At 37.3% G+C, this 72,089-nt stretch overlaps 3 protein-coding genes and 1 pseudogene across 11 annotated transcripts; 2 read left to right on the forward strand and 2 right to left on the reverse strand.

Annotated features, from left to right (window-relative positions):
• Window positions 1–293: 293 nt before the first annotated feature.
• On the reverse strand, window positions 294–12,003 carry LOC109107595 (fibronectin type III domain-containing protein 7). 6 transcript variants are annotated; one of them, XM_042712600.1, is made up of 15 exons: window positions 11,830–12,003; window positions 11,179–11,242; window positions 10,218–10,224; window positions 9,811–10,074; window positions 9,236–9,496; window positions 7,647–7,904; window positions 6,954–7,205; window positions 5,509–5,763; window positions 4,999–5,256; window positions 4,627–4,890; window positions 3,928–4,182; window positions 2,511–2,771; window positions 2,109–2,138; window positions 1,898–1,950; window positions 294–387 (listed from the first exon to the last, which is right to left on the reverse strand). In XM_042712600.1, the coding sequence occupies exons 2-14, from the start codon at window positions 11,209–11,211 to the stop codon at window positions 1,928–1,930; spliced, it is 2,421 nt and encodes an 806-aa protein (XP_042568534.1). In that variant the 5' UTR covers window positions 11,212–11,242; window positions 11,830–12,003; the 3' UTR covers window positions 294–387; window positions 1,898–1,927. The 6 variants fall into 6 exon arrangements, with proteins under 6 accessions (XP_042568534.1, XP_042568532.1, XP_042568530.1 ...); XM_042712598.1 differs by having other exon boundaries at window positions 10,191–10,224; XM_042712596.1 differs by lacking the exon at window positions 11,830–12,003 and having other exon boundaries at window positions 10,191–10,717.
• Window positions 11,992–26,422, forward strand: LOC109107594 (syntaxin-binding protein 3-like). Its single transcript, XM_042712601.1, has 19 exons — window positions 11,992–12,131; window positions 13,118–13,167; window positions 15,321–15,402; window positions 15,640–15,716; window positions 15,799–15,871; window positions 15,964–16,064; window positions 16,223–16,368; window positions 16,474–16,561; window positions 17,495–17,619; window positions 17,738–17,836; window positions 19,184–19,250; window positions 19,356–19,421; window positions 19,581–19,661; window positions 19,766–19,901; window positions 20,018–20,124; window positions 20,461–20,562; window positions 22,892–22,977; window positions 25,253–25,401; window positions 25,538–26,422. Exons 1-19 carry the CDS (start codon window positions 12,086–12,088, stop codon window positions 25,633–25,635), a joined length of 1,779 nt encoding a protein of 592 aa, XP_042568535.1. The 5' UTR covers window positions 11,992–12,085; the 3' UTR covers window positions 25,636–26,422.
• Window positions 26,423–31,714: 5,292 nt separating this feature from the next.
• LOC109107593 (geranylgeranyl transferase type-2 subunit alpha-like) lies at window positions 31,715–50,480 on the forward strand. 4 transcript variants are annotated; one of them, XM_042712602.1, is made up of 17 exons: window positions 31,715–31,816; window positions 32,253–32,276; window positions 32,367–32,477; window positions 32,554–32,678; window positions 34,590–34,777; window positions 34,888–35,136; window positions 37,999–38,082; window positions 38,174–38,256; window positions 38,334–38,429; window positions 39,681–39,786; window positions 39,905–39,956; window positions 41,136–41,224; window positions 41,405–41,493; window positions 41,810–41,926; window positions 44,821–44,934; window positions 45,027–45,114; window positions 49,668–50,480. In XM_042712602.1, exons 2-17 carry the CDS (start codon window positions 32,274–32,276, stop codon window positions 49,814–49,816), a joined length of 1,743 nt encoding a protein of 580 aa, XP_042568536.1. In that variant the 5' UTR covers window positions 31,715–31,816; window positions 32,253–32,273; the 3' UTR covers window positions 49,817–50,480. The 4 variants fall into 4 exon arrangements, 2 of the variants coding, with proteins under 2 accessions (XP_042568536.1, XP_042568538.1); XM_042712604.1 differs by having other exon boundaries at window positions 31,732–31,816; window positions 38,177–38,256; XR_006153290.1 differs by lacking the exon at window positions 49,668–50,480 and having other exon boundaries at window positions 31,732–31,816; window positions 43,882–44,934; window positions 45,027–45,062.
• A 14,930-nt stretch (window positions 50,481–65,410) lies between these two features.
• The window catches only part of LOC109071946, an 8,201-nt pseudogene continuing 1,522 nt past the window's right edge, over window positions 65,411–72,089 (reverse strand).

A 72,089-nucleotide genomic window follows, 5' to 3' on the forward strand; every position in this document is an offset into this window, starting at 1 on the left:
TGAAAATCCCTGAGATAACATTAGGGATCCCTGAAATTAAGTTAAAATAATAATATTGATTCATTGTTTGTAGAATTGAATGGATTGTGTGTTGATCACATACTGTAAGAAAATGACAAATTCCTCAGAAAAATTCTGCCATTAATCATATTACATGATTGACATAAATTACATTACATCTTTAAAGCAATTTAAATATATAAACATAAGTGATTGGACAGTGTTGAATCCTGAATAATTACATTATTCAGGTAATTATAATCAAATGACTTTAGAAGCCAGTGCAGACAGTAAATGATTTAGTTGTAAAGCATTCATTTTCTTTCCTGGTTTGGGGACTTTTTTTTTTTTTTTTTGAAGGATCCAGTTGTCCAATGTTACCAGAAGCTGTACAAGAGAAAACAATAAGTCAGAGTTATTTAAAACACTGGAACTGACTGTATAAATGTAGCTGAAAGCCAGTTATTGTTTCAGTAGTATGGTCATGGGTTATCTTTGTGTATCCTATTCTTCTTGCAATTCAAAATGGCGACACAGCTGAAAGTTTTGTTTAATATGTACCCTCTACTGTACAGATAAGAATTTGCCAAAAATGTACCTTTTTTATATTAAAAACAAATAAGCAATCCCAGCCCAGATGAGAATAAGTTACACAAAAATAACATAACGCATTACTTTCCATAAAAAGTAACTAAGTAATGCAATTAGTGACTTTTTAAGGGAGTAACACAATATTGTAATGCATTACTTTTAAAAATAACTTTCCCCAACAATAGTGACTTTTTATCCCTTACTTTTCTTTTTTTTTTTTTTTTGCAGTTACAATTTTACTTATTACAATTTGGACTTTTCTTCCCCATAACTGCAAGTTTATATCTCGCAATTCTGAGGGGGATAAGTGACAAAAAAAAAAAAAAAAAAAAATTCAATTCCCATTCCTATTCTTTTGTTAAATTAAAGTAATTCAATAATACAAGTAATTTTTCTTAAAAAGTATGGTTTTATACTCTAATTAAATTAAGAATATCTTCTCTTGTGTTTAACAAAAGATGAAAACTCATTGTCCATTAGTCTTTTACCCAGTTTCAACAGAATCCTAATTTGCAGATGTGATGTGACACTGACAAGAGAAGTGTATTATAATAGGCTTTACTGCAGATTGGTCTGTAAAAGCACTGGCAGTCCTGGGCTCAGAGAGGGAGGACTTTCTCTGTTGTGTGTAATGAATAGGGCTGTGCAATATATCAGAATTGTTGAAATAACGCAGTTGTACATATCGCAATATGCATATCACTACAGCTTGCCATATTTGGGGTCACTAACAAAAGACAAAGAGAAAATCACTCATTGTTCTTGCCTGAGTAACTTTTGTAGCTTTAATAAGAATTAGTGCATATTTAATTCATAGAGTGAAGACTAAGCAGTTTTATTTTTCCCTTTTATTATTCAGTTCCTAAACTGATGTTAATTTGATTACACTGATATAAAAATTACATTTTTATGCAATTCTAGAATAAAACACTACTGTTCACTTTTTAGAAGTTGTTGTAGGGGTGCTTTCTTACAAAAAGTGAAACATGTACGCAAGTTCTATCAGAATCAGCTTTATTTACCAAGTGTGCGCAAACACACAATGAATTTGTTGTGGTTTTACAGGAGCTCTTGGTACATACATATAAATTAACATACAAATATGACACGGGACAGTTCCAGAAGTGCATAGAACTGACTCAGTAACAGCTGAGTAAAACTGTGTCATCTAAGCATGTGGCACTTTAGGCTTCTATCTTATCGCATATTGAATATTGCATTATTTAATGAGTTATCGCATATCACATTTTTCTTCAATATCGCACAGCCCTAGTAATGAAGACACATGTGTTTGTACTGGCCGTACCTCAGTGTTTGAAGGACATCCATCCCATCATTATCTTTTTCCTTGATAGAGTACTGAGAGTAAAGAAAAGCTTCAATTAAAGAGTGTCAAATATTTTCATTTCAAGTAACAGAGCATTATGATACTACATATGGACATTTTTGCCTTATTTTTTATCTGACTTGAGCACTTCATTCAGTTCAGATTGAAATGTAGATGTTCTCAATCTTACCGAGTCCAACATTGCTGCCCACACATGTGACTGAAAGACACAAATCATGCATTTTTATATTAATTTCAGTTATTTAAAGTTCAATCACAACAGATATTATCAACTACAGTGGCCCAAAAAGTATTTGGACCTATGCAGCACTTACAAAAAGTTTGAATGTCAGTGCTTTATACAAAATAGCAAAGGAAGTGGCGTACTTGTTTCAAAGAAAAATAAACAATAATTTCACAAAAAAAAAAAAAATGTTGAGTTTAAAATGATAAAACAACAGATTTAAAAGATGACAAAAAGTATGTTCATATCTGCTTTTACACCTGTGTGAACTTTTGATTTGTTTGGGGATGCCATTTGGTTTGATATTTTATCTCAATCATTTTTGACTTCTGTACTGAACTTCATTACCTGAATACAGCCTGCTGTTACAGAACTGGACCTTGCTTCCGTCTGGTTTCAGTGGGGCGACGACCACTGTGTAGACCTGACCGCACACGATCTCTGACACTGTGCATGTGTAGATGCCGGGCTCTGGGCTGCACGCGTGAGTCTTGCTGCTTCCGGTGACTTCTGCTGTGTATTGGGAGAGGGCACTGCTGGACCTCCAGCGCACAATCAGCGTGTTATTGCTTCCTCTATAGAGACGGATGCCTGAGGGACAGCAGTCACCTTGAAAGAGACGACAGCGCTTGATGAAACTCCACACTTACATGTTGTGATAAGATTGAACAGGTGGCATTATTGCTGTAATCTTTATACATGTAAGCTGGCATTTTTTACTGGCAAAATTTTATAAATACATATCTATTTGGCTGTTGGCTAACATGATTTCTCCCCAGTTGTGAGGCCCAAAAGAGTCATTTCAGAGGCAGAGCAAGTTATTACATTTTACACTTTACACAGGTTATGTACACTTGAATGGAGAATTGTATGCAGTATACTTTTATCATGAAAAGGCTAAACGTTGATTTCATGTTGACTCCAGAAGTAATGCTGCCTTCATGTGCTATTGGAATTCAAAAGTCAGAAATTGGACATGAATGGCCTCTAAAGTCATATTTATAGCTGGGGAAACTCAATACTTTAATATCCAAGTTTCTGAGTTAGACAGGCATTGAGCTTTAAATATGGCAGTAGAGAACCATTTCTGCAGTGTAAATTTTCTATGTCATTTCCACAAAATGTATATTGCCTTCTCTTGCCATTACAGTTATGTATATTTAGAGAGAGAGAGAGAGAACATAATTTATTTGACCAGAATTCTGACATTAATTCTGAATTCTGATCATCAAGCACGTTTATATGAAAGTTTATATGGTTGCCATTCAATGGAATGCTACATTTTATATGATGTTTGCTAAATATCTTCTATACATTTTGGCTTTAATAAGATTTTACCAGCGAGTAGCCATGACTCCTGTTCTTGGAATCACTTGAATGCAACAAACTCATAATTACGGAAGGAAAGTAGGAAATTTCCAATAGCACACGAAGGCAACTTTAAAAATCACTCAAAAAAAATTATGGAAGCAGTGCAATTTTTATATTATTGCCGTCTGATTAAACTCACATATCTTTGCTTTTGAGAATTTGGACTTTTTGAGTATTTTGAGAATTTTTTAATTTTGACCATAAACGTAACAGTTGATTTTAAAAGATGTGTGACATAATTCTGTATACCGTATGGTGCTAAAGGTGACTAATCACGTTATTTTGTATTACATTTTGTAAGATTTTTTATAAAAAAGTATTTTCTTGCTCTTGAATCATGCGTTTTTGGACATACATTTCACTGGACTGTGACACTATGTATATGAGGACGTACTGGCAGAGAATCCGTGATAGGTGCACTCCGCCTTGTGCCCGGTGCGACTGATGGCTTCCAGTGAGACCGTATAGTTATTGCCACAAGTGATGCATCCCATCACACATTCTGTTTCCATAGTGTGACACTGCGCATGGCCGCGTGGTGAAGACAGAGAGGCAATGTAGGTCTGGGCGCCGATAGCGGGCGACCAGGTCACATTTGTCATAGCCTGGGTCACATGGCTCACCGTGAGATTGTCTGGACAGCAAGGTGCTGAAAAAACAAAACAAATAAATTATAATTGTAAACTTTCAAAGTAAAAAGATGTACAGGTTGTGTTTCAAAACCCAAGACAGCATTCTAATTGAAATGGTAACTCACAAGTGACCAGGAAGTACACAAGAGTCTCACACTTGATTTCAGTAGTTTTCTGTTAGCATGTTGCTAAGCTAATGCCACCATGAGCTTAAACAAACAGGATATTCTGTACAAATATTGGGTGAAATAACCAATTTTTAATTTTATTGAAGTGTTTTATTGATACTTTTTTGATTAAATGTTTTTATAATCTTAAAACATTTCTCTTTCTCTTGTTTCGATCATCTTAAATGTATTTTAGCTGCCTATGTGGGTTGTCTTTCTCTTTTCTTTTTGACCCACATGGCTTCCTGACTGTTTGAATCACCATGTTTGTTTAAATCACCATTTAAACCTAACCTGTTTCCAGGGGAATGGTGAAACTGGGAATGCTCTCTCCAGCTGAAGTTGATGCGATGGTACTGACTTCATAGACGGACCCACAGGGCAGGTTGGACACCAGACAGGAGGTGCCGTTTGAGTGACAGACGTGTATGTCACCCACTGAGCCAATCACACTGACGGTGTAGTTGGCAGCTGTGTTATCAGAAGTCCAGCTAACCAGCACACTAGAACTGGATGTGTTAATCTGGCTCACACCGGTGATCACTGGCATGCATGGAGCTATTCAGAAAAAAAAGAAAATGAGAGAGTGTGTGTACAGTATACATGCGAAACATACACATCATCTGTATGTTGGATGTATGTTCCACTTTGTGTGTATGATTATACCTGTTTCATGCGTTTGTGGACTGCAGGTGAGGTTGCAGCCACTTATGTCGTTGCAAGGTATGACGACTACACTGTACAAACTGTTGCAATTGAGGTCAGAGAGGGCACACCTGGGCGCCGTGTCATTACACAGAATCACTTCATTTGCATCCACAGCACGGGTCTCATACAGATCTGCACCACGCACGGGAGACCACTCCATCATCAGTGTCTCCCAAGAAGCTGCAGAAACCGTTGTGAGTGCTGGACAGCAAGGCACTGGGGGATAACAGGTTGAGATAAATAAGTTTTAAAAGCAGCTACTGGTATTAGGGAGGAGGTCATTCCAGAGAGAATTGGGCAAATAAGCCAGTGAGTGCAACATGAATCAATATTTTTGCCTGGTTTCTTGGAAGAAAGGTACTGTACATTTTAAATGTAGCATATAGATTGCCTATGACCTCAGAGATAGAATACATGGACAAAAAGCCACAAAACTCCAAATAATTTTACGGGATCTTTAAAACTCACAGGTGGTGTGGTTGAGCAGAGGTCCTGGGGGACTGGGTCCAGCATGGTTGTGTGCAAACACACTCATGATGTAAGAGTATCCGCACTGGCAGTTAAACTGACAGTATAGCTTGGTCGAGTTGCACATCCCCTCGATGCCATCGTCACTTTTAATAAATGTGGTGTAGTACTCTGCTTGAGGGACAGCGCTCCACTTCACAGAACAGTTGCCAGGCACCAATTCCTCCACCCAGATGGGCTGTGGGGGACAAGGGACTGACAAACAACAGATTAGGCAGTAAGAGAGACTGTAAAATGCAAGATTCACAGTGAAAATAGCTTAAATTTCATTCTGTTGTTCACGCAAAGCTATTGATTCTTCAGAAGACTTGCAATATACTGTAGCTCTTCAGACCTATGTACAGAACTGTTTGTAAATTACATTGTTTATGAATGGCTAACCTCTTGTGAATGCATGTGAATTGAGTAATAACCTGTGCCAAGTTGTTGAATATTGAGTAGGCATCTTTGATATGCAGTGCCCGTCCTCCCTATACAGTATGTAAAGTACACAGGGCCCCCGCAATGCAAGGTGGATGGGGCCCCCAAACCACCCCTTGCTCCCAAAGATGATTTAATGACCAGGGCTGTGCAACTAATAGAATTTTAGTTTAGTTTTTTATTTTGGCTTCAGTATTTATAAAAACACGATGCCGCATTCCATTCCTTTCCTTTAAAGCTCTGTGCTGTTGCCCTTTCTACAGTACGTAACATCCAAATCAGTCAAATCATGTAAGATGACTGTCATAATATACATTCTCCTGCTGGACTATTTTGGTGTTTTGGTGAACGCAAAAGTTTTGCTTAGGGCCCCAGAAGTCCATGACTGGCACTGTTGATATGTAGCGTAATAATGGTCTGTCGATGAAGTAATTGTTGTCATATAACTGTGACAGTTATTGAATGTCCTGCTTTCGGTGGACTGAGAAGGGAGCTTTGTGTTGTTAACATTTTGGTATGTCTACATCAGAAGTGTCCAAACCTGTTCCTGGAGATTCCTGCAAATTTTAGCTGCAAACCTAATTAAACTCATCTGAACCAGCTAATTCAGGTCTTTGAAAATTCAAAGCAAGTGTGTTGGAGCTAAACTCTGCAGGACGTTGTCCCTCCAGGAGCAGGATTGGACAGCCTTGGTCTACATAGTAAACGTGTGTCTAGTCCCGCTCCTGGAGGCCTGCTATCCAGCAGAGTGGTTTTAGCCCTGATTAAACCAGCTAATCAAGGTCTTTAGGATCATTATAAACTTCCAGGAAGTTGTGTTGGAGTTAAACTCTACAAGAAATTGGCCCTCCAGGAGAAGAATTGGACACCCTTGACATAGTACATCAAACTGAGCAAGAGCGTTGTGTTATCTGTGATATGACCTTTTAATGGCAAACTAATTTATGTGTGAATTGTTTACTCACATGAAATAATCTGTACTGGGTAAGAGGGGGCACTGTTTCCGGCCTGGTTGATAGCGATCACTGTGACAGTGTTTGTCTCTCCACAGCTCAGAGGAACCAGGATGCAGGAGTTACTAGATGATGAGCAGTTCTGTCCGGTCAAGCTCATGGCAACATACTGCTCTGCACCCTTAGATGGGCCCCATGACACCACAATACCAGCATCAGGGGTGCTTGTCACCACCAGCTCAATGGACTGAGGAGTGGGAGAACCTGTGGAGACACACACACAAATGTGTCAGCATTTGCAGATTTTTAGCATTGAACATTTCCTAAACTCTGCGTTGTCTGTTCCTGCTGCTGCAGGGCCACTATCCTGCACAGTGTAGCTTCAAGCATAATGAAACACATCGGAGCCAGGTAATCAAGGCCTTGGACTCTACTGGAAACTTTCATTCAGGTGTGTTAGAACAGGTTGAAGCTAAACTCTGCAACATGTCCGCACTCCAAGGAGCAGAATTGGACAGCTCTGCCCAACATGCTGTACTTGGTGTGCATGCATTGTTGGCTGTTCTTTTATTGACCCCTTCCTTTTCCTTAAGTGTTAATTACAGGTATGACAAAAACATAAAAGTTTAAATGTGTATCAAGTACAGCAGTTTCAGTCTACTTAAGTATTAAGTAAACTCTATATTTTCATCTCTATTGTCTTACGTGTGATCTGGCAAACTGTGAAGTCATCTCCGGGAATGTTGTCAGGACTCCAGGCATTTCCTTTAATACAGTATTTGGTTCCTGCTTCCAGGTCTGGAAGGTGAACCTGAGTTTCGGTGGTGTTGAGGGGACTTCGGCTGTATGAGCCTTCCTTGATGATGCTGAGACTGTAGAGGACAGCGTGATTCACTGGCTCCCACTTCACCAGGATGCTGCTGTTGCTGGGAGAGCTGGTGTTGAACAGAGGAGCAGAAAGGACTGGGGTCCAACAGAAGAGAAAAGATAATAGTGAGAGATCATGTGCGTTGTGACCCAAGGTATTGAAGACTTCAGTTTTTTCTGAAGGTTGAATACCAAGCTAAGTGATCTAATTCTGATCCTATATTTATTTAGTGATATGGATATGAGGGACAGTTAACGGGTGTCACATGGCTTTACGTAATGAGAGCAGTACCTTTTCCTTTCCTTTCCTTTCCTTTCCTGAATGTCCTGCCTTTTCCTGTGCTCTACCATCCTTTCCTTTCCTTTCCTTTCCTTTCATTTTCTTTCCTTTCCTTTCCTTTCCTTTCATTTTCCTATCATTTTTTCCTTTTCTTTTCTTTTCCTGCCCAATCTTATCCTATCCTATCCTATCTTCTCTTTTTTTCACTTTCCATCCCTTCATTTCCTGTCCTGGCATTTCCTATTCATCCCTCTCTCATTAATTTCTTTTAATTTTCTTCCATTACTTTCTGTTCCCTTCCATTCCCTGTCCTTTCCTGTTTTGCCATGTCCTTTCTGTCCTCTATAATTCCCTTCCATTCCCTTTAGGTCCCTTCTGCTCTCTTTCATCACTTTCAGTGCCTTTTTCTCTTCAGTCAGGTCCATTTCTTGTTCTGTCCTGCCCTTCCCCTGGAATGTCCTGTCTGTCCCTCTCCTGTTCTTTACTGATACCTTTCCTTGACAGTTTCGTTTGGCAACTGGATTCTTTTCACTAAACCCTAGGCATTGGTTCTACTCTTACCACTTCCGGGTGTGTCATAATTGGACAGTTCTCAGATTGCTTAAGTTGTTTGAAGAAAACACCCCATTGTTCTGTTTTGGATCATATGCATGACGTAAATCTGTGGATATTTGTTATAAGATTTCATATCGAGGCTATTCTGAGAATCAAGGTCCCTTCCCTTATTATTTCCTTGGTGACCGTCTCAGGTGGAAAACGTGCTACCTGAACAATGACACAAAACTGCTGAAGGCCCTGAGGTGAAGACACAGAATACATTTTCTGTGCCCAGTCCCTTGAGGAGGGCAGCCCTTTTGTCATAATTCAGCTTCTCATATTTTGCCAACAGAGCAAACCCGGATATTGTTACTTAGGGATAAATGCATGTGAAACCTATTTCATTGAAAATGCGAACACAAGCAAAGCATGCTGCTAAAAATCAAGCCCATGAGATCAGCCATGTAGCTTATCCTGATCTTTCTCAATGAGAGGATAAGGTTACAGCACTGGGTGAGGGTTAGAGAATAGCCAACTCTGTCCCTTCATGAATGGATCATTTCTTTGGCCTCTAGGTCAAAGAGGGTGGAGAGAGACTAGAAGAATGTACCTGTCTTAGCCTCCACGGGGAGGGAAGGCTGGCTTCTGCCTGCGCTGTTGACGGACATGACACTGAGAATGTAGTCTGTGTATGGCTGTAGGTTGGTGACAGTCCCCGGAGAGCCAGGTACTGGGATCTCTGAGAAGAATGATCCATCATCTGTCTCAGTGCGCAGGATGTAGGAAGTGGCACCGGAGACCGTAGGGAATTCCACAGTGATGCTCTGGCTTTCTTTAGAGGAGGCCATCACAATGGTGGGCACATCAGGAGCTGAACATAAGATAAGACATTTTACAGTTCCATTCATTTCAAGCATCATCAATTTACTGCCGTTAACACTGGGAGCCTAATCGATTAAAAAATGTTAAACTGCAACAAAAGTCAATTTAACAAACAAGACACTAAGCCTGAAATAGGACTAAAAAGGTCAGGAATTCTATTTGGAAATCCTAGAATTATCACGGAATTTAAATACTGTAATTCCCTGCCATAGAAAAGTAATTGAAATGTCTTTCAATTCTGAAAACACTTTCTAGATCCCATCACTACTCTTTAGCAAGCCATGTGTAGATTTCAGTACACACCAGTCAATCCATCCACAGTAGCATCTGTCAGCATGTTCATGTTGCTGCCCAGGGCCTCGACACGAAAGGTGTACGCAGTGTTGGGATTCAGAGAATTGACGGAGCCCATAATAGTGTTTTGTCCAAAGCTGGCAAAGACCACAGGGACTTGAGAGTTTCTGAGAGAAGCTGTTACTCTGTAGGACAATGCACCTTCATATTTGCTCCAGCGCAATACTGTGCTCTTTGATGTCACCGTAAAAACACTCACGGTCATTGTGCTGCCTGAAAGACAAAAAAACTTAGCTGTCTGAGGTACTTATTAATGCTGGTTAAATATAATACAAATTACAACCAAGAACAGCATATTTGTGAGTATGAATTTGAATTTAAACAGATACTGTGAATTTGATCCAGATGAGCAGTACCTGATGCCTGTAAATGAAACAATTCACAAAGACTTTTATTAGATTGTAAACATTCGTATAATTTGCACATTTTTTTTTTTTTAATTCCGAATCGTTTTCATAACTGCATTGCATTTCAAAAGGAAAGTATGAGTGCATGACAGAATCATAGAAAATGATTATTTTATTTTAAAGTAGTATCGTTTCCCTTATTGCCACATCGTTCTTTGCTGCATGTTATGGCGTACATAATTTCTAAATAAAGGGAAATAAAAAGTGAATCAATAAAATGTGACATAACTCTACCTGTGAGACTATTCCAAGCAAAAGCAGCAGCCCCTTGATTCCTCCATGGCTTGCCATCTGTTTTCTCTGTTTGAATCCTGATTTCTCTTTTTAAATCTAAACTCTGCAATCTCTTCTGTTTCTTGTGTTTAGGCTGACTATACGGAGATTTTCTTAAAGGCATCTCAGATACATTAACCTAACCCTGCCTCCTCAGAAGAGCTGGCCAATAAGAGCTGGGGATGAGAATGAGCTGGCCAATCAGAAGTGAAGATGACATGCATTAAAAAGGTGTAACAGAAGACTGTGGGATGCTCTATAGCCTGCACAGTCTAATGTAAATAATTTAGTTTATACACATTTGTGTAGTTAGTTTTAGTACTGATTAGGTAAAAAAAATAAATAAATCTAAAGTGTTACACAGGTATGCTGTCCCTGCAATCATTTCTTTGAAAAAAATAATTAAAAGGAGACATCTCACCACAATTATCTTTTTGTAATTTTAAGGTGGTAATGATTAAACATTTATTTTGTATGTATAATTATACTAAATAATTCTGGTTCCAGACACACACATATATATATATATATATATATATATATATATATATATATATATATATATATATATATATATATATATATATATATTTACATTTTTTACTGTGTATTGAGGGTTTCCATTGTGAAAACTTACCCCATATAGTCTGAAGAAAGTGTGTTTGGTCATTCTTCATTTGTGGTTGTATTGTCCTACTAATCTGCAACAGTTGAAAAAAAAAAAAAAAAAAAAAAAAAAAATCAATATCAATGATTCAGAAAATGTTTAGATACTTGTATTTTGTAGAAAACAATTTGTGCACTGTTAAAAAATAAAAACATATTAAAAAGTATTTGAGTTTGATGCAATTAATGGAATTGCAAAAATGTAAAATTTTTAACATAATTAAAGTGCTTATATAATGAATATCGATTTTATTCAACATGTACAATTTAATTAAATCGATTAAAAACGTATTATTTTATTAAAAGTTTATTATATTTTAAGAAAAAGTTGTGTCCCCAACTTTGTGGTGTTACACCAATGGATGTTGCCTCTTTAAAAGGAAAATTATTTATGTTTACTTTTGTGTGTAAAGGTCATTGCAGATGATGGCTGTTCCGAGGAGTTAATTTTCAGAAATGTTGCTAAATTATATAATTTTGATTATGTATCACACTTTATTGGTGTTACGCTGATAACTTGCAGATTTAACATATTTGAATCTATATTTTGATGAATATTCGTACTATATAAGCTTTTAACATATGCGCTTGTACAGAAATGGACTTCCAAAAATAAACTCACTCCTAAAGTGTGATAACTAAAAAAGGTCCAAAACAGTGCATTCACAAAACCAGATATAATACGAATTAGTTTTTAAATATAATTTAAATATAAACTAAAAAATCCATCAAAATAAACTATTTAAACAAACTATGGTTGAAGCTAATAAATCTGCGCATTAGTTCCGTCAAAACTGTCCAGACGTGAACGCTCGTGCGCGCGCACTCTCACTCCTCCCACATGACGGGGGCGCGCATTTGTTTCGACTCAACTCAAGATGGCAACTGGAGCTGAGCACGGCTTGAAAAGAATAGTTTGGCAAAGTAAGTCCATGCAGTATTCAGGTGATTTTCGGCACACTTCTTGCATGCACAGCTTCATGCTTCGTCATTTATAAGAATTCAACTCCGAGGAAGAGCTGTCAGAAGTTTAAAGAGATGAGTTGATGCTGGGTTTGCACGGAGGAGTCACGGTCGTTTGTTTAAGCGTTTGTTTTGGTGTTTAATAAGGAAACACTGTGGGTCGTGTTCCGTTTTTTGCGCCATGTTTGTCTCATTAAATGTCTTTCATGTGCCACTGAGTCACTGTTTCTGTTAGCCAGTCCGGTTCAGTCTCACTACAGAGTGCTCACTTTGACAACTCTGCACTGGCTGCTTCCGTTTTAAGAGTTGACGCGGACGCGGACGCGGTGTGTTTGATGATGTCATAATGGAACTTCAGTTCTCCCGCGCCCTTGTGTTACATTCTGTGAAGTTTATCAATGACTTCCGGTCGGCTGTGCTGAGGACTGCCATTTATGTTCACAACATTTGATGAAGACTAGCCATAACATACACAAAGTGATTTTGCAATGTTAAATATGTGGATTCAAAGGTAATTATAAACTGATGATACCTGTGTATGTGTGCTATTCAAAGTATTATAAATGATTAGGCTGCACTTTCACATATCTATATTGCAGGGGGTCCTCGGCAGATTTCCAAGGCTGTGAAATGGCTCAAATTATTTTAACGATATTATTTTTTAAATAATGTAACTTAATCAAAATATGAAAACTTCCACAGATCAAGATCTACATGTAAATTAACATTTATTAAATTTACCAACGAGTATTTTCCACGCACACGCATACATACATATTCATTTATAAGCAGTTTTTTTTACATGTCTGTGCATTCTTCAAGCAGAACAAACTCAAAACAGGAAGTACAGCTTTTTGGAAATTTTTCTTGATTTTCAGTTCCATGGTGCATCAGCAAAACTGATTCACACTGCTATAACTAACAGATTCCTTTGTGTGGCGTCACAGGAATCAAGGACACGCTCATTGCCGACTGCAGAAAGTCAGAAGTATGGAAGGTAAGTTTGAATGATTTCTTTTTCTTTTTCCCCCTGACGCTTTCCATTTATATTTTGCAAATTTGTGGCCTTTAAGTCTCCCACTGAGCTGATGAAGTATTGGCGCCGGCTGTAACCCTCTGCTGTATACTAAACACAGAAGCTGGCCGACCTGATCAGAGCAGGTCACCTACAGGACATTTTCCTTACTATATACTAAACAAAAATCATACTGTTTTTGGTAACCTGGTAATAATATATTACCAGAGTATTATAACAACAAACTCTGCAAACTTGACAAATTTAACATACTTTTGAAAATCCAGCAGTTAGTTGATCTTGATAACACGGCGGCTTGCTTCTTCCATGAGGGGGGTTTGGCGTCACCGTATCTTTGTTTCCAGGCGGAACGTTAAAGAATGTGCTAAACACGTATCTTAGAAATCCTGTGGAATTCAACCAATCAGATGACGACTTTGTAGCTCCTGAAGTGTTTCCAGTTTTGTGTGCTGTATGCATCAGACGTTCAGCCAGCGGTCCGTGGGCACAATGATGTCTGAGGCTGAGATCGCTGCTCACACTGTATGTTTGTTTTTGCATGCGACCAGCAAGGAAACCTATCTCATCACATTCATTTCAGATGAATGCAAGCCAAACTCTACTAAAGCATCACTGATTTTGCTGTGCCATTGTAGATTCAGTAGTGGCACGGATATTTATTTATTTATTTTTTAACTTTGAATGAAATTAAAACTCACAAACTAGTTTAAAATGCATGTTATAGATCCATTTGTCTTTTTTTGACCTCCTAAATGCCCCTAAAATTTCATCTGCTTCCAATTTTTGAGAGTGCAATGCCCACATCTCAACATCCTGTGAACAACCGATACACAAAACCAAGTCCTGCCCAACAAGTTACGTCACAATATAGAAGAACAGATCTGTCACTACTTTAGCTTCATCATGACTTTAACGGAACGTTGTGAAAAACGATGTTCAGTTTATTTAATGATTTTCTTTTCCAGTTATGGTTATGTGTGTACAGTAGACATGTGACGGTGTCAGATTTTCATGTTGTGATTAATTGCTAATGCTTGTATCACGGTTTACGGCATTATCACAGTATTGAAATTTAGTTGCAAAAAAGTGATGTCATAATAAAGTATAACCGGTTTAATATCTTTTTTCTTATAACAAAAAGATACTGAACATTTAAATACAATAAAGCAATACACAAAAAAAAAAAATGGATAAAGTAAATAATTTCACACGGGTTAAAGTGCAAAAGAATTATAAAGACCAATAGGTAGCACTTTACATCTCGTTAGTTAACCTTAGTTAATGGATTAATATTAACAATGAGCAATAGCTCAGTTAAGTTATTAGAAGTTATTAATCTTTGTTAAAAAATACAACTGTTAGTTCATTTTAGCTCACGTTCATTAAATAACACAGTAGCTATGTTGTTTTAAACAACATGTTATTTATTATTGAAATAAACTAAGATTAATGAATGCTTAGGAGATTTTTTTCATTGGCAGTTTGTTTTACAAATAAATTAACTAATACTAAGGTTGGAAAGTTATGTGTATTATAAACTAAATAGTAACACAATAAGGTCTCATTGGTACATTACCATTAATTAACAACACATTTGTTTTACAGTATTTATTCATGTTTGTTAATGTTCGCTAATAAAATGAAAGGTCAATTAAATAATCGTAGTAATGCATTATGTAAATTTACGTAATGTATTAGGGAATATGTAAATAAAAATTTTGTAGGATTAATCAATGTTTTTTATTATAGGTACATGTATTTTTAATGCAGATAACTGAAGTTAATAAGTGGAATCTTATTGTAAAGTGTCTTACACTATTTTAAGGTGACATTCTGTTACAGTGTATTTAAGTAAATAAGTAATATTAATGAATTTATACTTACCCGAGGGCTTGGTTTAGGGTTAGTTGTTTGTAATAATGCATGATTTACTTTTATTACTATATTAAGTATGTGTAACAAGGGTACAGCAAAAAAAAGGTTGCTGACTTAACTACTCCGTAATCATACTGAGTGACACTTTGGACAGGGATTTGGTATAATAAAGGGTATTTTGATTTGAAAGGGCAAGTGAGGATTGAAAATCAGTTAGTAATATAATTAATGATTCACAGATCCTCATTCTGGACCAGTTCACCACGCGCCTCCTCTCCTCCTGCTGCAAAATGTCCAATCTCATGTCGGAGGGCATCACAAGTAAGTAAAAGAAGAGATGTTGCTCCAGTTTCTGTTGAACATCGTCTGTGTTAGACGGAAACCCAGCTGTCTGCCAGTTCAGTGTTTGAACTGCATTGTCTAGTGAGAGTTGGACGCTCTTCCTTCCTGTGTTTTCACGAAAACGTCCTTTTCGTTTCCTCCATATCGAGTAAAAGAATGCACATGTGCTGAACGGGGAGTTATTGTCATAATGTGTAACCTCTCGTTTGTTCACAGTTGTGGAGGACCTACACAAAAACAGAGAGCCGGTTCCAGAGATGAAGGCCATCTATTTCATGAGACCCACTGCCGAGGTCAGAGCTCAGAAGACACAAATAATAAACATAATATCTCTTACTCTTACCTGCTTGTGACTCGGATGTTTTATATTTGCAGTGTATTGATAAATTTATTGATGACTTCAAACCGAAACCCAAATACAAAGCTGCGTTTGTCTTCTTCACTGACTGTGAGTTGATCGTCCCAAAGAAACAAACTGATTACGTGTTTTTTTCAGCAAGAGTGACTTTTTTTATTACTTTTATATCAAAATGGCCACAGACTGTCCTGATGATCTCTTCGACAAGATGAAGAAGAACTGTGCCAAGCACATTAAAGTGTGTAAAGAGATCAACATCTCGTTTCTGCCGCTGGAAGCACAGGTGAGTGTGTCTGGAGATGCATTTAGCCTGTTATGGCTGAGAGTTGTGTTGTTAATGAGTGTGTGTGTGTGTGTGTGTGTGTGTGTGTGTGTGTGTGTGTGTGTGTGTGTGTGTGTGTGTGTGTGTGTGTGTGTGTGTTGTATGGGTGGCCTGTGCAGGTGTTCACCTGTGAAAACACAGAGGCCTTCAAGAGCCTCTACAGCCCGAACAGTAAGGACAGAGATCAGACGCTGGAGACGATAGCGAATCAGATCGTAACTCTCTGCGCCACGCTGGACGAGTATCCTGGAGTCAGATACAAGAAGTACAGTCAGCCCGCTCTTCCTCACTTCACATGTGCTCAAATTACACCTGATGCTTGAATGATATTTAATCTAGGTTTCGCTAATGAATTCTCTCTTCAATGCAGGGATTCGGCAAATGGAAACAAGTTGGCTGAACTCGTGGATAATAAACTGGCACGTCATTATGAGTTGGATGATAATTCGAAGAAAAAGGTGAGAGCTGTCGAGTGTTAACAACAACCTCACATGACAGCGTGTCTGATTGATATGACTGGATTTAGAGCTAGACAATACAGCTTTATAATGTTACAAAAGATTTCTGTTTTAAATAAATGCTGTTTATTTGAACTTTCTATTCATCAAAGAATCTTATATAAAAATTCCACAAAGAATTTAAGCCGGACCACTGTGTTTTCAACATTGATAATAATCAGAAATGTTTTTTGAGCAGTGAATCAGTATATCAGAATGATTTCTGAAGATCATGAAACACTGAAGACTTGAGTAATGATGCTGAAAATACAGCTTTACATCACAGGAATAAATTAAATTTTACAATATGTTCAAATAGAAAACACTGATTTTAAATTGTAATAATATATCCATAATATTTCTGTTTTTGCTGTATTTTGGATCAGATAAATGTAGCCTTGGTGAGCAGAAGAAACTTTAAACATTTAAAAAAAAAAAAATCTTATTGACCCCAACTTTTGAAGGGTTGTATATTTCAATGTTTTGACAATATTGGTATGAATGTATTTATTTGCAATGGCTAAGCAGCTATGTCTGTTTGGTTGAAGTGAAAGTCTAAGTAAATTCAAATATTCAAAGCAAGAAGTAAAATACAGTACAATACATGGGAATAACAAAAGAAATGGGCTTGTTCCACACCACTTGTTCAGTGCCTTCAGTTCCGTGAAGATTTTTAAGGATTGATGACAGTTAATACGTCAGAATTCGGAATCCATTTCATTGGATAAGGCAGTTCTAAATAACTGATTCTTGAAAATTCATGGAATTTTTTTTATTTTGTTTTTATTTTTTTACCTATAATGTTTGTAATCTTGTTCTTTTCCTGATGTGGTCTTATAAGGGATATTTCTGATTGCAAAAACTGCCTCTTCATTGCTTTCCTTTCATATTCAGGGAAAAACACCAGCTCTGCTTCTGATTGTCGATCGTGCGCTGGACCCTGTTAGTCCTGTTCTTCACGAGCTCACCTACCAGGCCATGGCTTATGACCTCATACCAATAAAGGACAACACCTATGAGTATGACACCGCAACTTAATTCAGCCAGATCCCTTGATTTCTGTTTACTTGAACAGACATCCTTGCTCTTATTTTGGTTCTCCTGTGTATTGGTGTTTTTCTGTGTGTCTTCTCTTAGGTACAAGTTAAAGGATGGCTCTAAGAAAGAAGCTTTACTGAATGAAGAGGATGAATTATGGGTCAAATTACGTCACATGCACATTGCTGAGGTCACTGGGTGAGTAGAATTACTTGTTCATGTGAGTTTAATCTCCTTCGGGTGGTCAGTTTTCTTTAAATTGGGATGTTTGTGTCAGTACTTTTCTGTATTCAGAAGTTTGGGGTTGTAAGATTTTATGTTTTTGAAAGAGGTCTCTTCTGCTCACAAAGGCTGCATGTATTTGATCAAAAATACAGTAAAAACTAATATTGTGAACAGGGCTGGGCAAATTGGCAAAAAAAAAAAAAAAAAAAATCAGTTGATATCGATAATTATCATGAAAAATCTAAAATCTTTATTTCTTTCAAGTTTAAAGGCAGATTTTTGCACCTAAGTGATAGAAACCACACCATTAATTGTGGTTTTAAACGACTCTTTAATGGTCAGAACATGACAAACTAATGAGTGATATTTTTTTAAATCATGAAACAGGTTTGAATTGACTGACTTTGTTGACACACATTTTCAGCACAGTTTGCAGTACAGGCTGCAATATTAATATATAAAGAAAAAAATATATATCTTAGAAATACACGTTTGGCAGTAGATTGAGTTGACCCTAGTAGTAGCTTGAGTTAGGAAGCAGATGTAAATTTATGTTCATTATCAAAAACAGAAACGTCTATAAAAATTGTAACTAACGACTTTATTTTTATATGGTGAAATTTAATTATTCTAACTGTTTGAGTTTTATTAAATGAACCACACATACAACATGTAATACATGTCTGCATTACAAATATAATAAATTTGATATGAATATCCAACATCTCTGCCACAATACCATGGTGCTGTTAGTGTTAGTACAGTAAATCCATGTATAATGCACAGATAAATGCTCAGTGTGGCAAATCCTTCAGAAATCACTCTAATATGCTGATTTGCTGCTCAAAAAACATTTCTGACTGAATTGAATACTATTTGAAAACAGTTTTACTTCTTCATATTTTGAGAAACCGTGATATAATTTTTATTTCTGGATTTTTTGATAATTAGAAAGTTCAGAAGAACAGCATGTATTTGAAATGTAAATCTTTTTATAACATTAGAAATGTTATTTACTGTCTCTCTGAGCAAGTTAATGCATCCTTGATGAATAATTTCTTTCAACAACAAAAAAAAAAAAATCACACTAACCCCAAACTCCTTTCTCCTCCTAGGAGCTGGTTGCAGTGCATTATGGGATTGGTTTATCCTTAAAAGATAAATGTATTGTAGCTTTGGTATTTGCCAAATGGGGATTTATTCGCAACAAACTTCTATATTCTGTAAAACAAGCAGATGTGACGTTAGGCATAAAACCTATGATCCTCATAAATATCCTTGTTGATGTAACCAGCACTATTGTATTTATTTATTCCAAAGGCAAATCCCCAAACTGGTGAAGGAAATCTCTGCCAGCAGAGATGAGAAGAAACAGGCTGATGGCAAGGTACAGTATGTGTTTACAATTAATTAGACCTCCAAACAAAAACAGCAGTGTCCAGTTGCAGATTTCCTCATGTGAGTATGTCATGGATGCCCCTGTCATTGGCAGATCACAATCGGAGGACTATCACAGGTCATGAAGAAGATGCCAGGCTTCCGCAAGCAGGTGACTCAGGTAATCGAGCCGCCTCGCATGTCCTGTAAGAGTGTGAGATCACTTGACACGTGTGACTGTGAAAGATCACTTTGAGTCTGCGTATACGCTCAGTAGTGATGCTCGAGGCTGCCTAAAATACTCACTTGCAGTTTAATGTTTTCCATTTCTCTCCCTCAGAAAACTGTCCACATAAGTTTAGCCGAGGATCTGATGAATCATTACCAGAAGAATGTGGAAAAACTCTGCAAAGCCGAACAGGTAAAGCTTAGTGATGCGTCGAGGGAAAAGGACTGTCCAGTCTTCTGTCCAGAGTGTGTCTCACGCGGGCTTTCTGTGTGTCTGGTTTTGTGCTTTGTATGTAGGATCTGGCTGTAGGTGCTGATGCTGACGGACAGAAGGTCAAGGACCCCATGAGGACGTTACTTCCTGTGCTGTTACACCCACATGACACCACTGATAAGATCCGGGCCGTCCTACTCTACATCTTCAGTCTAAACGGTGGATATTTTTCTTTTCTTGTCATGTAGAGATTGGGAAACATCTTAACTGTCCAGCTTAGTGTGTTTTCCTGCTGGATGAGTGCAGCTGAATGTGTGTTTGTGTGTGATGAGCAGGAACGACAGCGGAGAACCTGAATAAACTGATTCAGCATGTGAAAATCGAGGAAGAGAGCGGGTATATCCTGAACTGGAAACATCTGGGAGTTCCCATCCTCTCCACGGTGAGTCAGTATAACTGTTGATATTGCATAATTCACTCATACTGGTGACTTATTATTTGGTTTGGATGCATTCTGAATTGCAGTTTTATAGCTAGGAGTGTATTTGGGAATAGGGGAGTGCTGCAGGGTATTACAGTACCAAAGTTTTAGTATGCATACAAACCAAATTTCATGACACTCAGTGGCCTTTTCTAAACCACAGCAAAAGCTAATCTTATTGTTGATCCTGGCGTGTTGATTTTTTACAGTTGTGACTGGATGCAATACAACTGCAATTTTACAGGGATTTATTTTGGCTGATATTAATTTTTTCACCTCCATCTCTCCTCATAACAGCCGAGCATGTTCTCATTTCGTAAACCATCTCGGAGAGACCGGTCAGACCAGGAGACATACAACGTGTCTCGCTGGACACCCGTCATTAAAGACATAATGGAGGTGAGGGACACGTCAGTCACCAACAGTCACGTGTTACAGAGCAAACTATCTAAAGCACAGATAGACAAACATATGCAGGGCTCAACAGTGAAGTTTTTTTTTCTGCTTTAAATGATTACTTTTTTGTCCATTACTGTTTTTTCTGTGTACACTAAAATTCAAAAGTTTTTTTTTTGGGAGAGGTAAGATTATATATATATATATATATATATATATATGTATATATGAAAGAAGTCTCTTTTGCTCACCAAAGATGCATTTGTTTAATCCAAAAAAAAAACAGCAATATTGTGAAATATAATTATTACAATTTAAAAGACTGTTCTATTTGAATATGTTTTCAAATGTAATTTATTCCAGAGATGTTAAGCTGAATTTTTAGCAGCTGTTACTCCAGTCATCAGTTTCAGTTCTGATCAAAGAGTATGAAATAAAAATAAAAACATACTGAGCCCAAAACCTTTTGAATAGTAGTATATTTTATATATCAATTCTTTGCATTTCTTTTGACAAGACACAACCAAGTTGTATACACAAGTTGCCATACTAAACTGACTCATGGGCATTTATTGAAGGGTGAAGAAGCACCAAAATGTGAAGCACCAACTTGACTCTAAAATTTATATTTGTGGTCCGTCCAATTTTTAATGTTATGAGACAGTGATTTTTATCAGGACAAACTTTTAAGGACTTATTAATAATTTTAAAAACTTTTACGTAGGGCATGCTCTTCAATTGCACGCACAAATGCGGCAGTGCACTGTACAAAATTTCATATTAAAGAAGTTTAACTACGAGCATGCAATGTTGTAGTTATGTCATCAGTTTATTCATGAAGTTACCAAAAAAATTATTAAAGCTGCCTTAAAACTGTGCATGTAAGTATTTGTATTTGTATATATGAGTCACATCGTGTTCAGCAGCAGCAGCAGCTCTTAAAGTAATAGCAGCCAAAACCTCATAATCAGCAGCTGTTATGTCTGTTCATCAAAGAACAAAAGAAAGAGGGGAAATCAAATCGCGATTAATTAGTTGATTTATTTATTTCTTTTTTTTATAGATTTTAATTGTATTTATGATATTAGGTTGTTGAATTTTTAATTTGTATAATAGCCATTGAAGCTGATATGGCTATACATTTAAATACAACCAACCAATCTTTTTCTGACAACAGTATTTTGACAACAAATTGAAATTTCAATGAGTTAAAAAAATATAGATCTATACTGTAACTATAAGTTTATATATTGGAAAACAAAATATTTAACTTTGCAAGACATAAAAATGGATGTACAAGGAACAATGAATTTAAAACTATCCCCAAAAGGCAAGTAACTGTCCTGACACGCTCTCACACTGTCCTCGGCTCGCAGTCTTTCCTGATATATAATACAGCAGGATATGAGCTATGATATAAGCCCATTGCACATATGTATTGTTCAGGGCTAAGGCCACTGACATTATATTCCAGGTTACGACTGACAGATCAAATGTCATCCTTCCAGAAAACATAAAAAGACAATGTCTTATTTTCATGTCAGCTATTAATAGCACTGGTAAAAGCCACTGGGTTAGACAGTCATGTGTTAATTTCCAGAGAGTAGTTTCTTCTTCCAGTGAAAGAAACATTGAGTTGCACAAGTTCTGTCAGGCAGGTTGACCGCAGCCACTATGAGAATAGCATTAATCTGAGTTTCTCGTGTACACGTCTGTAGCAGTAATTTTATTCCATGAACTTCAATAATGGCCCTTATAGAACAGTAGATTGTTTTTGTTGCTGTAGCTTTGTCTTCTATACGTAAATAACCTCAGTTATGAGATAAAGTTGCGGAATACTTACATATACATATACTTCCATATGTGACTATATTACATATGTGGTCATATGTAAATCATAACTGTGAAATGAAAATTCTCTCATGATTAGCTCACCTTCATGTCGCTCCAAATCTCTATGGCTTTCTTTCTTCTGCGAAATACAAATGAAGATATTTCTAATGAAATGTGAGATTTCTGTCCCTCCATTTAAAACTCCATTCCAACATAATTTTTAAGCTTCAAATAATATATAATGACATCGTAAAATTAATTAATATGAATCGAGTGGTATAATTCATGTCTTCTGAGGAGGCACAGTCACTTTGAATGGATTTAACAGACAAATATTAACTAAATTAATGTTTCATTCATTAGTTAGAAGAGTTAATAAAGATGACTCTTGTATATTGATAAATCAGCTTGTCAGTTAAACCTGTGTGTGTGTGTGTGTGTGTGTGTGTGTGTGTGTGTGTGTGTGTGTGTGTGTGTGTGTGTGTGTGTTTAATGGTAGGATGCAGTGGAGAACAAACTGGATGTCAAAGACTGGCCGTATCAGTCTGAATGTCCGTCTGCGTGGAACGGCTCACGTGCTGTAAGGTAGGGCAGTTCACGACAAGTCTCTTCCATAACACATGAATTAGTTTCATTTCCTTTAAGATAGACCCTTTAAAGCAATATTGTACATTCAGTACAACAGCATATGTGACATACTTTCATGGCAGCTCATCAGTTTAAAACAATAAATCCCAAATGTTTCATTATAATTGTTGAGTGTAAAGCTGTAGTCAATGTCTTTTTCTTCATTCCTCTGGCTGTCAGAGTGGTGAGGTAAGACTGAAGATCAGCCCTTTGGGTTTTTGGCTGCTTTTTCTGTGTGCACATACAGTATTACACGTTTAATTTCTTTGTTTCTTTATTTCAAGTGTCAAAAGTTTGGAAACATTACTATTTTTAATGTTTTTGAAAGAAGTCTCTTCTGCTCATCAAGCCTGCATTTATTTGATCAAAAAAAAAAAAAAAAAAAAAAAAACAGTAATATTGTGAAATATTATTCCAACTTAAAATAATAGTTTTCTATTTGAATATACTTTAAAAAAAATAATTTATTCCTGTGATGCAAAGCTGAATTTTCAGCATCATTACTCCAGCCTTCAGTGTCACATGTAACATCCAGTCTATCACATGATCATTTAGAAATCATTCTAATATTCTGATTTATTATGAGTGTTTGAAACAGTTCTGCTGTCTAATATATTTGATGAATAAAAGGTTAAAAAGAACTGCATTTATTAAAAAAAATATATATATATTTCTAATAATATATATTCTAATAATATATTTTCTTTACTGTCACTTTTTATCAATTTAACACATCCTTGCTGAATAAAAGTATTGATTTTATTTAAAAAAATAAAATAAAATTACTGACCCCAAATTACTGACCAGTAGTGTATATTGTTATTACAAAATATTTATATTTTAAAAACATAGCTTCTTTTTTTTTTTTTTTTTTTTTACTTTTTATTCATCAAAGTGTCCTAAAAATTTTTTTATGTTCTGAAAAAAATATTAAGCAGCAGAACTGTTTCCAACTTTGATAATGAATCATCATATTAGAATGATTTCTAAAGGATCATGTGATAATGATCCTAAAAATTCAGCTTTGCATCACAGAAATAAATGATAATTTAAAGTATAATACATTTAACAACAATTATTTTAAATTGTAATAATATATCACAATATTACATTGTTTTTCTGTATTTTTGATCAAATAAATGCAGGCTTGATGAGCAGAAGAAACTTCTTTCAAAAACATTAAAAATAGTAATGTTTCCAAACTTTTGACCTGTACTGTTTGTATTTATATATTTATTTTTTATTTTTGATTAAAATACAAGCACACACACACACACACACACACACACACACTTTTGCTTATTTTTTTTTTAGAAAGTGATTTTTTTTTTGTTTGTGTGTGTGTGTGAATGAATGAATGTATGAATGAATGATTGAATGAATTGGGCCTGTCTAAAGTTTAAAGGCTTCTCATTTCCCACTGATGTTCAAATTGCATGATGTAATAGATCATACAGTACTGTTCGAAGGTTTGGGGTCAGACAGATAGATAGATAGATAGATAGATAGATAGATACTTTTATTGAGGGCATATCGAATTGATCAGAAGTGACCGAAAGACATTTAGAATTATATAAAAGATTTATATTTCAAATAAATGCTGATTTAATCATTTGAATTCATTTATTTATATTATTTAGCCAATATAAGATTTTTTACCAAATTTATACCAGGCTTATGTAATGCTCTGTAATGTAATTATTCGTATTTGGTTTTTTTTTTTCAGATGCAGCGATTGTTTCCAAGTATTAATCGCAAACCAGTTTTTTTTAAATTGGTTTTAAATAATTACAAATATATTAACCATTAACCAATAAAATGTTTATTTTATTTTAATTTTATTATTGTGAAATAAATTAATATTCTTTTTTTATATATAAAATATATATTTAATTAATTTCATTTAATTTGAGCAAGTCAGTAAATTAGAATGATTTCTGAAGGATCATTTGAAACTGAAGACTGGAGTAATGATGCTGAAAATTCAGCTTTGATCACAGGAATAAATTACATCTTAAAATATATTGACATAGAAAACAGCTATCCTAAATTGTAATAGTATTTCACAATCTATATATATTTAATTATTATTATTATTATTATTATTATTATTTTTTTTTTTTTTTTTTTTTTATTTTTTTTATGAAGCTGTGTTTTCAAGCAAAACCTATCTCAAGTTTTGGCGCATGTGATTTAACGTGTCCTTACATGGATTGGGTCTGTTTTCTGACAGTGCACGGCAGAAGCACAAGGGCAGTTCTCCAGATGATCTCAGGAGCGGCTCGCGGCTCATCGTCTTTGTTCTGGGTGGGGTCAGTTACTCAGAAATGCGCTGTGCTTATGAAGTCACACATGCTAATAAATCCTGTGAGGTCATCATTGGTAAGAGTCCATACAAGTGTACAGCATGTTACTAAGCTTACAGTATGATTCAGTAAACCTGAAAAGAGGATTAAAATGCTGCATGTGTTTTGAAAAACACCCAGATTCAAACAAATGTCTTTTGAATTCTCTGTAGGCTCGACGCACATCCTCACTCCACGTGGTCTGCTGGAGGACATTTATAACTTGGGCAAACAACCCATGGAGAGCTTTAACATCGAGGACAAACCCTGAGCAGCCCTGCCCTGCCATTTCCTCCTCAGGACAGAAGGGAACAGATCTCATCTGCTTGTCACCTCACAGCATTCACTTATCACAAAGAAATAAACCAATGTTGTACATAGAACATTTTGAGGTCGTTTCATGTCTAAAGTCTCAGTTGTGCTCAGTTTAGGTTATATGAAACAGTAACTCTTCACAGTTAGGCTTTTTAAATTGTGTTAAACAACTTTATAAAATACCGAAAATTATAACATCATCCATTGATATGCATTATGATTAGAGACATATGTAACACCCAATTTATTTGATGACCCTTTAATACAATAGAAGGACTTTTAAAAAGAGATCAGCTCGTGACCAGAGCTTTACAAACTGGGGCCTTTTTTTTTTTTTTTTCTCCCAGTGATAGCGAAATGCTTGCACTGGGTTTTCAGTAACACTTCTTTTTTTTTTTTTTTTTTTTTTTAATTTTATCTTACACACTAACTGAAGTTATTTGTACATCCACCTGACCGTCAATTTGAAAAGATGTTTTCATGTTTTGATTATGCGTTTGTGAATTAGGTTGATGTGTACATATGTACTGCATGCTTTTGTGCTGCTTGGGTGTTTTGCTTGTATAAAACATTTACTGATGAACAAACGAGGGATTAAACCGATTTAATGCATACTTATTGAACAACAGACATACCTGAATGACGTGGTTCAATTCTTATGTTTGGTTTGCAATGTTTGTATAATGTTTGTAATGTGGTCCGTCTAATGTCAACTGTACTTCTTCATAAAAATATTGTCTCTATGTATGATTTCATGGAATTTGTCCTGTTGACAGTGAATCCTGTTGTGTATATACATTTTTTTTAAGTAAATGCAAGAGGGGATTTTTATGCAGGCACGCTACAAGCATTTTGTTGACATCCGGTGAGCTTTTTTGACAAATTTAGACAAGAAATTCCTGCTTCAGTTAAAAAAAAATAATAAAAACAGACTGCACAGAGGTAACAAGATAGTCTTATTTTTTTCAGAATGCGCCTCATAGGAGAAGAGGAGAGGACGCTTGACTGAGTGCACATAAAAGGTCTCTGATTACTGCAGATTTGTGGTCTCAGGTCAGAACAATAACCCTCTCAGAGGACCTGATAATACTGAGTAATCTAATCTTATCAAATTTGTCCTATTTTGTGATTCATATTAGGCAGGAAAATGTGGATGTGCGTGTTAGGCATCTGTGTAAATGTATACGAAAGCTTGTATACATTTACACAACTCTATCTGACAGAAAACTGATACAACCTTTTCAGTGGGAACAAATAGATTACACTAGAAAATGAAAACATTTCTGCCACCTAGAGTATATATATATATATATATATATATATATATATGTATATATATCCACACACACAGTCATGGCCAAAAATATTGGCACCCTTGGTAAATATGATCAAAGGCGGCTGTGAAAATTAATCTGCAGTGTTAATCCTTTTGATCTTTTATTATATAAAAAAAAATTCATTGGATAATAAAAACCTTTCATTGGATAATAAGAATTTTAAATAGGGGGAAATATCATTATGAAATGAATGTTTTTCTCAAATACACATTGGACAATTATTGGCACCCCTAGCAATTCTTATGAGTAAAATATCTCAGAAGTATATTCCCATTCATATTCACAATTTTGAGCACTCCAGCGTGATTATGAATATGAAATTATCCATCCAAGGCTTCCTGTTTCACAGAAATATAAAGAGGAGGGAAAACAAAGCCCAAATCCCCTTAATCATCCATCACAATGAGAAAAACCAAAGAATTTATTTCTGATGTGCAGCAAAAGATAATTGAGCTTCACAAATTAGTGAAGTGGCTTTAAGAAAAGAGCTACAGTAGAGCAGTGGAAAATTCCCATTTCCACCATCAGGGCAATAATTAAGAATTTTCAATCAACAGAAAATGTTAAGAAACTGCCTGGAAGAGGATGTGTGTCTATATCGTCCTAATGTGCGGTGAGAAGGAGAGTTTGAGTGGCTAAAGACTCTCCAAGGACCACAGCTGAAGAATTGCAGAAAAATGTTGAGTCTCGGGGTCAGAAAACCTTTAAAAAAAATTTGTAAAATAGATCATACATTACATCATGTTGTTTGGGAGGGTTTCAAGAAAAATTATCCTCGCTCATCCAAAAACAAACTCCAGCATATTCAGTTATCAAACACGACTGGAACTTTAAATGGGGCTGGCTTCTATGACCAGATGAAACTAAAAAATGAGCTTTTTAGCAGCAAACACTCACGATGGGTTTGGTGAACACGGATAAAATGTACCCCATGTGTATAATGAAATATACTGCTGTATTTTTGATGTTGTGGGCCTATATTTCTGCTGGAGGTCCTGGACGTCTTGTTTAGATACATGGCATCATGGATTCTATCAAATACCTACAGATAATTAAAAAAAAAAAAAATCAGTAAGTGACTAACTCTTATAATGGGCCATGTTTGGATCTTCCAACCGTACAATAATACAAACACAAACCTCAAAAACAACACAAAATAGGTCACTGAGCACAAAACCAAGCTTCTGCTATAGCCATTCCAGTCCTTTGACCTGAACCCTATAGAAAATGAGAGGAGTGAACTGAAGAGGAGAAGCACCAACATGGAGCTGGGAATCTAAAGGGTCTGGAGAAATTCTGGATGAAGGAATGGTCTCTGATCTCTTGTCAGGTGTTCTCTAACCTCATCAGGCATTATAGGAGAACATTTAAAGCTGTTAAACAGGCAAATGGAGGTTTTAAAAAAGGATTGAATAAAAGGGCGCCTTTAATTGTGGCCAATGTGTATTAGAGAAAAACATTTATTTCATAATAATATTTCCCCTCATTTTAAATTTAAGGTTAGATTTTTGTGAATTTCTTTTTAAATAAAAGATCAAAAAGGATTAACAATGCAGATTAATTTTCACAGCCGCCTTTGGTCATATTTACTAAGGGTGCCCATATATATATACATATATATATACATATATTGGGAGAATTACAGACCGGTATCCCTTTTTTCATTCATTGGAAAAAAACTTGAATGCTCAACCAAATCTCTTCCCTACTCACACAGAAAAACCTCCTGGACAACAACCAGTCTGGCTTCAGAAGTGGACATTCGACTGAGACTGCCTTGCTCTTGGTTGTTGAAGCCCTGACTAGCAAGAGCAGCTTCCAAATCTCCAATACTTATCTTCCTGGATCTGTCCGCTGCTTTTAACACAGTTAGCCACCAGATCCTCCTGTCAACCCTCATGGCAAGGGCATCTCAGAAAACACACTCCAGTAGTTCGACTCTTATCTCTTAGATAGGTCTTTCAAGATATCTTTGAGGGGTGAGATGTCCAAGTCGCAACATCTAACTACTGGGGTGCCTCAGGGCTCTGTTCTTGGACAACTTCTCTTCTCCGTCTACATGGCATCAGTAGGTTGTGTATTTCATAGTCTATGGTTTTCATATCACTGCTATGCTGATGACACTCAACTCTACCTCTCATTCCATCCTGATGATCCGACAATAGCTGCTCACATCTCAGCTTGTCTAACAGACATTTCTTGCTGAATGAAGAACCATCACCTTCAACTCAACCTTGCCAAGACAGAACTGCTTGTGGTTTCAGCAAACCCATCACTTCATCACAATTTCACCATCCATCAACCATAACACCTTCCAGCACAGTCAAGAACCTTGGAGTTGTGATTGATGATCAGCTGAATTTCTCAGACCATATTGTTAGAACTGCCCGGTCCTGAAGATTTGCTTTACACAACATTAGGAAGATCAGGCCCTTTCTATCAGAACATGCTACATAACTCCTTGTTCAAGCTCTTGTTCTGTCCAGGCTGGACTATTGCAACACTCTCTTGGCATGTCTTTAAGCTAGTTCTATAAAACCTCTGCAACTAAACCAGAATGCAGCAGCGAGATTAGTCTGTAATGAGCCAAAAAGAGTGCATGTCACACTGTTCAGCAATTTGCACTGGCTACCAATAGTCACTCATATAAAATACAAGGCTTTGATGTTTGCCTTTCCAAAGAACCACACGTGCTGCAATTCTTTACATAAATTCACTACTTCTGTTCTGACATTTGTGCCCTCTAGAAGCTTGCGTTCTGCAAGTGAACGGCACATTATGGTGCCTTTCCAAAGATACAAATCACTTTCACAGACTTTTACCTTAACTGTTCCCTGCTGGTGGAATGACCTGCCCAACTCAGTCTGAGCAGTTGAGACCTTAGCCATCTTCAAGAAACTGCTAAATACACATCTCTTCCATCTACATTTGACTCTCTAACACTAGCACACTCTGTTATATTTTTATTCTATCTAGTTGCTTTCTTTTTAATTAAAAAAGAAAAAAATCTTGATCCTCTAACTCTAGCAGTCTCTATTCTAATTCTATTCGATCTACTTGTTTTCTTTTTTTTTATTATAAAATTGACCCCCTAACACTAGCGTTCTCTATTCCTTGTCTGTTCTTTCGATTTGTTTTCCTTTTATTTATTTGCGTTAGAGTATCCGGGATTTGTCACAGCACTTTTATTGCTCATTTGTTGGTTTGATTGCTTCTGTTGTCCTCATTTGTAAGTCCCTTTGAATAAAAGCATCTGATAAATGACTAAATGTAATATACAGTTGTGCTCAAAATTATTCATACCCTTGGTAAATATGATCAAAGAAGGGTGATAAATCTGTATCATTAATCATATTGACCTTTTGTTTCAAAAATGTACAAAAATCTAACCATTCACTGGAGAATAAGAATTTAAAATGGGAGGGAAATCTCAAAATGAAATAAATGTCAACAAGTCTTCACCTATAATGCTTGATGAGTTTGGCGAACACATTTTTTCTTGATTTTCTTCTTGAAACCTTCCCGAACAACATGGTGATGTAGATGCTTTTGATTTATTTTTTTATTTTTTATTTTTTGACCCAGAAACTCAACTATTTCCTGCAGTTCTCCAGCTGTGATTCTCTGAGAGCCTTTAGCCATCTCTCATAGTCTCTTCTTTACCGTGCATTAGCACAGTTTAGACACACATCCTCTTCCAGGCAGATTTGTAGCATTTTCTGTTGACTGGAACTTCTTAATTACCCTGATGTTGGAAATGGGAATTTTAGCTCTTTTCATACAGACACTTTCTATTTTGTGAAGTTCAACAATGTGTTGCTGCACATCAGAACTATATTTTTTGATTTCATTGTGATGGATGATTAAGGGAATGTGGCCTTTGTGTTCCTCATTTTATATTCCTGTGAAACAGGAAGCCATGGCTGGATAATTTCATATTCCTATTCACCCTGGTGTGATTAAAAAATGCAAATATGAATGGGAATATACTTCAGAGAATTTCTAGGGGTATAAATAATTGTGACCATTGTGATTTTCCCCATTTTTACTTTTTTTATTTATTTATTTTATTTATTTATTTATTTTTATTATTACTTCAATTAAAGGTTAGATGCTTTTTTTTATTTTTTTTATTATTTTTTTAAATTAAATATCAAATGGATAAACAATGCGGACTTATTTTCACAACCTTCTTTTGATTATATTTACCAAGGGTTTGTAATTTTATCATTAAAATAATTTTGAGTGTGTGTGTGTGTATGTGTGTGTGTGTGTAAAAATAATCTTTGTCATGATGCAATCTTTGTTTCCCTGTACTAATGACCAAGCAGCTTTATTATTATTATTATTATTATTATTATTAAAGAGTTACAAATGTAACCATGGGATACATTAGGATAAACAAAAATTACCTAAAACAATTCTAAAATAAATAAAGAAACTAAATAATAATAATAATAAAAAAACAGTTAAAAACACTACAATGTAATGTAACACATTTTTTTATTATTTTGTTTAGATATTCTTAAAAACAAAGTCTTATTTACCCTATAATTACAATTATGTTCACTAAATTATAAAATCAAAATATATAAAGTAGTAATAATATAAATATCAGATTAATATTTATAGTAATATATAAATATTATTTAATGGATATTAAAAAGAAATGTCTTAGGCGGCCACGCAGAGGGCGCTAGTGAACGTAACGGAGACGTATTTTTGAAGCGACGGAATAGTTGTTTGTAGTACAGTTGGCATTTGTTATACGTCCAGCACATCCTAAAGTCAAAGACGGAGGTAAAACAAAACACTCGTTGTCATATAAGACCGTTTAATAGATATAATGTTAATTTCGAAACTCAGGGTAAAGCAAAGTTTAACGCGTGTTAGTGTTGTGAAGCATCTAGGATTGTGCATCAGTCTGACAGATGTGTTAATGTTGAATATCGATACTGAATATTGAATAATGAATATTACATTTCAAATGACATTGATGTCTTTATTTATTGCCTCTTGGGTGGGTCATACCCATGCTCTCATAAAAATGACATATGATATATAAATAAATAAATATATATATATATATATATATGTATATGTGATGTGTGTGTGTGTGTGTGTGTGTGTGTCTTTACACTTTAAAACAATCTAGAGCTTCACTCAAGCACATACATAGCATCACTCTATTTATCACATCATTAACAATGAATCTATACTGTTTTACTATTTATAGATCTTCATCGCGGGGTGAAAGATGGTGAGCTGCTCTTTCTGTCACAGTATTCTGCCGTTTCCTCTGGTCTGCTCTCTGTATGTTAGGCAGCTGTCTCTTTCTGTGTTTTGTCAGCACGGGCGCGTGAAGATAAAGTCGACTGCGCAGCAGGAGGAGGAGAAGAGGAAAGAGAAAGAGAAGAAGTTGAAAGCGTTTGTGTCTGCTCGCGATGCCGTCCTGAAGAAGGTTCGTTGTGAGTTGAGTGAGGTCAGGTTTGGAGCTGACGTCTGTAACAGCTAAAGTTTCTCTGTCTCTGTCTCAGAGGAGTGCTGGGGAGCATGACGAGGAGGCTCTGCAGTTGACTCGGCAGCTCCTGTCCTCAAACCCGGACTTCGCCACGCTGTGGAACTACAGGAGAGAAGTGCTCTTACACCTGGAGACCCTACGGTAAGAGACCGCTGCACGTCTGGGACACATCAAGCCAGCAAACCTACAGCATGTGCAGGTTATTGTTTAAGATATAATGTATGAGAGGCTGTGCTCTATTGTGAATGTAGTAAAGCTAGGATAACCAGGGAGTCATTTTAATATGCTGAGACATGTTTACACGCAGCCACCCATTTCTTTCATTCTCTCACCTCTTTTTCTCTTGTATGTCTCTCAATATTGTTCAGCACCATCAGCTAAAAAAAGTCAGTGTACTGTCTCTTTAAATATTTCTGATACATGATGACAATCTAGCCTTCACTTCAGATGAATGATTTCTGATTTTTCATCTTCTGAATTTTTTTTTTTTTTTTTTTTTTTAGTATTTTGCCAATATAATATGATTAGTGACTAGATGATATAATATTTTATGTAGAATATGCAAATCACCCATGTATTAATTGCAAAATCATTATTTTTTACATAACATTTATTATTATTAAAAAGAAGAAAAAAAAAATATAATTGATATGAAATCAGCTTCATTTTTTAATTTATTCTGCCCAGGGCTTCTTTATGTTATGTTATATGTTATGTTATGTTATGTTATGTTATGTTATGTTATGTTATGTTATGTTATGTTATATGTTATGTTATATGTTATGTTATGTTATATGTTGTTACGTTTTATGTTATGTTACGTTATGTTACGTTGTTATGTTATGTTATGTTATGTTGTTACGTTATATGTTATGTTATATGTTATGTTATGTTATGTTGTTATGTTATATGTTATGTTATGTTATGTTATGTTACGTTATATGTTATGTTATGTTATGTTGTTACGTTATATGTTATGTTATATGTTATATGTTATGTGTTATGTTGTTACGTTATATGTTATGTTATGTTATGTTACGTTATGTTATATGTTATGTTATGTTATGTGTTATGTTATGTTATGTTACGTTATATGTTATATGTTACGTTATATGTTATATGTTACGTTATGTTATGTTGTTATGTTATGTTATGTTATGTTACATTATATGTTATGTTATGTTACGTTATGTTGTTATGTTATGTTATGTTACTTTATGTTGTTATGTTATGTTATGTTATCTTATGTTATGTTATATGTCATGTTATATGTTATGTTACGTTATATGTTATGTTATGTTGTTATGTTATGCTATGTTATGTTTTTATGTTATGTTATGTTATGTTACGTTATATGTTATGTTATGTTGTTATGTTATATGTTATGTTATGTTATGTTACGTTACGTTATATGTTATGTTATGTTATATGTTATGTTCTGTTAGATGTAAATCATACGCATTAAATGAAAAATCATTAAAAAAATAGTAAAGTAATAACTTTTTGACAAAACAGATAAACTTGATTTTTCTTTCTGCCCAGGGCTTTAAAAAATTGTTTTATTCTAAATCTTGTAATATTTTACTAATATAATAAAATGATTGACTAGATATATACCAAATTTTTTATATTATGTACAGAACCATATTTATGTGTTGTATTATGTGTATGTATGTATTAATTTGTAAATCCATTTAGTTTTTCTGCTGAAAATGAGTTTTTCTACTTAAATGCAGAAATTATATGAAAAAGTTTTCTGGTTTAAATATTTCTGGCTGGTATTATTTATTATTTATTATTATTAATTATTTATTCTGGCTGGAAATATTTCATAGCTCTTTTAATGCAAAAAAAAAATAAAAATCCTAGTGTCAGGACATAGCAGTATTTTTTTTTTAAATAAGCCGCATTTATTACCATAAAGAAAAACTAAAATAAAAAAAGTCAAAAAATATAATAAAAATACAGAAATAAATTGCCATAAAAAGTGATCAAATATGATATTAAACAGCATTTTAAAGACAGTAATATATTTGTCTCTGCATCCTCTAGAGAGAAGGACGAGGTGCAGAAGCTGTATGAGTCTGAGCTGCACTTCATCGAGGCCTGTCTGAAAGTGAACCCCAAATCTTACGGCTGCTGGCACCACCGCACCTGGGTAAACACACGCCTCCCGCAGCCTGACTGGACACGAGAGCTCGGCCTCTGCGACCGCTGCCTCAGCCTGGACGAGCGCAACTGTGAGAGAGTCATGGACTGGACAAGATAGATACGAGAATGGACTTAGTGTTGTTCAGATTTTTTAGATCGATCTTTCTCTGATGTGTAGTTATTCTGTTTCTTTCCTCAGTCCACTGTTGGGATTACCGGCGCGTGGTGGTAAAGGCGTCTGGTGTTTCTGTCGAGCAGGAGCTGCAGTTTACAGATCGTCTGATTGGCTCCAATTTCTCCAACTACTCCAGCTGGCATTACAGGAGCACGCTGTTACCTCAGCTCCACCCACAGCCTGCCCCTGACTCCGCCCCCATTACAAGCCCCTCCCCCACCACCTCACCTCAGTTTCACTCACACAGAGTCTGTGAGGAGCAGCTTCTTAAAGGTACAAGAACTCATTTAGAGTTTCATACAGTGGAAGCAATAAGGCACTCGAGATGTGCTTTAGCTTATATTCCATCCTGCAGCACAACTGCAGTTTTTTAAAAGTTATAAAAAAATGAGTAAGAGCAATAATATTGTGAAATAGTGTTACAATTTAAAATTAAATATTACAACTTAAAATTTAAATTAATAAATAAAATTGCAATTGAATTTTCTTAATAAATATATTGTAAACTTTAATTTATTGCTGTGATCAAAGCTGAATTTTCAGCACCATTACTGCAGTCTTCAGTGTCACATGATCTTCAGAAATCATTCTAATATACTGATTTGCTGCTCAAGAAACATTTCTGGTTTTTATCAATAAATACATTTACATGCATGTTCTTAAGCAGATTGTTTAATAAGCAGACAACGCACGTGGTCATGTGAACGCAGTAACCCGTTTTCTTTAATCTGAGTAAGGTCATAAACAAGGTAAGAATAAACCACTCGACACAGGTAGTTTTTTTGCCTCTTTCTGTTGGCTTACTGAAGTGTGCATGTAGTGCAGATTTAACGCATCCAGGCAGAGTGAGCATTTTGCATTAAAGAAAGAAGCATATATATGACAAAAGCAGACTCTTTCATGACTCAGAAAATGATACAAATGTGTTCTCATCTCATGCAGCAGAAGTAAAAGTGGTTCATTCAAAACGCTGCATCTGTAACTGCATGAGAGGATAATATATGAGCTGTAAGTTTCCCGCTGACATGGTGCAAGCATTATTTAGCTTTACAACTGACAACAAATCGAGTACTCCGAGTCAGATATGCAAATGATTATGTTTTGACATCATTACAGGGAAATAACCTGATTATTAATAAAGTCAAGTAAATGCGGCTTATTTGCGTTGCCAGGTTACTGAAGTGCATGAAAACTGGTTATTTTAAAGGGGTGCTATTATGCTTTTTCACTTTTTCAACTTTAGTTAGTATGTAATGTTGCTGTTTGAGCATAAAAAAGATCTGCAAAGTTACAAAGCTCAAAGTCCAATTCAAAAGGAGATATTTTATTTAACAAAAATCACTTTTCAAAATCACTTTTCAAAAACTACAATTAATGACTCATTTGGACTACAATGCATAATTTCCGTGATTTGTGATATCACAAAGATCAACAAATGGGACAAGACCTGGTTGAGCTGTACTAGAGAAGACAACGAGTGTTATCACTATGTCAGAGACACACTAGTTTTCCCAAGACAGATGAGCTTAGAGTGGTTAAAATCATTCGAGTTTAAATCACGCTCAATTGATTTGATTTTGACGCAATATTTACCCTGAAGCTCACAGCAGGCTGCTATGGTAAGGTGCACGATATTTCCCGACCAGGCGCCGAGTGCTGCCAATCACAACACACACTGGCCCAGCTAACCAATCACAGCACACACTGGCCCAGCTAACCAATCACAGCACACACTGGCCCAGCTAAATCACAGCACACATCACAGCACACACTGGCCCAGCTAACCAATCACAGCACACACTGGCCCAGGTAACCAATCACAAACACACACTGGCCCAGCTAACCAATCACAGCACACTCTGGCCCAGCTAACCAATCACAGCACACACTTGCCCAGCTAACCAATCACAGCACACACTGGCCCAGCTAACCAATCACAGCACACACTGGCCCAGGTAACCAATCACAGCACACACTGGCCCAGCTAACCAATCACAACACACACTGGCCCAGCTAACCAATCACAGTGCATTTGGTATTTTAGAAGGCTGGAGACTGGAGAGAGAGGTATTGTAATAATGTAAAATATTTGAAAAATAATGTGTTTTTTGAACAGCCTAGTAGGAGAGCCTGTTCTAGTACACCCCCAAAACAAAATCAAGACCTTGTAAAAGAGCATTATAGGACCCCTTTAATAAGATGATATTTGTGAGCTATCAACTTATTGGTGTGCATGTAAATATGTTCATTGTTTAAAACAGTTGTGCTGTCTAATAGTTTTGTTGCTTGATGATAGAAAGTTAAAAAGAACAACATTTATTTGAAATAAAAATAGTTTGGCAGTTAATTAATCAATTTAATGCATTCTTGCTGAATAAAAAAATAAAAAAAAATCATACTGACCCCAAACTTTTAAACAGTAATAATAATAATAATAATAATAATAATAATAATAATAATAATAATAATAATAATAATAATAATAATAAATTCTTATACAGAAAAAAATAACATTATTTTTTAAATTAAATTAATCATATATTTTTAAAATTAAATATACTTATTTAAAGGCAGTTTCATATATAAAAGAGATTTTAATCTGATTGACAAAATAAACCCAGACACAGAGATCGTCTGTACATTAATTTGCTTATCATACAGCTGCATCACAAAATAAATAAAGGAAAATTAAATTTTGATTTGAGGTAAACTTATGTTTATTATGTGAGGTGACTGTGTACTTTATATCTTATATAAAGTACTTTATATCTTTTTAATTTATATCTTATATAAAGTACTTTAGATCTTATAAGACAATAAAAAAGAAATGGTCATTTTTATTATATTATTATTTCTTTTTTTCTTGACTGGTGTCATTGTGTTTTTGTGGTTCTTTTGCTGTTGTAGGCTGTTAGTCTCCTAGAAATAACATGGTAATATGGTCAAGACCTGGACCTTCTTCCATCTTTGCTGTTAGAAAGATAATCACTTCAGTAATCATAACTTCAGAATATCTGTCTGTCAATCCAAATCAAGCATCTAAGGATGCCATGTTGTTATCAAACATATTTGCCACAGTTGACCGGTCAAAACTTCTGACTTGTTTGTTTTGATCCTCTGTGTTTTTTTCTCTAGAATATGAGCTGTCACATAATGCCTTCTTCACCGACCCCAACGACCAGAGCGCCTGGTTTTATTACCGCTGGCTGCTGGGCAGAGGTGTGTGTGTATGTGTGTGTTTAGAATTACTATGCATTTGTGAAGACACTTCTGCTCACCCCATGCTGTGTGTGTGTGTGTGTGTGTGTAGCAGAGCGAGAGGAGATGATCAGTTGTGTGTATGTCAGCCGGGAGGGAGAGAGGGTGTCTGTCGCCTTCTCCAAACCTGTTCATGTAAGTGAATCCTGAGAGAAATTCAGGTGCACTGTTTAACCACAGAATGACTGAATGAGTCTCTCTGTCTCTCTCAGGCTCAGTCAGAGGGTCTGATGTTGGTGTTGGACGGTCAGCCTCAGCAGGTGGAGTGGAGAAGCACCCACCCACGTCTCCGTCACAGTCCTGTCTGGGTATCCTTCACTTCAGCCTCTCCAAGCACCTTCACTTCCTTTGAAAACACATCAACAATGTCACCTTTTCCTCCTTAACTCAACTGTGCTTCCTTTTAAAAAAGAAGTTAATCCAAAAATGAAAATTTACTTAAACTTAGGCCATTCAAGATGTAGATGATTTTGTTTCTTCATCAGATTTGGAGAAATGTAGCATTGCATCACTTTCTCAGCAATGGATGCTCTGCAGTGAATGGGTGCCGTCAGAATGAGAGTCAAAGAGCTGATAAAAACATCACAATAATCGACACCACTCCAGTCCATCAGTTAATGACTTGTGAAGTGATTTTTACAAAGCTCATCGCTCTGAAAAGTGAGGTGTGCTGTGATTGGCCAGCTGTCCAGTGCGTTGTGATTGGCCGAATACCTCAAGCGTGTGACGGAAATGTTACGCCTCTTAACATATTGTGATTCCTTGTCCGGCCGGAGCAACGAGACATAAACATAAAACCCATTATAAACGTGATATACACATGATTTCTAGTTGTGTCTTCTTTTGGAAGTCAAAAACAAAGTAGTTTTGCTTTCTCAACGAAACAGCGTAACACACCGCGGCCTTGATTGAGCAGCAGTCTAGAGTGAGCCGCGGCCGGCTTGAGTGAGCAGAGGCGGATGGCATGAGGCGGATTCTATGAAGGCGCGTACCTTGGTCTTGCAGCAACCACATGTGACGACCCCGGGCTGGACTCCGCTTCATCCATGGGGAAAGCTAATTAATAATTGATGGATTGATGGATATTAATTGTGGATTACTTATTGTGATGTTTTTATCAGCTCATTCTGACGGCACCCATTCACTGCAGAGCATCCATTGGTGAGCAAGTGATGCAATGCTACATTTCTACAGATCTGATGAAGAAACAAACTCATCTACATCTTCAATGGCCTGAGAATGAGTACATTTTCAGCAAATTTAATTTTTTTAAAGTGAAAGTGACGTGACATACAGCCAAGTATGGAGACCCATACTCAGAATTGGTGCTCTGCATTTAACCCATCCAAAGTGCACACACAGCAGTGAACACACACACACCGTGAACACACACCTGGTGTAACCTGTGTGACTTTCTTCCTTCCATGAAACATAAAAGAAGACATTTAGCTGAATGTCTCAAAGGCTCCTTTTTACATATTGAGCTTTGTAAAGCATATAACATGTATAGGTTATTTATTCATACACTCGTGCACAAGATCTTTAACTGTCTCTGTCAGCTGTGTGATCTTCCTCCCGGCTCCATCAGTGACATAAGTAATGAACACAACCTGACCATCCACTGGACAGAGAAACACACACACAGAGACTGTGCTCTCTACACAGGTGAGCGTCACACTGTGTTTGCAGGGAAATACAGCTGAGGAGATTTTTGTATTTCTTGAAAAGAGAAGGATGAAGTTGGGCAGAGACAGCAAGTGTAAACGTCTCTGTCATGTTTTAGGCTGTGCTGAAAGCTGGTGCAGAGACTCTGCCACTAATCTGGAGCTTTTCAGGTACTGCTGTGTGTCTGTATTTGTGTTCATGTTAAGAGACTATGTTTAATTATTTTATTTGGCACAATAACTAAACCATTCATCTCTAAAATTTGAAGATGAAGAGACTGATTGTTAAGATCAGTGCTGTGCATATGCTACAAACAATTAATTTAAGCCATTTTATTGTCAACACACACCTGTCCATGAATCTTAGCCTAATTAAAACACTAGCATTGATCAAAAGTGAAAAACTGCAAAGATCTGTTATTATTATTGCTTGGCCCTAATCCTCTTTTGTAGAAAACGGTTCTTTTAAATTGTAATAATATTTTGCAGTATTACCATTTTTACTGTATTTTTGATCAAATAAATACCTTTTAAAAAGTTAAAAAATCTTTCAGACCCCAAACAAGTCTAAAAAAGATGTCTTTTTGAATACAACAGTTTCATGACCAGATACGATAAAGTAATACATGATATCAGCTCTATGTAAAATTCTACTATTTTGTGCAAACAGTACATTAAATATTAAAATTTAACATTAAAACATACCAAATTTATTTTGATACATTAAAGTCTCCTGTCCTATCTGTCTATGCATAAATGCTTTAGAATGTCATAAAGTTTAAATTAAACACTAAAACATATAGTGTTTTTTCTCAAGACACAAGAAAACTAAACACTGAACTGCAAAATATAAAACATTTCCCCCACTTTATGGACTTTATCTGACATGTGTAACTGATATGTTTTTGCTGCTGGTTGTGTCCTGCCCCCGTCGTTTTACAGGTTCATGTTTACCAGCATATCTTTAGAGGGTGGGGTTTTGGTTGAGGTTAGACTAAAACTGCTATGATGTCAACAGTGAACATACTTTTTATATATGGCATTTAATCAAATATAATTTTGATTAAAAACTACCCCTAAATATATCTCATACATTTTGTACATACATTGTCCATGTTCAGTGTGAATGACTGACTGATGTGTGTGTGTGTATTACACTTAAAATGTCACTAACAGTAAAATAAATAAAGATTTAATTATTTGTCTGACAGTTGTTTGCAACACAGTTTTTTCATGTGTCAGACAGGTGTTGTGATGAAGAGAGTAATGTCTTACCATTGTTTGATTTTGTTGACTAATTTATTGCCAGAACTTAGATGATTTGCATGTGTGTGTGTGTATTTGTGGCAGGAGTGAGCTATCAGTTGAGAAGAGTTCAGTGTTACAGGCAGAGCTTCAGTCCTGCAATCAGCTGCTGGAGCTCGAACCGCAGAACAAATGTAAGTGTGTGTGCTTTTAAATGGGGTTTTGTACATGCATACTTTACATTGCATTTGTATTTGCTGCCTTATCTTTGACAAAAGAAACTGTGTGTGTGTGTGTGTGTGTGTGTGTGTGTGTGTGTGTGTGTGTGTGTGTGTGTGTGTGTGTGTGTGTGTGTGTGTGTGTGTGTGTTTCAGGGTGTCTGCTGACCATCATACTCCTCATGAGAGCTCTGGATCCTTTAGGCCATGAGAAAGAGACTCTGGCACATTTTCAAACCCTTAAAGTGAGAACCTACTGTCACAGCCTCAACAATGAGAGATGCTCTGGCAGCAGGAAATAACAGTCAGATCATATACATGATAGAGCTCAATATTAGGGTCTTGAAAATAAGAAATACCTTTTAAAATCTCAGGACTTGAGTTATACTCTAATAATGTGTCATTCATGTCTGTGATGAATTACACGACGCCAGCTGAACACTGTTCAAATCACTAACCTCTCAGTATGAGCAGTAGTAATGGTAATGCTTGGCTTTGTAAACACCAATTAAAAGAAGGCAGTATGATTGTTCTTTTTCTCTTTCTCTCTGTCTCTCACAGGAAGTGGACCCGATGCGCTCTACCTACTACAGTGACCTGTGCAGCAAGTTTCTGATTGAAAACACCATTCTGAAAATGGAGTATGCAGAGGTGCGAGTGTTTAGCCTGTCAAATAAGGTAAGAGAGCCCAACCCTGGTCTGAAAAAGTATTATAATTGTATTATTTTGCTTAAAACTAAATAAGTATTTATTAAGTTTAGAATTAATTTAGTTTATTTAATTTTTTTCAATGTCAATTTCTAATTATGCTTTTTTACTCTTTTATTGCTATTATTGTACTTTTTTGTGTATTTTTTTTTTCTTTATTTATGTTCTCATTACGTTCAGACAGGGCTTTTAACAGTTGAAAAGTTTACATTTTATATGTAGTTTGCAGTTTATATGTTCTTTGCAGTTATTAAGGTAATTAAATCAGCTTGAAATAAAAATTACCTTATATTTTTTTCTCAATGCATGTCAACAATGTTAAACAATGTTTTTGACTTGATCTTTATTTTAAATGTGATAACTACTTTGATGTGAGGCTGTGCTGCAGTTTAACCAGTTTCCTACAGATTTGCCTGTTTGCCAATAATTTCAGCTTAAGTCAGTAAGGGGGTTGGTCGGTTGCAGAATCAGAATCAGAAAGAGCTTTATTGCAAGGCATTTACACACACAAGGAATTTGTCTTGGTGTCAGGAGCTTCCCGTGCAGAAGTACAAACATAATGCAGACCAACTAATAATAAAGAGAATAGACAATAAATAAATAAAAAAAACAATATGTAATGAAATATAGAGAAAAAAAATCAAAAGATAGAATTATGAGTATGCTATTTACAGATGAAAAAATGTCTCTGAGGTGTGTTATGTATTGTTTAGGTGGAATATGGCCTGGGGGAAAGCTGTTCTTGTGTCTGGCTGTTCTGGTGGTCAGTGCTGTGAAGCGACAGTTCAAAGAGGGAGTGTGCTGGGTGTGAGGGGTCCAGAGTGATTTTACCAGCCCTTTTCCTCACTCTGGAGGTGTTAAGATCTTGAAGGGTGGGCAGGGGGGCACCTATAATCCTCTCAGCAGTCCTGACTGTCCATTGTAGTCTCTTGATGTCTGATTTGGTAGCTGAACAATTATAGATCTTGAAGGAAGGGGAAGTCGTGGCCTAGTTATTAGAGAGTTTAACTCCTAACCCTAAGGTTGTGGGTTCGAGTCTTGGGCCGGCAATATCACGACTGAGGTGTCCTTGAGCAAGGGACCAAACCCCCAATTGCTCCCCGGGCGCCGCAGCATAAATGATACCCACTGCTCCGGATGTGTGTTCACGGTGTGTGTGTGTTCACTGCTGTGTGTGTGCACTTTGGATGGGTTAAATGCAGAGCACAAATTCTGAGTATCGGTCACCATACTTGGCTGTATGTGACGTCACTTAGATGAACAAAGGACAGACTCAGTGACAGCTGACTACAACTGTGTGAACAGCTCCTGTGGCAGGTTGAACTTCAGGAAATACAGCCACTGTTGGGCGTTTTTTTTTTTTTTTTTTTAATAGAGTCGATGTGAATGTCCCACTTCAGGTCCTGAGAGATGGTGGTTCCCAGGAACCTGAATGACTCCACTGCAGTCACAGTGTTGTTCATGATGAGTTCATGTGAGTGAGGGGAGAGCAGGGGGGTTCCTCCTGAAGTTCACTATCATCAGCTCCAGGTTGTTAAGACTGCACCAGACAGCCAGCTCTTTAACCTCCTGTCTGTAAGCTGACTCGTCTCCATCCTTGATGAGGCCAATGACTGTAGTGTCATCTGCGAACTTCAGGAGCTTGACAGAGGGGTCCTTTGAAGTGCAGTCATTTGTGTAGAGCGAGAAAAGCAGTGGGGAGAGAACATATCCCTGGGGGACGCCAGTGCTGATGGTGATAGTCCTGGATGATGTGAGTTTGCCCAGCCTCACTAGCTGCTGCCTGTCTGTCAGGAAGCTGGTGTTCCACTGACAGATGGAGGTGGGCACGGAGAGCTGGGTCAGTTTGTCTGAGAGAAGGTCAGGCATGATGGTATTAAAGGCCGAACTGAAGTCTACAAATAAAATCCCTGCATAATTCCTAGGTCTGTCGAGGTATTGCTGGATGTAATGCAGTCCCATGTTGACTGCATCAACCACAGACCAGAGGATCCAGCAAGGGTCCAGTGATGTCCTTCAGGTAGGCCAGGACCAGTCTCTCAAGTGACTTCATGACCACAGACGTGAGAGTGACAGGTCTGTAATCATTAAGTCCAGATTTGTTGGGTTTTTTGGGGACCGGAATGATGGTGGAGTGTTTGAAGCAGCTGGGAACTTCACACAGCTCCAGAGATCTGTTGAAATACACGTTATTGTGAACGTAATTCTTCATTCACTATCAAGGTTGTAAATGATTTTAAAAGAATCTCAGGTATCTGTAGTGTCTCTTTCTTCCAGTGTTTTCTCAGAGCCATCTACAATGTTACTAGTGGCATCTTCATTTAGCTTTCAAATCCTATAATATATGAAAAATGAGAACTAAAAAATAATCATTATTTTTTATTTTTTTTTAGTTTCAGAACAATGAAGATTTTAGATTCACTTATTTTTACTTTAGTTTTTATTTTAGTTTATTAATACTATTTATAGTTAAAATTTTCATTTATGAAAATAATCTTGGTTAATGTGTGTTCATTTAACTAAAAATTAAAATTTCTGAGGTTAGAGTTATTAAAATATGTCCAACCTTAATGTCTAAAGGTATTGTAAACATCATCATGGTGTTTTAAAAAGGTCATGTCTTCATGTGTTTGTTTAATGAGTGTGACAGCATTGTTTAAATGTCTTCACTCGTGTGAAGAAACTGATGGTGCACATGAATGTGATGACAGAAACATGAGTAATGTACAATTTCTCTTGAGGTGTTTTGAAGTGTGGAGGCCTCTTCTATTCTTCTCAGTCAATGTTACAGTGCTTGAAATGAAAGATTAACTTGAAATATCTTCCAGTCAGACTTCTCTCTTTGTCTTTCATTCCTACAACAGAACCTGACGACCCTGTGTCACCTTGATCAGCTTCTCTTTGTGACTCACATCAACCTCTCCTCCAATCAACTGCTGCGGCTGCCGCCTCATTTTGCCATGCTGCAGTGCCTCGAGGTGAACCTGATGTTTCTTTCCTAACTAATTGGTAATAAATGGTGAAGGACACTTTATATGTTGTGGTTTAACGCCTCTGTCAACACACACAGGTGCTGGAGGCCGATGATAATGCCATTGAAAATCTGGAGGGACTGTATCATCTGCCTAAACTAGAGGAAGTTTCTCTGAGGAACAATCGTATCCTTTTCTCCAAAAAATCCAAATGTTTTATAAGAAACTGCTTTTCTGGTGTCAAGAGCCAGTGCCTGGTTTGGCCTTGTTTCAAGGATTCAGTATTCTTCATTAATTAACAGATACAGACATATAGCAGGACCGAATTCTGTTAAACCCATTTATTTCAGTGTTTAAGAAAGCATTTGGGTTTTTATATAAACCGCTACAGATTATATAAGAAGGAAATCTGTTTCACACAGAATGGCTTTAATGTTCTCTGAATTCATTCTGATGAGGCCTTATCTCCTCTGTTTCATACTCTAGAAAGCGTAATGGTTTTTCATAAAGAGCTAGGGACATATAACAGGATCACCAAATCTGACAAGGAAGTATTGGTGGTTACTGCTCTCTCTCTTTCACACAGGAGGGCTTTAATGTTCTCTGAAATCACTCTGGTGTTGTCTAATCTTTTTGTTTTGTTTTGTTTATTTATTTAATCTCCTGTTTTATAGTCTATAAAGTTTTTTGTTTATTATTTTTAAGCTGCAAGACATAATTTTTTTGGTAAAAGGTCTTTTCCAGAACCTTTATTTCCCCAGACGGTTTATTAAAAAAAAGAAAATGGATTTGCAAATATTTTCTGAATTGATTGCTATGAATTTTGTTAGTTATATTACTGTATTATTATATTGCTAATAATATATAGTTGTTTTTGAAAGCAATACCTTTTTTTTTCTTTTTTTAGCAAAGATGCATTAATATAAGCAAAAGTGAAAGTAAAGACATTTATAATGTTTAAAAAGATTTTGATTTTAAATAAATGCTGCCCTTTTGAAATGTATATTCATAAAAAAATAAATCCTAAAAAAAAAACACTGTTTCCACAAACATAATGTGTATTATTATATTGTAAGTAAAGTAATAATTATATGAAGTTGTTTTTGAAAGAGATACTTTCTGAAAGAGAACTATCTGAACCTCCTTTTGAAGAATCCTGAAAAAAAATTAAAGAATTATATTCAGCATTTTCAACATTTATAATAATCAGAAATGCTTCTTGTGCAGCAAATCAGTATATCAGAATGATTTCTGAAGGATCATGTGACTGTGAAGACTGGAGTAATGATGCTGAAAATTCAGCTTTGATCACAGAAATAAATTTTAACATAGAAAACAGTTATTTTAAACTGTAATAATATTTCACAATATTACTGTTTTTACTGTATATTTGATTAGAGAAGTACGGAGCCCCTTAAGGTTCATTGTGGTGGAAAAAAATCAGAGTGAGTGAAAAAATTTGGGGTGGGAGGAAAAAATATATTTTTAATTTTTTTGCGTTCTCTCGCAAAACTTTTGCGTTCCCTCGAGAAACTTTGCGTTCCCTCGCAAAACTTTTGCGTTCTCTCGCAAAACTTTTGCGTTCTCTCGCAAAATTATTTGCGTTCCCTCGCAAAACATTTGCGTTCTCTCGCAAAATTATTTGCGTTCTCTCGCAAAACTTTTGCGTTCCCTCGCAAAACGTTTGCCTTTCTCTCGCAAAACCAGCTGAGTTCGGACAAACACTTCCTGTTTACTTTACAGCTTGTAGTGGTTTATACAGCTCCATAAGTTCACAATGGAGCGGTTCATAGAGTTTTGTTTTGAACTTGGAGAAATAGTCAGTGCATGCTTATTACGGCACGGTTTTGGGACATACTAAAACGCTTAATGTAAAACACTGTGTGAGAGCCGTGGGAACGGAGCGAGGCCGGTGGAGCACCTGCGCCATTCACCGGTAACGAGTCCCGCGAAGGAGGGACTGATGACAGTGTTGGACGATAGAGGACCAGGCTCGGACTTTATTTTGTGTTTTGGTTCTGTTTGTGTGCGACAGTCGTCCACGAGTAGGGGCTGTCGCGGTCTTTTAGGTATATATTTTATTATTAAAGTTTTGTTTGAATGTTCGCCGGTTCCCGCCTCATTCTTCCCGTGACTATAACGTTTGTTACACACTGGATGACTAAATTCAGTACACGGATTACACACCATATTATTAAAGTAGACAGACAAGCAGAATAGCCCAGAATATGAACGTAACCTGGTAAACTGCACTTTAAGCGTAGGCTATCCCTCATAGAAATTAAGAGTTTTATTTTAAACTTGGACTCAAGTTCAAATAGGCTACAGTCAGCTTTGCCTATAGTTTAAGACATGGTTTTGGGACATTCTAAAACACTTAATGTGGATGTAGCTACTATAACAGTGACATTGGAGGCCCAATTCGGTAAGGCCTAATAAATACTATTAATGCTAATAAACATTGTAATATTAATAACCTTAATAGCTATCAGTAAAGCAAATAGCCATAATACAACGTTTCTCCCACATTTAAAACCGTCAGGATATAGAAAGGATCCTTAAGGGAAGCTGGACAAAGACAGTAGGCTATATAGGCTAAAACCAAAATATGGTAAACAGTTTATTAATAAAATATAGCCTATTATGCACAGGAATGGGTCGGGGCTCATTTGGAACTATTATTTTGTTGTAAAATACAATATAGACAATATTGTGTTTAAAATGTAGGCTTCTTTTAAAATTTAAAATGTACACTTAATATTTCCTTTTTTGTTGAACTGTTAGGCCTATATAAAATCAATTTCACATATGCAATATTCTGGATATTCAGGGAAAATTGCATTCTCGTATAGGTTCCAGAGCGAAATGAGAAGGTAACAGTGTTCGCTTTATAACATTTCTAATAATCTTTTATATTATTGAATCTTCAAACTGAATTCAAAATCGCATTATGCCCTACTGTAGCCTAAGTGACGGAGTATTTTGTTTCAGCGATTTGATCGCACTAGCGCCTCATGCGCATATATTCATTGTAAGTGCGGCCTGTTCATTATTAAAATAAAGAATCACCAATACAGATATAACGTTACACAATCAATTTAAATAATCTGTATTATGTCTGTGCCGTATCGTGAGCCCCGGCCCACTCCAGTGCGGTTCTTCAAATACATTGCGAATATGGGAACATTTGGATTTGTGATGAAAGAGAGCTGTACGTGAGCCCAGTTTCGCTTTACATTTGGTTTTGGCTTGTTTCTAGCTATTCTGGGCTTGTCTGCTTTCCTGTGCATAATAGGCTATATTTTATTAATAAACTGTTTACCATATTTTGGTTTTAGCCTATATAGCCTATACTGTCTTTGTCCAGCTTCCCTTAAGGATGCTTTCTATATCCTGACGGTTTTAAATGTGGGAGAAACGTTGTATTATGGCTATTTGCTTTACTGATAGCTATTAAGGTTATTAATATTACAATTTTTATTAGCATTAATAGTATTTATTAGGCCTTACCGAATTGGGCCTCCAATGCCACTGTTATAGTAGCTACATCCACATTAAGTGTTTTAGAATGTCCCCAAAACCATGTCTTAAACTATAGGCAAAGCTGACTGTAGCCTATTTGAACTTGAGTCCAAGTTTAAAATAAAACCTCTTTCTTTCTATGAGGGATAGCCTACGCTTAAAGTGCAGTTTACCAGGTTACGTTCATATTCTGGGCTATTCTGCTTGTCTGTCTACTTTAATAATATGGTGTGTAATCCGTGTACTGAATTTAGTCATCCAGTGTGTAACAAACGTTATAGTCACAGGAAGAATGAGGCGGGAACCGGCGAACATTCAAACAAAACTTGAATAATAAAATATACCTAATAGACCGCGACAGCCCCTACTCGTGGACGACTGTCGCACACAAACAGAACCAAAACACAAAATAAAGTCCGAACTTGGTCCTCTATCGTCCAACACTGTCATCAGTCCCTCCTTCGCGGGACTCGTTACCGGTGAATGGCGCAGGTGCTGCACCGGCCTCGCTCCGTTCCCACGGCTCTCACACAGTGTTTTACATTAAGCGTTTTAGTATGTCCCAAAACCGTGCCGTAATAAGCATGCACTGACTATTTCTCCAAGTTCAAAACAAAACTCTATGAACCGCTCCATTGTGAACTTATGGAGCTGTATAAACCACTACAAGCTGTAAAGTAAACAGGAAGTGTTTGTCCGAACTCAGCTGGTTTTGCGAGAGAACGCAAACGTTTTGCGAGGGAACGCAAAAGTTTTGCGAGAGAACGCAAATAATTTTGCGAGAGAACGCAAATGTTTTGCGAGGGAACGCAAATAATTTTGCGAGAGAACGCAAATATCTTTGCGAGAGAACGCAAAAGTTTTGCGAGGGAACGCAAAGTTTCTCGAGGGAACGCAAAAGTTTTGCGAGAGAACGCAAAAAATGTAAAAATATATTTTTTCCTCCCACCCCAAATTTTTTCACTCACTCTGATTTTTTTCCACCACAATGAACCTTAAGGGGCTCCGTAGAGAAGAGACTTCTTTCAAAAAAATTAAAATGGTACTGTATATAAAATAAATGTTAATTGTAATTAATACACATTTATTTATGCATTTATATTTCTTTTACCTGTTGAGAATGTTTAATGCACTGTATCACAGTATGTCTTATCTGATTGTTTGTGTTACTGTGACTGAACCATAAAAAAAGGGTTTTCTTAATGCATCTTTTATAGAAATCTGTAAGCTGTCTGATCTTGAATCATTGGCCTCCTGCACCAAACTGACCAGACTGGACCTGCGTGGAAACCCTGTCCACAGAACTGCCCACATAGAGTCTGAGCTGAGCCAGCTCCTGCCACGGGTTACTGCTCTGTCCCTATGATGTGTGTGTGTGTGTGTGTGTGTGTGTGTGTGTATGACTTAATACCTGTAATGCTATAGAGAGAATTAGAGCTCACTAACCATTTCTAAACCGTACCTTGTGTGCTGGACCTAAAGGGATAGTTCAGCCAAAAATGAAAATTCAGTCATTTATCTGTATTTTGGTAGGCTGTATATTTGACAAATGTTCATACTGCTCTTTTTTTTCATGCAATGACAGTTCTTAAAGTAATACAAATAAAATCAGAGGGGAATATTTTCAGTGCCATTATTTGACTTTAGAGGCATTTAACTGGAAATAAATAACTTTTAGGTTTGGAAAGACTTGAGAAAGAGAACAAATTTAATTTTTGGCTGAACTTAGACTTTACAAATGTTCAGCATCCTGTCTGTATATGTATCTGTGTTTTTGTGTGATAAATGACGGTTCACATTTCAAATAAAGTTTGACCTCTATACAAACTCCACACTGCATGCTTTGCCATATCTGCTTTCACTTTTAGCTCTTAAAGTCCTGTTTGGGGCGTAAATATTGTTCTTGCAATGTAGCAGTGAAGGTGCATTTATTTGGCTATGAGATTCTTATGAATTAGACACCTTTTACTGTGGTGTAAAAGCTGCAGGATTGTGTCTCCATGCCAATAAAGAAACATGGTTCTTCCTGATGTCTGTGTCTACCTGGGTTTCTTTGAGGACCTCCTTCTGTAATGTTAGTCTGTAGGATCTTAAAAGAGTTCATTAAGATGGTGCATGCTAAAAAGTTTTTTTTTTTTTGGTGCAAATACATACATTAGAAGTTATTCAGTCATTATATATATATGCATACATATAATCCAAGTTCAAAAGTAAGCCATATACATACCAATCTATCTATCATGACAATAATAATGGATGACTCATGACAATAATAATGACAATTAGATAATTTTTTTTTTTTTTTTTTTTTTTTTTTATAAAAGACAAATCAGTGGTTTGATAAAGAACATATTTCAATATCCAGTTGTCTTTTTTAGGCAATGTGCAGAATGGCTTAAGCAGCACTGGAATTTGGCCTTATTACCGAGATAAATTCAAAGACAGTGACTTTGCACCATCTTTGGTGACAGACCGGCCACCACCACCAGTTCTTCCAGAGCAAGCTGTGACATCTGCTCCTTTGGAAGTTTCGCCAGTGCACGCAGGGACTTCTGCCTCTTCTGCAGTTCCTCCAGTGCAAGCTGGGAGTCCTACTTCTTCTGCAGTTCCTCCAGTGTAAGCTGGGAGTCCTACTTCTTCTGCAGTTCCTCCAGTGCAAGCTGGGAGTCCTACTTCTTCTGCAGTTCCTCCAGTGTAAGCTGGGAGTCCTACTTCTTCTGCAGTTCCTCCAGTGGAAGCTGGGAGTCCTACTTCTTCTGCAGTTCCTCCAGTGCAAGCTGGGAGTCCTACTTCTTCTGCAGTTCCTCCAGTGCAAGCTGGGAGTCCTACTTCTTCTGCAGTTCCTCCAGTGCAAGCTGGGAGTCCTACTTCTTCTGCAGTTCCTCCAGTGCAAGCTGGGAGTCCTACTTCTGCAGTTCCTCCAGTGCAAGCTGGGAGTCCTACTTCTGCAGTTCCTCCAGTGCAAGCTGGAGTCCTACTTCTTCTGCAGTTCCTCCAGTGCAAGCTGGGAGTCCTACTTCTTCTGCAGTTCCTCCAGTGCAAGCTGGAGTCCTACTTCTTCTGCAGTTCCTCCAGTGCAAGCTGGGAGTCCTACTTCTGCAGTTCCTCCAGTGCAAGCTGGAGTCCTACTTCTTCTGCAGTTCCTCCAGTGGAAGCTGGGAGTCCTACTTCTTCTGCAGTTCCTCCAGTGCAAGCTGGGAGCCCTACTTCTGCAGTTCCTCCAGTGCAAGCTGGGAGTCCTAACTTAAAAATTTGAATGTAATGCCTTTTTCCTAATTGTTTTGCGATCAAATCTTTTGTTATGTTCACGTATTAAACAGACGATGCGCATCAAAGTTTTAGTGGAAAAAGAGAGTTTCAGACAGTCCTCTTCTCTGCCGCACATCAGCGCTGACGCACACAGTCTGATAAACGCAGCTCCGCTGTGCAGCGAGAGAGAAATGACGGAGACCGAAGGGAAAGTGCAGAAAATACAGCGTCTATTTCGTGCACAACTTGAACAAACTAGAACAGGTAAAGCTGTCAGCTGTGTGGATAGTGGCAATATCGTTAACAATTCTCATTTATAATAATTACTAATATGGCTTCTTCTAAACAAGATCTTGGTCAGTGTTCTTTTAATGCGTGGTCAGTGTTCTTTTAATGCGTGAACTTCATTATTTGAAGTGCCGTCCAGTAATCGCAAAAAGCTCTGTGCTTTGTAACTTTTTAATAAAAAGTACCAGCTTTAAAATTATTCCGAATAGGGCTTGGGCGTCGTGACGTCATTACTTGGCGTGGCCGCCATGCTGATGGCCTCCTTTCCTGCTACTCGGACTACTGCGCAGTGTTTAGACATACTCCCTCTCAGCCGTGTGTCTTAATTTGATTAATTAAAAATCTATTTCAACCATGGTAAACCGTTGCTGTATTGTGGGGTGTAATAGCGCAACACATAATCGCCCTTTGAAAAAAAATGGATTAACTTGCCACTGCTTTCCTGCTTGGAGGCGCGACCACGGAGACCAAGTGAGGTATAATATCTGAATATTAATTTATATATCTTAAGTAAACACTGAAAATAAGGGGAAATTTCCTGGGCTACTCATCCAAAAAACCGGAAAATTTCTACATTCATCTTTCTGTTGCTGTCCCTCTGCTGACAGCAAAAATTCGTACTACAAAACTGCTGCATTAACTAAGCGAGATTGTGAAGCTATGTCTAACGTGACTTTGCTTACATTGGTGTGAAATTGTGCTCTCACAACAACCATGCTGTTATCTTAAAAAGGCCAATATCACACTAAGGTTGCTTTCAAGTAACGTTAAGCAAAACGATGGTTTGAAAATATCTGTTTTGCTGGAAGGGCAACTGTGTAGCAACAGGACAACAGCACAGAGACTGACAGGTCCGATGGAAGGGCTAACGGGATATTTTACAGGAAAATACTACAACGGGAAGACAGCGGGAAAAGAGCTCAAATACATGAGAACCCCGGAAAAAAAGGGGAGGGTTGACAGCTACTAACTAAACTTTTGAAACACATAAGTTAGTTAAAAGTACATGTGAATAGTTGTTAGCACTAACGGTTACTAAACTAGCAACTAGGCGGAGTGCAGTTTACCTTTGTCCGGATTACTGTATACTGTTTGCCGGCTTTATGATCTGCAGCTCCTTAACCCATCCATTTGTGAACTGCACATGAGACTCCAATGACTTGTAGCTTCGGAACTGTTCTGAAGTGTAGGCGCTCACAAAACAAACAAGGTAGCCGAAGATATCTGTAATGCAAAAGTGCGGCAGCAACTCGTCGTCGGTGCTCTCCACTCTTTGTTGGGATTTTCATATTGATCCAAACCGTTAATAGTGCCGATTTTGTCCACATACCGATCCCTGGCATCCCTACTTAGCGTATCCCTGTAAATCCCACAACCTTTTCGCGATTTTAACATATTTTTTCTTTCTCCCAACTCTGTTTTCTTCTCGTTCGACTTGCTGTATGTTTACATTCACGACGCCATCAACATGGCCGCCACGTCCCAGAATGCAACGCGGCGCCCAAGCCCTATTCATAACGAAATTCAAACAATACAGTTTCGGCGCTCCTTAATGGGGCAGGTGCGGTCGCTTTAGCGCCTCAGTTCAAGGGCAAGTGAACCCATTTAATCTTTCTCTTTACTAATATAGTACATAGTGAACATGAATTAACATCAAAAGGTAGGCTATTTTATAAGAGAGCCTACAGTACAACTTACTGAAATGTCTCATGTGTGTGGAGCCCAAGCCACACTCAGTGGCCAAGTGATGCTTATGCTCCATGATACTGGTACAGACTCTGTGTAATGAACAGTTCTTTGTGACTGTAGATTTCGAGCTGGAAAAGACATTTAGTTCCCACTTTAAGTGAACCTTAGTTCCCAGGTCATCTACAAAATGGATTAAAATCCTGATTAAGTCAAGAAAAGATGAGACATAAACACATGACAGTATGATTGAAATGTTGAAATGTAAATAAATAAATAATAATAATCGTAAAATATATAAAACACGTTTATTCTTTGGCACCTAAAAAAATTATTTGGCTCCTAAGTTTTTTTTCTTATAGGAACCAATGGCTCCTTACTCGATTTTTTTGTTTGGAGCCCTGAAGTTTTGAACAGTATATTGACTTCATTTAAACTTACTGATTTTAGTAAGATTATGTCCAGGAACTCAACTTTGAACTACTAATAAACTAATCTAGGTTTAATTTGCAATAATAACCAGCTGACTGTACATAATTATTACACTATACTCGCAAAATAAATAAATGTGAAATGTTTTAAAATGTCTGTTAAATAATTGAAAGAAATGTATTTTGGGGTAAAAAAAAAAAAAAAAACTGCTCTGTTAAAGGGACTGAATTTCCCCTGTGAAAAAAAATAAATAAATAAAAAAACAACCTTATAGCCAAAATGCTGCACCATTTGTTGAAGTGGATTTTTAGATAATAATAGACTTAAATTTTATTTAAAAATATCATTTTATACAACAAGCAGCTTAACAGATTTGAGTCAGATGCGACAAAATATTTGAAAAGAACAGAGAAAGAGAAAGAAAGAGTCTTAGAAAAAATGGTGCTAGTATTTAGGATTGTGGGCTTGTCTAAATCCCTCAGAAATGCCAGGTTTTCTGTTTTATTTCACAGCATACCTGTAGAAACATTATCAATCAGAATCCGCTCCGCCATTGGCCGCTTTCCGTCCGGCACTCTTACGCTGCAGGATCCAGACAAGGTGAAGCCAGAGAAGCCAGACACAAAGTGGACATGTAGCACATGGTTTCGACAGTGCTGCCAGCGCTGCTGCTGCTGCAAAAAAAACTGATGAAGATGCCACGAATGATGGAGACAGCATTGGCATGAAAGGTAACCTAACCAGACATGCAATGCACTGGGCAGAGAGTGTTTGGCTCCAAAAATAAGTATTGAATAAATATTATGTGTAAGGGAAACAGGTCAATTTAGCTCAAAGGGAATCATTTAAGATTTTAAAGGGAATTTGAACAGAATCACTGTTTCACGGCTGATCACTGAAACGGCCAGCGATTCACTGAACGAGCCGTTTAACATCAAATCTGCGCTGGATATTAATATCCAAAGTATAGTGAAAACACTATTAATTAGCACAGTAACAAGATCGGCAGTTTAACACATTAACTTGTAAGCACAAAACACAAGATACTTCTCTTTTCAATATGAATGAGCCTTTATTAGATAAATCTAAGACATATAAACTAATCTAACACATAAGCACACGCACTCAAACATTCACACAAGTTGCAGGAAGATAGAACGTTAGGAAAGAATGAGTTTAAGAGAATGAAAATGTGAAATCCCAAGTTTACAGCAATACGTGAAATTGCATAGACATGAACAACCATCAGTCACTTAATTAACCCTCGCATTGAGTTCATCAATTAGGTTAAAATTATATTAGATAACACCAGTACAGATCAGAGTCTGGAGGTACGTTACGATGCCTGTGTAACGGGGTTCCCTTTTGTTGTCGCTGAAAAGGGGGTTTCCCGAGGTTGCTGATTGGCTGGAAGTTCAGTAGTCGTTGAAGTGATGTCTTGGGAAGCCCGTGGTTGGGCGTTGGCTGACGATGCGGAGTTGTGGGCTGGTTGAAGATTCAGACGGGCATGCAAGGTCAGACTAGGAGACACGGCGTTACAAAACTTAACTCAGAACACGAAACTCTCAAACGGAAAAGAAAAGAAACTAAAGTAAATGAATAGAAGTAAAGTTTGACGAGACTAGGTGGTGTTTCTTCTCATCGTGGCTAAGTAGCAGCAGGCGTGCAGGCCGAAGCACGCTGGAACCGCGCTCGAAGAACGCTAAAAGTGATGACAAAGCATGACTAAAAGCTTAAACTACAAGCAAAAGCTAAAAGCAGGCTAAAAGCCGGCATGACTGATAGCAAAAGCTAAACGCAAGCTAAAAGCTAAAAGCAAAATTTGATGGTGTCCTGAGTATTTAAACTGTAAATTTGGACATGATTCCTATAACAAGAATATGCTACATTTGACAAATAACTGATGGTCAGAAATGTTTCAAGTAAGAAGATTCGAACAAACACATACTAAACATGAATATGATCCCTTAAGCTATTCAAGAGTTATTTAAAAAGACATACACAATAAGTGATTAGAAACATTATAATCAAATGTGTGGGTTACATGTATGATATGTAGTTAAGCAATGGACTGATATCCATTTAGAAGTCTTTTTTTGAGTTCATTTTGGTGCATATATGCATTGGAAGGCATTCTCTGTGCCATTCTGTGGAGTAAGGATATGTCCTGTGAAGACCCGAGAGGTTAACAGGTCTCCTTAGGAATTTCAGTCTGGTTTCCTTCAAGGTGGGGTAAGTCAATCCAAGCTTGTGATCATGATTACTATCATGGGTTTACATGTGATGGTAACGCTGTGCATCTCTTTGACCATCAATCTGGATTACTTGCCCCAAATTTGACAATCTCTTCTCCGAATTGAAATTGTCAATAATTGTTCTAATGTTGAAAGCTGTTCTCTGAAAGAGCTGGTTGGTTATCTTGCTTCAGACTGTGGTGCTAGGAGTTGATTTACAACATCCTGCCTTTCTGTAGAATTTGGCTCATGTTTCAACCAGGCTCCCGATCGAATCTTTAATTTGTCTGGTTCAGGCCTGATACGCTACATATGTATTTACCCAATAATAAACATTCTGTCATCATTTACTTACCATGGAACACAAAGGAAGATATTTTGTATGGACAACATCTTTTGTGTTCTATAGAAGACAGTCAGTGATGATCAAATTGTTATTTTTGTATCAATATTAAATGTATAACATCCAAGCTTCTTTCAGATACTCTACTGGAGGTACATTCTATAGACCTTCTTAAATCCAACAAAGAACAGAACCGACTGGAGCATCATACGGATCGCTACCACAGCGAACACCTCATCATCCGCAGAGGCCAGACCTTCCAGATGCTGTCTGAGTTCTCTCAAGCTTTCAACTCGAAGACAGACAAACATCGCTTAGCTCTAAAACTAGGTCAGTTTTGCCACCATAGCCCAACATAAAGACCACCACCTGAGGCCTATGCTAAGATTGCTAACCTTGCACCTTTTTGTTTGTGTATATGTGCACAATTACTTCACTTTCAATCATTCTTGTTGTTTAAACCAAAGGTTTGGGGTGAGTACAATTTTAATTTTTGTTTTATTTTATTTGAATTTTTTGTTAATCAATTTATATTTATTATTATTATTATTTTTTTTTATTTATTTTTTTTGGAAATTAATACTTTTATTCACAATAAACTGACTAAAAATCAGTCTAAAGAAAAAGGAAAAACTATTTTAAACAAAAGCTGCTCTTTTGATCTTTTTATTATTTTCAGCATTGATAAGAAATGAAGCCTGGAGTAATGGCTGTTGACAATTCAGCTTTGTGTCACAGGAATAAGTTACATCTTAAAATATATGGAAATAGAAACTGTAATAATATTTCACAATATTACTGTTTTTACTGCATTTTCATCAAACAAATGTAGCATTGGATTTTACAAGCCCCAAAATTTTGAACAGTAGTGTACACATCAAACTACGTCTATGATACTATGGTTATGCTACCTTGTTCTGGTTTTATAAAAAGGGTTAATCACTCCATATGTTGTATGTATTGTATGTCTTTCAGGTAATCTCCCAGCTGTATCCAAAGGCACACATGTGATTGTTCCTTTGGTTGAGGATCTGCAGGATGACTGCTGGGAGGCCAAGATAGTTGAACAGAAAGGCAAAAGAATAAAACTGTCCGTCAACTCTCCACCAACTGCTGCTATTGGCAAATACAGGCTCTGTGTTGCAACATCATCTACAACGGGCGAGGCTATGTCAAGTCAAGTCAAGTCATCTTTATTTATATAGCGCTTTAAACAAAAAAGATTGCGTCAAAGCAACTGAACAACATCAATTAGGAAAGCAGTGTGTCAATAATGCAAAATGACAGTTAAAGGCAGTTCATCATTGAATTCAGTGATGTCATCATGCAGCTCAGTTCAGTTTAAATAGTATCTGTGCAATAATTTGCAATCAAGTTAACGATATCACTGTAAATGAAGTGTCCCCAACTAAGCAAGCCAGAGGCGACAGCGGCAAGGAACCAAAACTCCATCAGTGACAGAATGGAGAAAAAAACCTTGGGAGAAACCAGGCTCAGTTGGGGGGCCAGTTCTCCTCTGGCCAGACAAAACCAGCAGTTCAATTCCAGGCTGCAGCAAAGTCAGATTGTGCAGAAGAATCATCTGGTTCCTGTTGTCTTATCCCGGTGGCTGTCTAGGAGACAAGGTCTTCACTAGGGATCTGTCTCTGGGGCTCTTCTAGTTGTCCTGGTCTCCATTGTCTTTCAGGGCTGTAGAGGTCCTTTCTAGGTGCTGATCCACCATCTGGGCTGGATACATACTGGATCCAGGTGACTGCAGTGACCCTCTGACTTGGATACAGACTGGATCTGGTAGCTACGGGGACCTCGGAATAAGAGAGAAAAACAGACTAATATGAGCGTAGATGCCATTCCTCTAACGATGTAGCAAGTACATCGGGTGTTATGGGAAGTGTTCCTGGTTCCGGTTTACCTAATTAATGCAGCCTAAAAATCCTTTAACGGATTTGGATATTAGAAGTGTACTAGTATGTTATGTGTAAGCCAGGTTAAAGAGATGGGTCTTTAATCTAGATTTAAACTGCAAGAGTGTGTCTGCCTCCCGAACAATGTTAGGTAGGTTATTCCAGAGTTTTGGGCGCTAAATAGGAGAAGGATCTGCCACCCGCAGTTGACTTTGATATTCTAGGTATTATCAAATTGCCAGAGTTTTGAGAACAGAGCGGACGTGGAGGACTATAATGTAACAAGAGCTTGTTCAAATACTGAGGTGTTAAACCATTCAGGACTTTATAAGTAATAAGCAAGATTTTAAAAACTATACGATGTTTGATAGGGAGCCAGTGCAGTGTTGACAGGACCGGGCTAATATGATCATACTTCCTGGTTCTAGTAAGAACTCTAGCTGCTGCATTTTGGACTAACTGGAGTTTGTTTACTAAGCGTGCAGAACAACCACCCAATAGAGCATTACAATAGTCTAACCTTGAGGTCATAAACGCATGGATTAACATTTCTCCATTTGACATTGAGAGCATAGGCCGTAATTTAGGTATATTTTTGAGATGGAAAAATGCAGTTTTACAAATGCTAGAAACGTGGCTTTCTAAGGAAAGGTTGCTATCAAATAGCACAGTTGTTGCAAAGTTTTTTAGGGGATTTTTAGGGGAATGTAACTTTATAATTCTTTATGTTTCCTGAAGTGCGCCCACAAGCACATGTGATCGGTGTGATTTTTTAAATTTTAGGTTTGCACAGTGTAACATCTAATTTACCTGTAAATAATAATATTTTTACTTCCTATAATAACTCATACTTGTCTTCGTTCAATATTTGTATGACTTTTATTTTCACATCTTCACATGTCCAGACCAATTATACAAAAACAAAGATCACATTTTATATACATAGTAGCAGCCTACTCTAAATATGTTTAGACCTGTGTATGACACAAAAGGACTCACCAATTAATGAGAAACTTGACCCTGTCTCTCACTCATAAGTTTGGTCAGTCTTGGGGGCAGTGTGGCAACAGCAGCTATCAGGCTTTTCTCCAAGTTGAGTCTGTTCCTGTGCTTGGACTTGATTACGGCCATGGATGAAAATGTCACTTCACATAAATATGTAGATCCAAATGGCAGGAGTTCATTCAGTGCATGTTTCCCCAAATCAGGATATTCCTTCTCCACATCACACCAGAACTGTGAGAGGTTTGTTTCTGAGTACCTCATCTTCAGTCCACGGTCTGAGGACAAATCCAGCAGATTTTCCTGTAGTCTGGTTGGAATGTTGTTATCCGTACTTTCAGTCATGAAAGGATTACGGACCCAGTCAAGTTTGGCAGACTTGCTTTCAATATCAGGGAAGTAGTGGTTGAACTCACTGTTGAGTCTGGATAAATGTGTGCTTACTAGTTGCACTATAGGAGCTCTGTCGACATCACCTGCAGAAAGGTAGCTGTTGAGCTGCTGGAAACAACTTGTGTCCCCATCTTCACATTTACTCTCCCACAGTTTGATCTTCTTCATAAATCCACACACTTTATCATACATGTTTAGGATGTGTGTGTCTTTACCCTGCAAAGTTAAATTCAGGTTGTTCAGTTTGCTAAAAAAATCAGATATGCAAGGCGGGCTACCCAGTCTGTGTTCTCCAACATAACAACAAGGGGATGTGAGTGTTCTGCCAGAAAAGCGCTTACTTCGTTGCGCAGCTCCAAAAGCCTCTGTAGTGCTTTCCCTTTCGATAACCAACGTACGTCGGTGTGAAGAAGTAGCTGTTGGTGCTCAGCGCCACTGTCATGACAGAGCCTTTCAAACAGTCTGTGATTCAGAGGCCGCGATTCGACAAAGTTTATCACTTTCACTGCTTACACTTCATGTAACTCGGGACTCATTCTCTTACTGGCCAGTGCCTCTCTGTGGATGATGCAGTGATTCCACTGAACGTTGGTTTACTTTCTTAATCTGCGCTATTAATCCTTTCACCCTCCCAGTCATCGATGCAGCACCATCCGTGCACACATGAATACAGGACTTCCAATCCAGATTGTGCTCTGAGAAAAAGGGTGTCGATAACGTGAAACACATCTTTACCGGTAGTGCTCCCCGTTAGCTTCTTGCAGAATAGAATGTGCTCGTTAATTTCAGAAATGTCTCTGTATCGCACAAACGCAATAAGCTGGGCTTCCCCGCTAGCATCTGTTGATTCGTCCAACTGCAGCGCGAATGAACCAGACAGTTTTCACTTTTCCACTACTTGATCGACAATATCAACGGCCATGTCATCAATCCTCCGGCACACTGTGTTATTGGACAATGGTACCGTTTTCAGTGCATCAGCTGCTTTCTTATCAATCATTGTTTCTGCAAGAATTACAGCAGCAGGCAAAATTAGCTCCTCAGCAACAGTAAATGGTTTTTTGGATTTAGCCACAAGTAGCGACACAGCATATGAAGCCTCCAATGCTTTGGTTGACACTGCAGTCGCTTTTTTTAATTTTTCTTGACTTCCCTTAAATTCCGATAGTTTTCTTTGAAAAAACTCTGCTGTCTTACTGACACAGGAAAGATGCTTGGTATTTAGGTGTCATTGTAAACGGGCTGCTTTCATGCTATTATTAGAGAGCACATCCCCGCAGAGGAAACACAGCGGCTGAGGCGGTTCAGTAGATGTGGACGTAAAACTGAAAACGACATACTGTTCATGAAATTGACAGTACTTTGACTTATCAGCTTTCTTTCTTTTTTCCATTGGTTCACTTGAGCTGCCGCTAGCACTGCTGCTGTTTGGAGCAGCACGTTTTTTTAGCCATTGATCCATAGCTAGCTAGTGTTTCTGTTTTACTCAAAGCTAGACTCTCTGCCTGTTGCTATGGTTACACTACCGCCCGGCAGCGCGCGCGTGGCCACGGACAAGCGAGCTGAGAATCAGTTGGGGGGAAGGACAGGGTGACTTAACTGAATGGTTTCCATATTATAACATGATTATTATAATGTTTTGAGAATCATCCCACGTACCCCCTGGGGACTGCTCACGTACCCCTAGGGGTACACGTACCCCCGGTTGGGAAACACTGAAATAGCACACCTAGGTTCCTAACTGATGACGAAGAATTGACAGAGCAGCCATCAAGGCTTAGACAGCATTCTAGGTCATTACATGCAGAGTTTTTAGGCCCTATAATTAACACCTCTGTTTTTTTCAGAATTTAGCAGTAAGAAATTACTCGTCATCCAGTTTTTTATATCGACTATGCATTCCGTTAGTTTTTCAATTTGGTATGTTTCGGGCCACGAAGAAATATAGAGCTGAGTATCATCAGCATAACAGTGAAAGCTAGCACCGTGTTTCCTGATGATTTCACCCAAGGGTAACATGTAAATCGTGAAGAGTAACGGCCCTAGTACTGAGCCTTGCGGTACTCCATACTGCACTTGTGAACAATATGATACCTCTTCATTCACTGCTACAAATTGATGGCGGTCATATAAGTACGATTTAAACCATGCTAATGCACTTCCATTAATGCCAACAAAGTGTTCTAGCCTATGCAAAAGAATAGTGTGGTCAATAGTGTTGAAAGCAGCACTAAGATCCAATAGCACTAATAGAGAGATACAACCACGATCAGATGATAAGAGCAGGTCATTTGTAACTCTAAGGAGAGCAGTCTCAGTACTATGATACGGTCTAAATCCTGACTGGAAAGGAATGTAATTTTGAGGATACTACCTTTTCTAGTATCTTGGAAAGAAAAGGGAGATTCGAGATCGGTCTATAATTAACTAGTTCTTTGGGGTCAAGTTGTGGTTTTTTGATGAGAGGCTTAATAACAGCCAGTTTGAAGGTTTTGGGGACATACCCTAATAACAATGAGGAATTAATAATAGTAAATCTACTCACGTGGTGTACATTTTGATCTGCCCCTGCCCATTATTGTATGTAGGCAAAACTATCAGGGCTTTACGAACGAGAATTTTGGAACATTTGAGTGCAATCAGGGGATGTGATGCAACTTCGTCTGTTTCCCAACATTTTCAACTAGCTAAGCATGCAATTTCTGACCTGAAATTTCTGGGCATTGAAAGAGTTTTGCCTAAAAGAAGAGGTGGTGATGTAGATAAAAAACTGCTACAGAGAGAATCTTTTTGGATTTTTGAACTCAACAGCCTTTTCCCGAAAGGGATGAATGAAGAGATAAACTATTCATGTTTTCTGTAAATGCCTTTATTCTTTTCTAGAGACTAATATTTTTAACTTTTCTATTAAAAGAATTGTGTTTTTACTTGTTCTCTGGGCCAGGGCTGAAGCCCCTCCCTTTGCACCTGTTTCTTGTTTCCTGATTATCTATCGGGTATTAATTGACTGCATGTCTGTTGTTGATTCATTATGAGCATTGAGAATAGCTGGATGGCTGAAACGTCTGCTCTTGCTCTAATAAAATGACTGATTCTTTTTGTTAAAAACTTTGTTTAGTTTTTCAGAGTGTGAACCATCTACAGTCTCTTCAACATTTTACTGGTTTTCACGCACCTGGACTTACAACTAGCCTTCATCTGAGCGCAACAATATTCCCTTGTCCTCTTTTTTTTGACTGTTCACGTTTTTTTTTTAAATTTGCCTAATATTAGATTAGAGTGTAGCACATCTAGTTCACCTAGACCAACTACATTAACATTGTCTTATCCAATAACATGCTAAAACTATAAGTTGTCTATGACTGAAATAAATGTAAACATAAACATTTCTAGCTTTTTCCAATACTTTAATTGGTATGTTTTTAATAACAGGATTCAAAAAATCAAACATGTCTGCATTTTTTTTTCATGACTGAGCTATGCATAAATGCAATCACTTAAAAATATCTGGATGCAACAGAAGAATAATTTTCATCCTATGTTTCACAGATTAACTCTCCTGATGACAGTGGTGTGTTGGTAGGCAACTGGTCAGGTACATATGATGAAGGCACGGCCCCCACATTCTTCTCTGGGGTCACCACCACAAGTATGAGTATGCATTTGAGAATGAGTAAGAACACATTCTTTTTCCTTGAGCATAACATTTTCAGTAATGAGGTGTTTAGGGATTCCAACATTCAGCTTCACAAAAAACGGGTTTAAACATACAAACGTCTCTGTCTACAGGACCTTCCATTTGTGAAATGACTGCTGGATGAATTAAGAAGAAAGCAATTGGTCGCTGTATCAGCACTAAAGCAGTTGGCTCTGATGAACGTGAGGACATCACAAACCTCTACAAACACCCAGAAGGTAAAAAAAACATCATGAGGGAGGAAATTTAGACATTCACAAGTTTCTTAACACATCTGTGATCCTGGGGCCAGTTGCATAAACATAGCCACTATGTTAAGACTGTGCCTTAAGAACTAAATTGACCAACTCGCAGTTAGCCAAGAGGTCTTACTTTTCTGAGTCAAAGTGGGCCAATCAACCTTTTTGAAACTGACTAAAATGTTACGACAAGACTTGAAGAATACAAATTAGACCACTAACTATTTTTAAGACTAGTCTAAGCAGTTTATGCAACCGGCCCATGAGGAAAAGTAGTAAAATATTACTCCAGTAAAAGTACTTCTTGTAGATTCTTACTTGACTAAAAGTATGAAAGTACTTGATTTTTAACATACTTAGAAATTAATAATTCAGTGAGTTGTTACCTGGAGGAGATCAGATCACTGAATCAATGAGTTGCTGACTCGATAACAGCTGCAATCTCTTCAGTCCAAAAAGTAATTATGAATTAATATATATATATATATATATATATATATATTTATATAATTATATATATATATTTATATACACACAGTTGTGTGAAAAAGTGTTGGCACCTTCCTGATTTCTTATTATTTTGCATGTTTGTGACACTTTAATGTTTCAGATCATCATACAAATTTAAATATTAGTCAAAGCTAACACACGTGAACACAACATGCAGTTTTTTTTAAGGTTTTTAAGGTTTTTATTATTAAGGGAAAACAAAATCCAAAACTACATGGCCCTGTGTGAAGAAGTTTTTGCCCCCCTGTTAAAACTGTGGTTTATCACACCTGAGTTCAATTTCTCTAGCCACACCTAGGCCTGATTAATGCCACATCTGTTCGCAATCAAGAAATCTCTTAAATAGAACCTGCCTGACAAAGTGAAGTAGACCAAAAGATCCTCAAAAGCTAGACATCATGCCGAGATCCATGATGGAACAGTGAAAAACATGGAACAGTGGAGAACCTTCCCAGGATTGGCCGGCTGACCAAAATGACCCCAAGAGCACAGGGACGACTCATCCAAGAGGTCACAAAAGACCCCACAACATCATCCAAAGAAATGCAGGCCTCACTTACCTCAGTTAAAGTCAGTGTTCATGACTCCACCATAAGAAAGAGACTGGGCAAAAATGGTCTGCATGGCAGAGTTCCAAGACGAAAACCAGTGCTGAGCAAAAAGAACATAAAGGCTTGTCTCAGTTTTGCCAGAAAACATCTTGATGATCCCCATGACTTTTGGGAAAATACTCTGTGGACTGACGAGACAAAAGTTTAACTTTTTGGAAGGTGTGTGTCCCATTACGTCTGGCATAAAAGTAACTCCGCATTTCAGGACCTGGAAGACTTGCTGTGATCACTGGAACCATGAATTCTGCTGTTTACCAAAAAATCCTGAAGGAGAATGTCCGGCCATCTGTTTGGGACCTCAAGCTGAAGCGAACTTGGGTTGTGCAGCAAGACAGTGATCCAAAACACAACAGCAATTCCACCTCTGAATGGCTAAAGAAAAAGTTCCAGTTCACAGCACCAGGTTTTTCTTGGTCGGCCCCTTTTCCTCCTCCCTTGGTGTTTTCAGGTCAGGTCTTGCTTTGTGGTACTGTCTGCAGGCCTGCAAAGGGTATGTCTAATCCACCTCCAACATCTTTGAAGGATGTCATCCACTGGTTGCTGTTTCATTGGTTGCCACAGCTTCTCGTTACTGATCTAGTTTGGCCAACAGATTTTGAGGATCCTTCTGAGGCAGGTGTTAATGAAAACTCTGATTTGTATTCTCACATCTGCATCTGTTCCCCCATGCCTGTCAATTATGCTGTCAAGGTAGGGATCCACTTCCTCTAACACTTCCTTTCCCAGCGTTATGGGTGTTTTCTTGGTTGTGTTAATCTTTAACACATTGCTTTTCTCTCTATTGATGTTGAGGCCCAAGCTTGCTGAAGTATCCACAACAATGTTTGTCTTTTCCTGCATCTGTTGTTGGGTGTGAGAGAGAAGGACCAGGTCATCAGCAAAATCAAGGTCATCCAATCGTGTCCACTGGATGCCATTTTGCTTCTGGGCTGTGGATGTCTTCATGACCCAGACTATTACCAGTAGAAACAGGAAGGGTGATAATAAACATCCTTGCCTCACTCCCATTTTTACTGTAAAGGCATCTGTGAGTTGTCTGCATCTGTAAGATGTTTGTGATCTTATAGTGTCTCGGTAGCTTCCAGAGGGTCTGTATATCCACACTACCAAATGGCTTCTTGTAGTCAATGAAGTTAATGTAGATATTTGAGTTTCACTCCAACGACTGCTCCAAGATGATGCATAATGTTGGGATCTGATCAGTGCATGACCTTCCCTTGCGAAAACCAGCATGTTGGTCTTGAAGTTTGGTTGGTCTTGTGTCTATTACATATTTTATCCTGTTTAGCAAGATCCGGTTGAACACTTTTCCTGGGATTGACAGAAGTGTTATTCCTCTGTGATTTGAGCAACAACTCAGATCACCTTTTATTGGCGCCTTAATGAGATATCCTTCCTTCCACTCTGTTGACACTTTTTCCTCTTCCCAGATCTTACTGAAGAGGGGATGGAGCAGCTCCACACTGGCTTCTACATCAGTCTTCAGTGCCTCTGCTGGCATACTGTCTGGATTCTTTAAGCTGTTAGCCTGCACCCAGACGCTGGCGTCCTCAACTCGCCTTGTCTGCCCGTGTCAATATTTATGAATAGATTAAATTAAACAGGATAAATTTAATCTTGACAAACTATATCGTTATAAAGATCTAAGTCTCAAGCATCGACGACAGATTGCTGTTTTTCAATGGAAAGCTTATAAAAATGTATTTGCTAAATTTGTGTAAGCAGTACACATCAAAACATGAAGAATGAAAACGCAGTACATACCAGATTCGTTGTAATAACGAGTCATAAACACATCCACAGCTGTAAATCCTGGTTTAGTTAGAAAGGTGAGGGTCCACTGAACGACATCTCATGGAGCACGTTTAATCCAATGAAGTAATAACGTTGTAATATGGATGATATTTCCTTTGTTTACATTTCAGTTCTTCAGGGACAGAATTGTTTGAATTAAATTAAATTAAATTTATGCATTTAGCAGACGCTTTTATCCAAAGCGACTTACAGTGCATTCAGGCTATAAATTTTTTACCTATCATGTGTTCCCGGGGAATCGAACCCCCAACCTTGCACTTGTCAACGCAGTGCTCTACCACTTGAGCTACAGGAGCATAACGGACACTGTTTGTGTCCGTTATGGAATAACTCACGCTCAGAAACTGCGCCTTGGTAATAAAAAAATGGCATGGTTTTGTAGTGTACAGTGTTACAAACAGAATGAGATGATCCACCAAAAAAAAAAAAAGTGAAAGATAGGCGGAAGATTGTTTATTTGAATTCTGGTGCTCTCTCGTGACGGCTCGTGACGTGCGCTCTGACGCACCTGTCATCTGATGGAGGCGGAACTTAGCGATCATCTTTTTTTTTATTTTTTAACATTTAACATTTTATATATGTGTGAGTGTGTTTTATGTTGAAAGTGCCTGTTTCTGCATGATTACCATCTGTTTGAGTGTAAATCAGCCCGCTATTACTGTGTAATCATGGCTATCAATGTGAACGCCATATATATGAATAGAGTGATTTATTGACTTTATGGTGCATTTATATGATTACCATCTCTATAACTGGCCATCAGCACATCAGCATGTATTTTCATTGTAAATGCTGCATTTCTAGCAATCTCAGGATGTTCTGTAATTGGCATACAAAGTAAAATCTTTTTTATTTTTCTTACGCAAATTATTCGTATTGTATTTTTCTAGTGCTCAAATAAATCACTTATTTGATGTTTAAGTTTCTGTCTAGTGTTTTATAATTGAAAAAAATATGCAGTGGTATGTTTAATGACTAAAATAGTTTGTAGAACCCTTCAGTACAGTTAAAGGTAAATATTTTGTATATTTGTGGGGGGGGGGGGGGTGAACAAGGAGATACCATGTTTTTCATGGTATCTCCTTCAGATTTGAAATAGAAACTCATGAGACATGTGATTTTCAACCCATTACTTTTCTAGATTGCTCCAGGACTGATTTCATGTTTTTTTATATCAAATAAAAAAAAATTCAGTGTGGTAAAAAAAAAAATCAAGGCACTTCAGTGTCTATAACTTTTAATATTTTTGAGCATTATCAACTCTGGTTGAACAAAAGTACAGCCCACAGGGCCTTCTTTCCAAAGACTAAAAATTTATTTTTGTAAAAAAATGAAGTAAGGAACTGTTACAATTTTAAGTTAGGTAGGGCACTTTCAGCTGTGAGTCCCATAATGGGGGGTGCCGGCTAACAGGTTAACTGCTTAATTGCATGTCGAATTTCATGCTTCCTGGGTGCACTGCAGTCAATTAGTATTTCAATGGAGGATGTACGGTGAGGATGGGAGGATGGCCTTTTCAGCAGCTCTTCAAAATACTTCACCCATTTAAACTTTTACTCTTCTTCATCTGGTATCATTCTGCCATCTTCATCTTTTATTGGTCTCTCTAGATTGGTGAATTTTCCAGAAAGTTTCTTGATCTTAGAGTACAGGCCTAGTGTGTTGCCGTAGTGTGTTGCTGCTACTGCTTCTGTTGCCAGGATCTCTTATGTAATTCCTTCTACCTGCCTTGATGCTGCACTTAACTTTCTTGTTTGCCTCTATGTACAGTCGTGGCCAAAAGTTTTGAGAATTACATAAAGTGAAAGTGAAAAAAAGTGAAAGTGACGTGACATTCAGCCAAGTATGGTGACCCATACTCAGAATTCGTGCTCTGCATTTAACCCATCCGAAGTGCACACACACAGAGCAGTGAACACACACACACACACTGTGAACACACACCCGGAGCAGTGGGCAGCCATTTTATGCTGCGGCGCCCGGGGAGCAGTTGGGGGCTCGGTGCCTTGCTCAAGGGCACCTAAGTCATGGTATTGAAGGTGGAGAGAGAACTGTACATGCACTCCCCCCACCCACAATTCCTGCCGGCCCGAGACTCGAACTCACAACCCTTCGATTGGGAGTCCGACTCTCTAACCATTAGGCCACGACTTCCCACATAAATATTAGTTTTCAATAAGTTTGCTGCTAAACTGCTTTTAGATCTTTGTTTCAGTTGTTTATGTGATGTACTGATATATAATTACAAGCACTTCATACGTTTCAAAGGCTTTTATCGACAATTACATGACATTTATGCAAAGAGTCAGTATTTGCAGTGTTGGCCCTTCTTTTTCAGGACATCTGCAATTCGACTGGGCATGCTCTCAATCAACTTCTGGGCCAAATCCTGACTGATAGCAACCCATTCTTTCATAATAACTTCTTGGAGTTTGTCAGAATTAGTGGGTTTTTGTTTGTCCACCTGCCTCTTGAGGATTGACCACAAGTTCTCAATGGGATTAAGATCTGGGGAGTTTCCAGGCCATGGACCCAAAATTTCAACATTCTGGTCCCCGAGCCACTTAGTTATCACTTTTGCCTTATGGCACGGTGCGCCATCGTGCTGGAAAATGCATTGTTCTTCACCAAACTGTTGTTGGGTTGTTGGAAGAAGTTGCTGTTGGAGGGTGTTTCGGTACCATTCTTTATTCATGGCTGTGTTTTTGGGCAGAATTGTGAGTGAGCCCACTCCCTTGGATGAGAAGCAACCCCACACATGAATGGTGTCAGGATGCTTTACTGTTGGCATGACACAGGACTGATGGTAGCGCTCACCTTTTCTTCTCTGGACAAGCCTTTTTCCAGATGCCCCAAACAATCAGAAAGGGGCTTCATTGGAGAATATGACTCAGAAGTCCATTCACTATACTTTCTGCAGAAGATCAATCTGTCCCTGATGTTTTTTTTGGAGAGAACTGGCTTCTTTGCTGCCCTTCTTGACACCAGGCCATCTTCCAAAAGTCTTCGCCTCACTGTGCGTGCAGATGTGCTCACACCTGCCTGCTGCCATTCCTGAGCAAGCTCTGCACTGGTGGCACTTCGATCCCGCAGCTGAATCCTCTTTAGGAGACGATCCTGTCGCTTGCTGGACTTTCTTGGATGCCCTGAAGCCTTCTTTACAAGAATTGAACCTCTTTCCTTGAAGTTCTTGATGAACCTATAAATTGTTGATTTAGGTGCAATCTTAGTAGCCACAATATCCTTGCCTGTGAAGCCATTTTTATGCAACGCAATGATGGCTGCACGCGTTTCTTTGCAGGTCACCATGGTTAACAATGGAAGAACAATGATTTCAAGCATCACCCTCCTTTTAACATGTCAAGTCTGCCATTCTAACCCAATCAGCCTGACATAATGATCTCCAGCCTTGTGCTCGTCAACATTCTCACCTGAGTTAACAAGATGATTACTGAAATGATCTCAGTAGGTCCTTTAATGACAGCAATGAAATGCAGTGGAAAGGTTTTTTTTGGGATTAAGTTAATTTTCATGGCAAAGAAGGACTATGCAATTACTATTACATGCCTCCCTAGTCTAGGGACAGTGAGGTGGTAACAAGGACATTTATGAATGAAACCAGGCCAAAATAAAAATTCTAACTTAGGGAGGGGTACTTTCTAAACTCACAAAACAAAGTTCAAAATAGACAACAAAAGTAATACCTTACTCCCTCTCTAGCCAAAAACAGGAAAAAACATGAACATTAAAAATGGTCATGAACTGAGAAATCAAAATTCCTTTGATCTTTTGACAGGTCCTTGTTCTATAAAACCTTCATGTATGTTTTAGAACTCAAAACTTTCTTGTTAGTCTAAAAACAGCTTATATTGAAGCTTGTGGAATGTGCCACTTTATGATGTTATAGTGTTGATAAACACCTCCTCCACAGAAGAAGACCAATGCCTGCTTCAACATCACTGCCTGTTTAGCCCCGCCCACCAATTCACACATGTAGTGTAAATAACGAGAGAGGCAAACAGGTCTTTGCAGAAATCAAACCATAAAGATGCTCCACAGACAACAACACGCTGTGCAGTGCTAAGCTATGGAAAAACACAGTCTCTGCATCGCCTTCCTTCTGATCTCAACATTAGGAAATAGTGGATGAACTTTAAGAAGTTCCAGACCACTTCAGTAAGAACTTTGTCCTTTGTTAACTTCAGTTCAGGGGAGAGGAGGGGGGGGGGGGGGAGAAAAAAACACAACAATTCTTCAATAATAAATATTTTCTAAGAAGGCAGAAGTATTATATAATGCTGAAATATAACAAAATAAATAAAAGTAATTACACCTTGAGATGTAACACTATATAATACTTTAAATATATGAGATCAAATACAGCTGGATTTTGCATAATGTAGTACAATAACCACGTGCACGTTTTAAATAGGATAATTCAATAATTAAAAATATTCTTTATTTTTCTTCATAAACAAAAATGTCTGTATCAGCTCATGTTGCTTTAACATTGTTTTTTATCTTTTTATAAATGTTTTAGAATATAAATTTCCAGATATTTTGATCATTTGTGACATTTAAGTCGTAACAACCATGTTGTTTGTGTTCTTAGTCAGAAATCTGACATCCAACAAAGAGCCAAAAGACTTAATTTCATTTCATATGACACTTTCTTATGTGTTTCTAAATCACATAATATGTGGAATAGGCAATACTTGCATTATATGTAGACATATATTTAGATATATTTAAAATTTGTTTCATAGGTATTATCTCATATTTCATAGGACTATTATTTGCTGGGACTTATTATTTGTTAGCAGTAATAATTTTGATTTATTGAATTTTTTAGTGAATCCATTCACTAAAAAGTATCACACAAATTCATGCAGTGTATAAAAAACAAACCAATGGCTCGGCAGCAGAGCAGAGCAATGCCCATAGAGAAGTTAACAATAACCCAAGGCTAAGATGGGCTTTACTCCCTGAGGTCACACCCGGCCTGGTTAATTGTTCTAGAGTACTTATGCAACTTCGTCACCCCAGGGGTTGATAGCTGACAAGTAAACTAATACCAGAGAGCTTGAGCGCGATACAGTCAAGGGCTCTCTGTCAGAATCTCTGTTTGCGCAGCGCGTGTCTCTTCAAGCGGAAAGGACCCTGGCCTGCAAGGCTGGGACTTCCAGGTTGTAAAACCTAGTGAATGTGGTCGGCGGCCTCACAAATATCCACCACT

Source organism: Cyprinus carpio, chromosome A23 (genome assembly GCF_018340385.1).
Source record: "Cyprinus carpio isolate SPL01 chromosome A23, ASM1834038v1, whole genome shotgun sequence".
NCBI lineage: Eukaryota > Metazoa > Chordata > Actinopteri > Cypriniformes > Cyprinidae > Cyprinus > Cyprinus carpio.

Coding starts and splice junctions, on each gene's coding strand:
- LOC109107595 (XM_042712596.1), bottom strand. CDS start 10,287: ATGTGCAAATTATACGAATGTTTACAATCTAATAAAAGTCTTTGTGAA. Junction 10,075..10,190: donor TCATCTGGATCAAATTCACA/GTATCTGTTTAA, acceptor TTTGTCTTTCAG/GCAGCACAATGACCGTGAGT. Junction 4,183..4,626: donor CACCATTCCCCTGGAAACAG/GTTAGGTTTAAA, acceptor TTGTTTTTTCAG/CACCTTGCTGTCCAGACAAT.
- LOC109107594 (XM_042712601.1), top strand. CDS start 12,086: ATGGCAACTGGAGCTGAGCACGGCTTGAAAAGAATAGTTTGGCAAA. Junction 15,717..15,798: donor TCATGAGACCCACTGCCGAG/GTCAGAGCTCAG, acceptor TTATATTTGCAG/TGTATTGATAAATTTATTGA. Junction 17,837..19,183: donor CACATTGCTGAGGTCACTGG/GTGAGTAGAATT, acceptor TTTATTCCAAAG/GCAAATCCCCAAACTGGTGA.
- LOC109107593 (XM_042712602.1), top strand. Junction 38,083..38,173: donor CCGCTGGCTGCTGGGCAGAG/GTGTGTGTGTAT, acceptor GTGTGTGTGTAG/CAGAGCGAGAGGAGATGATC. Junction 45,115..49,667: donor AGTTTCTCTGAGGAACAATC/GTATCCTTTTCT, acceptor CATCTTTTATAG/AAATCTGTAAGCTGTCTGAT.